The sequence below is a fragment of the Lactuca serriola genome, chromosome 8 (genome assembly GCF_051521515.1).
Source record: "Lactuca serriola cultivar US96UC23 chromosome 8, Lser_US96UC23_V15, whole genome shotgun sequence".
Lineage (NCBI taxonomy): Eukaryota > Viridiplantae > Streptophyta > Magnoliopsida > Asterales > Asteraceae > Lactuca > Lactuca serriola.
Genome location: NC_136415.1, coordinates 188681601 through 188753689, shown reverse-complemented (window position 1 = coordinate 188753689; position 72089 = coordinate 188681601). Strand labels below are relative to the sequence as shown.

The 72089-nt window shown below is 38.6% G+C and overlaps 2 protein-coding genes across 3 annotated transcripts; both read right to left on the bottom strand.

Annotated features, from left to right (window-relative positions):
* Window positions 1-32041: 32041 nt before the first annotated feature.
* On the bottom strand, window positions 32042-40462 carry LOC145065631 (haloacid dehalogenase-like hydrolase family protein). 2 transcript variants are annotated; one of them, XM_079012661.1, is made up of 28 exons: window positions 40033-40462; window positions 39322-39422; window positions 39138-39194; window positions 38956-39050; window positions 38778-38877; window positions 38607-38665; window positions 38364-38488; window positions 37617-37746; window positions 37350-37437; window positions 37101-37179; window positions 36864-36924; window positions 36689-36764; window positions 36207-36317; window positions 35875-35970; window positions 35606-35728; window positions 35301-35498; window positions 35100-35204; window positions 34904-34968; window positions 34606-34699; window positions 34338-34495; window positions 34018-34067; window positions 33703-33824; window positions 33510-33617; window positions 33281-33373; window positions 33167-33203; window positions 32845-33092; window positions 32569-32724; window positions 32042-32436 (listed from the first exon to the last, which is right to left on the bottom strand). In XM_079012661.1, exons 1-28 carry the CDS (start codon window positions 40403-40405, stop codon window positions 32281-32283), a joined length of 3264 nt encoding a protein of 1087 aa, XP_078868787.1. In that variant the 5' UTR covers window positions 40406-40462; the 3' UTR covers window positions 32042-32280. The 2 variants fall into 2 exon arrangements, with proteins under 2 accessions (XP_078868787.1, XP_078868788.1); XM_079012662.1 differs by having other exon boundaries at window positions 32575-32724.
* A 924-nt stretch (window positions 40463-41386) lies between these two features.
* Window positions 41387-43612, bottom strand: LOC145069474 (pentatricopeptide repeat-containing protein At3g62890-like). The gene has a single exon (XM_079016402.1). It carries the CDS (start codon window positions 43490-43492, stop codon window positions 41498-41500), a length of 1995 nt encoding a protein of 664 aa, XP_078872528.1. The 5' UTR covers window positions 43493-43612; the 3' UTR covers window positions 41387-41497.
* Between the last annotated feature and the right edge of the window lie 28477 nt (window positions 43613-72089).

Below are 72089 nucleotides of genomic sequence, written 5' to 3'. Positions count from 1 at the left end.
AAGTTTGCGGAAGAAGACGTGCACTTACAAAACGTCTACTCGTCAGAAGGGAAAAGTGCTCAAAAAGTACTTTTGTAGAAAAACAAACGAGGCCTTAATTCTTTTGAAGATTACATTCATAGATCTAGGTGATATGACATTGTTATGCATGATGCGTTGTATTCTGTTAAGTAACTCCAACACATCCGGTGCGAAGAAACCAAATATAAATGGTATGAATATGTGTTGCTTTTTCATGCACGATTTCTTATGTTCGGTAACTTTGCCTGTAGCGGCTTTTAAAATAGTATGTCCAGCCGTGAAACCCTCAGCCCTCAAGTCCACAAGAGGGGATACCCCTGTAAGGTCCACTGTAATGTCTGTGTTTCTAGGATAGGCATTAATATTGATATGATAGTCTAGGTTAACCTTTATGACTCATTTTGGAGAAATGAAAAGGAATTATGTAAATATTATGTGTTTTATGCTTAATTATTAGGGTTTAATTAATTAAGACTAAAAATGAGCGTCGAAAATAAATATTAGATAAAGCCGATATTTATTACGAAAGTTGTAGTGGTCGTGACAAGGATTACGGATATATAAAGAATGTCGAAATTCGAGTTATAACGAAGAAGTTATGACCTGTCGAAGTTTCGCGACAAACCGGCACGGTGCCGAATGTCGTAAAAAGTGAGTTTTTGATAAACTAATTTTTAGCCTTAGTGATCTAAATGAAAGTCGTAGTATTTGTTAAACCGAGAAGTTCGATAAAAAGAACGCCAAAATCTGACTTCGTATGAGTAAGTTATGATTTTTTCTAAGTTTCAGCTTAGCAATAAACAGCTAAAAACTCGAATTTTAGATCGAGTAATTTTTAGCCGACACAACCTAAACGAGAATCGAATGTCTCGTCATTAGTAGGACAACGGCAAAAAGTCTGACGAAAACGGACGTCGGATGAAGAAGTTATGAATTTTTAATGGATTTCCTGTCCCGGTCTGTTAAAAATAATAATATAAAAATTAAAATCAAAATTAGCCGACGAAGTCTAAACGAAAGTCGTAGATTATGATTTTACCTACGTGTGCATATAAAGAACGTCAAAAATGGAACTCGTATGCGAAAGTTATGATTTTCGCAAGTTTTTGGCACAAAAATCAAGAAAATGTGGAAAACCAGGAAATTTCGCTGAGTCACCTTGGACACGTCATCCCTCGCATGCGAGGCCTCCACGTGGCACCTCCTGATAGGACCGAGCTTTGTGTGTCGTCTTCTGATGGGACCAAGTCCACGGTCCACTCGCATTCGGACAGCCTCGCAGGAGACACCTCGTGGATGCTCCTTGGACACCCCATCGCATACGTATAGCCTCCTGATTGGACCGAGGCTGCTGACCAATCTGAAGCTCGCAGCTGACCAATCCGAGCCTCGCCCTGCTGCCACCTGGTCCGAGCCTCGCAGACGGGTGCCTTTCCCTCCTTGGTTCGGATCCAAGCCTCGCTACTATATATAGTAGTGGCTGCGATGTAACATTCGGATTCCCAGGTATATTAATTTATTCATTTATTTTGGAGTTTGTGGAGGGACTCGGTGTGACATCCCCATTTTCACGGCCAGAAAAGACCGACTTTGTTTATGCTTTATAAAAATCAGAGTACTTCTTTTTTCATAAAAATGTTGCGGAATTTGTTCCCAGAAAAATACGATAAATACGTTATCAAAACATTTTCGAAGAAACGTATTTTATTTATTTTAAAACGTTTGGGATGTCATCGTCAATACAGGAACATAAGCATAAACGGAACTTACATTTATTTACACTAGTGATCTACATCTCTTTAATCTCTCAGTGTAATGTCACTTCGTATCGACACCTGTGATATAAATAAACTGAGTGGGTCAGGTTGGGAAACCAGGTGAGTACATAGGGTTTTCAACCCACAATAATATAATTATTATGTTTAAACAATCAAACAATCAACCCAATTACCCATCCCCATTATCTTCTTTACTCTTAAGGATTTATACTAAGAGTCATCTATCCTGCAATCGTTTATTCCGAAGTCCCTTACTTCTAGGGTTATAGGACTGACACTAAATCCATAGCTACCAATGCTCGTTCGTAAAGCACTAATTCCATAGCTGCTATAGTTTATTCATCGGGTACTAAATCCATAGCTACCAGTGTTTATCTAATAGGTACTAAGTCCATAGCTACCAATTCCTAACAGGTACTAAGTCCATAGTTACCAGCGTTTATCTAATAGGTACTAAGTCCATAGCTACTAATTCATATCAGGTACTAAGTCCATAGCTACCAGTGTTTGTCCAATAGGCACTAAGTCCATAGCTGTCAGTGTTATTTATTAGGCACTAAGTCCATAGTTGCTTATGTTTACTCACATCATCTTTTCTCTCTCATCATTCATCTACCCATGTCATCCCCCAACATATTTGTATATATAAAATACGTATACAGTTTTTAAATCATTTAAAACATGTATAAAAACGTTCATCCAGCATAGACAGCAAGTACTTAGATAATATGCACACATAGCACGTAGTTTATATAAAATACTTCATATCTATGTGTAAGATGAAAGTAACTATGCACTCACCTGAGTAGGTGATGACTTGGTACTCGGACAGCACCTCGTTACTGTTAAAACAATTTCCCTCGGACAAAACCTAGTATCATTACCACTAGAGTTTAGTTTAACGTTAACCGCGACTATTTAATAGTCTAGCTATTATTACTATTATATAAGCATTAAGAAACACTCTTATATAACTTATAATAATAGCCCAAATACTCATTATAAGTTCCAATTAACGTTACTATATTAAAACATAAGCTATACTAAAGATAGGATAGGTATAGCTCACTTACAGCGGGTTTTTCTCAAAACCGGGCTTTGCTGGAGCAGCGTTTCCGAGCCGAAAGGCTTTTTTCTCGGAGCCGTCGGGCGCTCCGGGGCTTCCGCCTCGTGCTAGGGAGTTACCCTAGGCTTTGGGGGTTAGGGAGGCTTAGAGAGAGAGAGTTTAGAGAGAGAAAGAAGAGGGTTGAGGGGTGAGGAAATGAGGGAACCCGACTCCTCTATTTATAGGGTGAAATCCTGACGGACTCGCCGAGTCGGTTTATGGACTCGTCGAGTCGGTGCCACGTGTCATCACCTGATGGCTTTTCTTGGGGAGAAAGTATTGGCCCATATTCAGCCACGTCACCCCTTTTACAGCAGCACCCTTCCGACTTCTAAACCCCGTAACTTTCGCATACAAGCTCCATTTTCGACATTCTTTATATCCACGCGTAGGTAAAAACAAGATCTACAACTTCCATTTAGACTCCGTCGGCTAATTCTCGACCGATATTAAATTTAACAGTACAAGGAGATTAGACTGCTAAATGACCGCGAAGAATTCGTAACTCCTTCATACGGACTCCGTTTTCGTATGTATTTTTACTGTTGAGTTCCTACTAATGAGATCTTCAACTCTCATTTAGGTCGCGTAAGCCAAAAACCGCTCGAACTAAAATTCGAGTTTCGGGTCGTGCACTACTAAGCCGAATCTTAGAAAAATCATAACTTCTTCATACGAAGTCAGATTTGGGCGTTCTTTTTATGGATTTTCTCGGTTTAGCATATTCTACGACTTTCATTTAGATCACTAAGGCTAAAAATCGCTCCATCATAAATTTACTGTTTACGCTTCCCGATGTCGTGCCGGTTTTGGCGTAAAACTTCGACGGGCCATGACTTCTTCGCTATAACTCGGATTTCGGCGTTCTTTATATGTACGGAAACCTTGAGACATATTATACAACTTGGTTAAGACTATTTATTATAGATAATATTTTTCCGAAAAGTCATTTTTGACACTTATTGTCTCTAAATTGACTAGCCCGGATCTACGGACGTTACACTCGGCGAGTTGGTCCTTAGACACGCCGAGTAGGGTCGCGGATTCTTATCCGGGTTCATGAATCGACTCGGCGAGTTCATGAGTGGACTCGACGAGTCCACGCTGTTTAATGAAACCCTAATTTCCCGGGTTTGGGACCTATTTAAAGGCTCTTATGCCCGTCATTTGCGGTTACCAAACCCCGGAGAGAAACCCTAAAAGAGCTAGAACGTTTGTGAGAGGAAAGGAGCCATTTCTTGATCTTTGTGGTTGATTCTTGCAAAAAGGAGGTGATTCAAGCTTAGAGGAGACCAAGGAGGTTGTGCATCTGTGGATTTCGAGCAAAAGACTTCATCTTTGAGGTATTATATCGGCCCTTTATCTGTTTTGTTGAAGGAATCCATAGATGTAGAGTTTTCATGTCCTTTTTGGAAGGAATTGTGAGAATATGGCCCCTATTCATATTGAGACTTCAGATCTGGACCCATAGTGGTCTAAAGAGCTTATTCCAACTTGCTTTATGTTGAAGCTATGGAGGTAATGAGCTTAGGATGTTATTTTTGAGGCTAAATCACCCCGTGAAACCTCCTAGACGTCCCATGAGTGTCAAGATTCGAGCTTGACGTGTTTATCAGGCTTGGGAAGGTCAGATCTATGGATCAAAGGAACAGATCTGACCTCAGGAGGTCAATTGAGTTTGTGCATGGCGTGAACTCGCCGAGTCCAAGGGCAGACTCGGCGAGTAGGGTTAGGGTTTCCCGTAAATCACTTAGTAAGTAACTTGCCGAGTTGGGGGAATGATTCAGTGAGTCAGAGGGGGTTAGAGGACTGGAGTTCAAGGCGGAACTTGTCGAGTTGATCTTGTGACTCGGCGAGTTGAGTCGGGGTGACCCCGCGATTCATGTCAGGTGTAACTTGTCAAGCAAGGGGAGAGACTCGACGTGCCAAGCGAGACTAGAGAGATAGTGGACACGTGTAGACTCGCCGAGTCGCCCAAGTACACTCGAAGAGTCGGGTCAAAGTTTGACCGTTGACTTTTGTTGACTTTTAGGGTTTGGTCAACAATGGGGCCTTTGAGCCAAGAGAGGGGTAAAATGGTCTTTTACCCTTATGAGGGTGCCAAGAGGGGGTTGAGTCTAGTCCCGAGAGTTATATTTATGAGAGTATTTACTTTATGTGATTAGGCGGAGGCTAGATCGTATTTCTACCGAGTCGGAGATTTACCGAGACATCTGAGGTGAGTCTTCTCACTATACTTTACCTAGAGTGGTAACAGAGTTATGTGACAGTGTATTTTAGAGTTATGTGCCAGTGTAATTGCATGTTAGTTATGTGTTGTGATTTATTGTGATATGTGATATGAATGATTTAGAGTTTACAGAGTAGGACCAGTGGGTCCATAGAGTTAGGACCTTCGGGTCCATAGAGTTAGGCCCAGAGGGCCCACAGAGAGTTGGGACTGGAAGGTCCCACTGAGACACATTGACCAGAGGTTCAACAAAGTTATAGCCTCGAGTGGCTAATATGTGTTAGAGTGGTATTTTGGGGAACTCACTAAGCGTTTATGCTTACAGTGTTATGTGTTATGTGTTTCAGGCATCAGTGATGATCGCGGGAAGGCGCCAGCATGATTCGTACACACGCACACACGGAGTTTATATGTTTCGATCTTGGGGTTTTGTATTGAGATAATGTTGATACAATGTTTTGAAAAGTGAATGTGGATGATATTATATGTTTTTTTAAAAAGTGAAAAATTGTTTAAATTTTTGCGGTGTTACAAGTTGGTATCAGAGCCTTGGTTTGAGGGATTCGGATGCATCTTCTGGCGTATCTGAACTCAAACTGAGGATTTCAGGAAATTTTTTGATAATAAAGTAAATTTTTAAAGAGTAAAAAGGAGTTTTGAGACAAACAGAGCAGAGCCGTGTGTACGATCAGCCAACGCCCGAACGGTGATTTCCCAAAATACCCTTACAATAAGTGTTATAAGATATGTTATGCTATGTTATATGATGAGTTATGTTATGCATGCTAGAGTAGACTAGGTATTCTTATTGGGACTAGAGTGGTCTTATACGTGATGCCTTAGTCTAGGAGTTTTGCTGCTAGAAATGCTTGAGAATGTTTAGATAGCAGCGAGGAGCTTATGAGAGATCTGCTAGTGAGTAGCACATGAGTAGAGAGAGTAGAGTACTTGGGATTTGGGACCTGGGAGGAGGACTTGGGATGAATGCTGATGCGGTGTGGACGGTAGTATTGGGCCCGTACTACCGAAGACACCGGATCAGTGCGCAATCCAAGTAAGAATCCTCAAAGTACTAAGGAACAAGTAGGGTGGAGTTTTCGAGTGTGAGTATGCTTGAGCAAGTCCCTAATATTCCTTATGTTTTATTTCAGAGAGAGATCATGGTAAGGACACGCCACACACCAGAGATCAGCGGTACGAGTGATGAGGAGATCTGCAGGATCATCCATGAGGAGGTGGCTGTGGCCATCAGGGCAGAGATACCAGAGATGTTCGGGTCTATCAAGACCACTCTGATAGAGACATTTGACGAGAGATACGCTGCTCTTTCTGAGGCTGCGGTTGTTGCGGCCACTGCAGCTATAGCTGCGACTAGGCCACAGGGTGGTGATGCGTTGCTATTTCGAGAGTTCAGCAACACAAAACCACCGAATTTTGATGGGACCCAGGACCCGATTGCAGCGATGAGGTGGATTTCAGACATTGAGGGGTGTTTCTTTACTTGCTCATATTCAGAGCATTTGAGAGTCCATTTCGCGTTGAACCAGCTTCGCTTGGGAGCGAAGGACTGGTGGAAATTTGTGACGGCGCATTATTCGCCTGCTGAGCTTGCTGCAGTGACCTGGGAGAGGTTCACTGCTATGTTTCGAGATGAGTACGTTCCCCAGGTGGAGAAGGAGTGTTTGGCCCAGGAGTTCCTGACCCTCAAGCAGGGTACTGAGTCTGTTAAAATGATTATGAGGATGTTCCATGAGCGGGCGATGTTCTGCCCAGAGCACGTGTCCTCCGAGCAGGCACGTATGAGCCGATATCTGAGCATTTTGAGGAGGGATATACGAGAATTCATGGCGAACTCGACGTACCGGACATTTGCCAGCTTCAGGCAAATGCCCAGAAGAGGGAGATAGAGCTGGAGACCCAAGCTAGGGAGGAGGCTGAGTCTTAGGGGAGGGATCGGCGGCCAACTCAGTCCCAGCCGGCAACCAAGCGGGCCAAACCCGCTGATTCAAGATCTGGGAACCAGAAGGGCCGCATTGTGGCAAGTGCGGCAAGAGCCACGATGGGGTGTGCAGATCAGGGTCTTGCTACAATGTGGCAAGGAGGGGCATATGGCCAAGGATTGCCCCAAGGGGTTTGCAGTATGTTTTCACTATAACCAGATCGGACACCGGAAGGCAAAGTGTCCACAGTTGCGAGGGACAGCTCAGGGAGCATCTCAGGGATCTGCCCCTGCTGCAGTGAGAGCTACAGACAGTCGGCTCGTAAAGGTCGAGGCACCGAAGGCACGAGGGAGAGCCTTTCAACTGACTGTGGAGGAGGTCCGCGCAGCGCCCGATGTCGTGGCTAGTATGTATTCTTTCATGTATTTTTTTTATGTTGAGATATTGTGCTTATTTTATGATATGCGTAGGTACTTTTTTTGTGAGTTACGTACCTGCCTTAGTGTTATTTGACTCGGGTGCAAGTCGATCTTTTGTATCTTTGGCTTTTAGCCAGCACATCAGTATTAGTCAGGAGGCGTTGAGTTGACCTCTGAGAGTTTCCATAGCTGACGAGAGAGCGGTGTATGCCACAGAGGTGATTCGAGATTGTGTACTCGAGATTTTTGGAGTGGAGTTTCCGATTGACTTAGTCCCTATCGCGATGGGAGATGTCTGTGTCATCGTGGGCATGGACTGGTTGAGCAGATTTGGAGCAGTTATCGACTGCGAGCGTCATCTGGTGACCATACGAGACCCTAGTGGAGGAGTTCTTGCAGTGTACGGCGAGGTTACATGTTCTGGGTCAACATTTTGTTCGGCCGCTAGAGCGAGACAAAGTCTACAACAGGGCTGTAGGGTATTTGTAGCGTATGTGATGGATACGAGGGTTAATTCAGAGAGACCGATGTCAGTTGATGAGGTTTCGATAGTGCGTGAGTTTTCGGATGTATTTCTGGAGGAGTTTTCGGGTGTCCTCCCGAGAGGCAGGTAGAGTTCAGTATCGATTTGGTTCCGGGGACTGTGCCCTATCGCCTTGCGCCTCCAGAGATGCAGGAGTTATCCTCGCAGCTTCAGGAGCTGCTGGGGAAAGGGTTTATTCGGCCGAGTAGTTCTCCATGGGGAGCGCCTATCCTTTTTGTCAAGAAAAAGGATGGTTCACACCGGATGTGCATTGATTACCGGGAGTTGAACAAGCTGACGATCAAGAACTGTTACCCGTTGCCGAGGATCGACGATTTGTTCGATCAGTTACAGGGAGCATCTTGGTTCTCCAAGATCGATTTGAGGTATGGATATCATCAGGTGAGGGTGCGAGATGAGGACATCCAGAAGACAGCATTCAGGACTCGTTATGGGCATTACGAGTTCGTGGTGATGCCTTTCGGGGTCACCAATGTACCGGCGGTGTTCATGGATCTCATGAACAGAGTGTGCAGGCCGATGTTGGATCGCTCGGTGATCGTGTTCATCGACGACATATTGGTGTATTCGAGATCCAGAGAGCAGCATGAGGAGCATTTGAGGGAGATCCTCAGAGTTTTGAGATCGGAGAGGCTTTATGCCAAATTCTCCAAGTGTGATTTCTAGTTGCGAGAGGTCTAGTTCCTAGGGCACCTCGTTAACCAGAAAGGGATATTGGTCGACCCAGCCAATATTGAGGCAGTGATGAGTTGGGAGGTGCCGAGGTCACCTACCGAGATCAGGAGTTTCCTAGGGTTGGCTTGTTATTATCGAAGATTTATCAGTGATTTCTCCAAGATCGTCGTGCCACTCACCAAGTTGACCCGGAAGGGTGTTGCTTTTTCATGGGGCCCAGAGCAGCAGGCCTCCTTCGAGACACTTCGCCAGAGACTATGTGAAGCCCCGGTGTTAGCCCTTCCGAAGGGGATGAAGGACTTCGTAGTGTATTGTGACGCGTCGATATCAAGGTTGGGAGAGGTGATTATGTAGATGGGGCATGTGATAGCATATGTATCGAGGCAGCTGAAACCTCATGAGTCGAGGTATCCCACCCATGATCTGGAGTTGGGGGCAGTGGTGTTCGCCCTCAAGATCTGGCGTCACTATCTATATGGGGTTCGGTGTACCATATACACGGACCACAAAAGCTTTAAGTACCTGATGGATCAGCCCAACCTAAATATGCGTCAGAGGAGATGGTTGGATGTGGTAAAGGATTACGACTGCGAGATCCTGTACCCCCCGGGCAAGGCTAATGTTGTAGCCGATGCACTGAGCCGTAGGGCGGAGGGCACCCCGATGCGAGATGTTTGCATGAGATTGACAGTAATGACTCCGGTGTTGGACACCATTCGTGGGGCCCAGGTTGAGGCCGTGAGACCGGAAAACCGTAAGAGAGAACGGGTTATCGGGCAGGTATCGGAGTTCGTTACCGATAGCCGAGGACTTATGACATTTCAGGGTCGGATTTGGGTACCGTTTGTGGGCGGAACGCGTACCATTTTGATGGAGGAGACACATTGATCGAGGTTCTTGATCCATCCCGGGGCCACTAAGATGTATTTGGACCTGAAGAGAGAGTATTGGTGGCCCTGTATGAATAGGGATGTTGCATGGTTTGTAGAGAGATGCTTGACCTATCGCAGGGTTAAGGCGGAGCACCAGCGTCCACATGGTAAGCTGTAGCCGTTAGAGATTCCCGAGTGGAAATGGGAACAGATTACCATGCAATTTGGGTGATTGTGGACAGGTTGACGAAGAGCGCTCACTTCCTTGCTATTAGTGAGAGCTCTTCCGCGGAGAGGTTGGCAGAGATGTACGTGAGGGAGGTGGTATCGCGGCATGGAGTGCCGATCTCGATTGTCTCAGATCGAGATGTGCGTTTCACTTCCAGATTCTGGAAGAAATTTCATGAGGAATTGGGTACGAGGCTGCATTTTAGTACCGCATACCACCCACAGACTGACGGGCAGAGTGAGCGGACGATTCAGACACTCGAGGACATGCTCCGAGCATGTGTGTTGGATTTCGGCGGGAGTTGGGACACGTATTTTCCCTTGGAAGAGTTTTCCTACAACAACAGCCATCATTCGAGCATTGGTATGCCACCCTTTAAGTGTCGGACCCCCATTTGCTGGGTAGAGGTAGGGCAACGTGTGATGGGTAATACAGAGATCGTGCTTCAGACGAAAAAGCAGATACAGCAGGTCAGACAGAGGTTGTTGACCGCTCAGAGTCTCCAGAAGAGTTATGCGGACAGGCGCTGGTCCGAGCTCGAATTTCAGGTAGGCGACTTCGTGCTCCTGAAGGTCTCTCCTTAGAAAGGAGTGATCCGATTAAGGAAGTGGGGCAAGTTGGGCCCCCGATATATTGGTCCTTTCAGGGTGATCGCGAGAGTAGGCAGGGTAGCCTACTGTTTGGAGCTACCTGCAGAGTTGGTTCAGATTCATGACACCTTTCACGTGTCGTAGCTGAGGAAGCGTATAGCCGACGAGTCGGCAGTGGTACCATTAGAGGATATTCAGGTGGATGTGAACCTGAACTATGTTGAGAGACTGGTGGCGATTAGGGATTGGAAGATCAAGGTTCTGAGGAACAAGGAAGTGCCTCTAGTGCAGGTCCAGTGACAGCATTGGAAAGGTTCAAAGTTGACTTGGGAGCCGGAGCGAGAGATGCGGGAGCAGCATCCAGAGTTGTTTGCAGAGTAAGACTTCGAGGACGAAGTCTGATTCTAGTGAGGGAGAATTGTAACATCCGGATTCCTAGGTATATTAATTTATTCATTTATTTTGGAGTTTGTGGAGGGACTCGGCGAGTTGGTGCTTAGACTCGCCGAGTAGGGTCGCGGATTCTTATCCGGGTTCATGAATGGACTCGGCAAGTTCATGAGTGGACTCGGCGAGTCCACGCTGTTTAATGAAACCCTAATTTCCCGGGTTTGGGACCTATTTAAAGGCCCTTAGGGCCGTCATTTGCGACTACCAAACCCCAAAGAGAAACCCTAAAAGAGCTAGAGCGTTTGTGAGAGGAAAGGAGCCATTTCTTGATCTTTGTGGTTGATTCTTGCAAGAAGGAGGTGATTCCAGCTTAGAGGAGACCAAGGAGGTTGTGCATCTGTGGATTTCGAGCAAAAGACTTCATCTTTGATTTATTATATCGCCCCTTTATCTGTTTTGTTGAAGGAATCCATAGATGTAGAGTTTTTATGTCCTTTTTGCAAGGAATTGTGAGAATATGGCCCCTATTCATATTGAGACTTCAGATCTGGACCCATAGTGGTCTAAAGAGCTTATTCCATCTTGCTTTATGTTGAAGCTATGGAGGTAATGAGCTTAGGATGTTATTTTTGGGGCTAAATCACCAAGTGAAACCTCCTAGACGTCCCATGAATGTCAAGATTCGAGCTTGACGTGTTTATCAGGCTTGGGAAGGTAAGATCTATGGATCAAAGGAACAGATCTGACCTCAGGAGGTCAATTGAGTTTGTGCATGGCATGAACTCGCCGAGTCCAAGGGCAGAATCGACGAGTAGGGTTAGGGTTTCCCGTAAATCACTCAGTGAGTAACTTGCCGAGTTGGGGGAATGACTCGGTGAGTCATAGGGGGTTAGAGGACTGGAGTTCAAGGCGGAACTCGCCGAGTTGATCTTGAGACTCGGCGAGTTGAGTCGGGGTGGCCCCGCGATTCATGCCAGGTGTAACTCGTCAAGCAAGGGGAGAGACTCGACGTGACAAGCGAGACTAGAGAGATAGTGGACACGTGTAGACTCGTCGAGTCGCCCAAGTGCACTCGATGAGTCGGTTCAAAGTTTGACCATTGACTTTTGTTGACTTTTAGGGTTTGGTCAACAATGGGGCCTTTGAGACAAGAGAGGGGTAAAATGGTCTTTTACCCTTATGAGGGTGCCAAGAGGGGGTTGAGTCGAGTCCCAGGAGTTATATTTATGAGAGTATTTACTTTATGTGATTAGGCGGAGGCTAGATCGTATTTCTACCGAGTCGGAGATTTACCGAGACATCTGAGGTGAGTCTTCTCACTATACTTTACCTAGAGTGGTAACAGAGTTATGTGACAGTGTATTTTAGAGTTATGTGCCAGTGTAATTGCATGTTAGTTATGTGTTGTGATTTATTGTGATATGTGATATGAATGATTCAGAGTTTACAGAGTAGGACCAGTGGGTCCATAGAGTTAGGACCTTCGGGTCCATAGAGTTAGGGCCAGAGGGCCCACAGAGAGTTGGGACTGGAAGGTCCCACTGAGACACATTGACCAGAGGGTCAGCAGAGTTATAGCCTCGAGTGGCTAATATGTGTTAGAGTGGTATTTTAGGGAACTCACTAAGCGTTTATGCTTACAATGTTATGTGTTATGTGTTTCAGGCACCAGTGATGATCACGGGAAGGCGCCGACATGATTCGTACACACGCACACGCGGAGTTTATATGTTTCGATCTTGGGGTTTTGTATTGAGATAATGTTGATACAATGTTTTGAAAAGTGAATGTGGATGATATTATATGTTTTTTTTAAAAGTGAAAAAAAAATTTAAATTTTTACGGTGTTACATGCGAGACTTCCCGAGTAGAATCCGAAATTTGCCACTTTTCACCCGTTTTTCATCCTTTTTTATCATTTTGAATTCCCCCGAATCCCTGGTATCATTTCTAAAGCCCAAAATACGTTCCGAAGTTCCCGAAGACCCGGAAAAGTTATCTTTTCGGTTTTGAATCCCGACCTTTTGCAGAGCTCGGTTTCTCAATAAAACTCCCGGTGTTATTAGAAACGAACGTTTTAGGAAACGAATTGATGCCCGATTATCATCAAATCATGTGAGTGTGTAGTCACTTTCATCTTACACATAGATATGAAGTATTTTATATAAAATACGTGTTATGTGTATATATGTTGTTTGTTTATTTGAGATGGATGTTGAATGAATGTTTTATACATGTTTAAAATGATATAAAATGCATATATATTTATCTTCAAATATGTTGGGTAAAACATGGGTAGATAAAGTATGATGGACAGTATAGATGTACGTTGTCACCCTATTGGTGGTCTTATTTGACATAAATTGCTGAGGAAAGCAATGTTGTCACCTTATTGATTGTTTTATGCTAGGTTGTCTTGTTTGAAATAATTTACTGAGGAAAGCAAAGTTATCACCCCGATGGTTGCCTTATTTGACATAAATTAATGAGGAACCCCCAAATCAATGTTGTCACCCCTAATGAAAATCCTTAGGCTAGGTCCCTTGTGATACTTGTTTTAGGGACGTAAGGTGAGGATAACGAGAATGAGTAATTAGGGTTGTTTTTGGTTGATGAAATTAATAAATTATTTGTTAATTGATAAACTTAAAGAGTTTATTATTTATTGTGGGTTGAAAACCCTATATGCTCATCAGGCTTCCAAGTCTGACCCACTCACCTTTTTATATTATAGGTAGTGGACCCCGAGCATAGTCGGATGATGATGATGAGTGATTTTTGGATTATAGGCCAGTAGTTATAAATAACTGTTGTAAGGCTTATAATGTCTTGTTTATGCTTTTGATCTGTATCGGAACATGACATCCCGAGGTTTTGATATAAAAGGAAATTATATATTTCTTAAAGAAAGGTTTTGACAAACTTTTATCATGTTTTGTTTTGGGGACCAATTCCGCAACATCTATTTAAAAAGATTTCTCTGATTTTATTTTAAAGATAGATCTGCGATCTGGATACCATCAACTCAAGGTCCGGGAAGAGGATATACCCAAAACCGCTTTCCGAACTCGTTATGGACATTATGAATTTGTCGTAATGCCCTTCGGTCTAACGAATGCCCCTGCCGCATTCATGGAGCTAATGAATCGAATCTGCCGACCATTCCTCGACAACTTTGTCATTGTTTTCATTGACGACATCCTAGTTTACTCTCGAAGCGAAGAAGAGCATGGCCAACATCTCCGACAAATCCAGGAAACCCTACGAACCGAGAAGCTATACGCAAAACTCTCTAAGTGTGAGTTCTGGCTCCATAGTGTGAACTTTTTGGGTCATGTTGTTAGTCAGGAAGGGATACACGTGGATCCATCTAAGGTCAAAGCCATCGAAGGATGGGCAGTCCCAACAACACCCATAGAAATTCGCCAATTTCTAGGTCTCGCAGGTTATTACAGGAGGTTCATCCAGAACTTCTCTAAGACAGCCAAGCCACATACCTCACTTACACAACAGGGCGTACCCTTCGAATGGATGGACAAGCAAGAAGCTGCATTCCGAGCTCTGAAGCAAGCACTCTGCAGTGTGTCGGTGCTATCACTATCAGAAGGAACAGAAGACTTTATAGTTTACTGTGATGCATCGAATCAGGGTTTAGGCTGCGTACTCATGCAGCGTGGAAAGGTGATAGCTTACGCGTCCCGACAATTAAAGACGAATGAGGTAAATTACACCACTCATGATCTGGAACTGGGAGCAGTGGTCTTCGCCCTGAAGATTTGGAGGCACTACCTTTACGGTACCAAGTGCACCATCTTCACCGACCACAAGAGTCTCCAACACATCTTGAATCAAAAAGAGCTAAACATGAGGCAACGAAGATGGGTTGAGCTGCTAAACGATTATGAGTATGAAATCAAGTACCACCCAGGCAAGGCTAACGTGGTAGCTTATGCCTTGAGTTGAAAAGAATACTCAAATTGTCGTGTGAAAACTCTCTCGATAACCATCCAATCCCACATAACCTCTTAGATCAGGGCAGCCTAGTTCGATGCCATGAAGGCAGAAAACAAAACAAGCAAAGCATTACATGGAATGGAAAAGAATCTCGAAGTGAAAGAGGGTGGAGCATATTATTTCATGAACCGCATTTGGGTCCCTAAAATTGGGGGATTCCGAGATGTAGTCATGAACGAAGCCCACAAGACGCGATACTCCATCCATCCAGGTTCAGACAAAATGTACTTGGATGTTAAGCAACATTATTGGTGGCCTAACATGAAGACAAAGATTGCCACTTACATGAGCAAGTGCCTCACATGTGCTAAGGTAAAAGTGGAATATCAGAAGCCCTCCAGATTACTACAGCAACCAGTAATTCCCGAGTGGAAATGGGAAAGGATTACTATGGACTTTGTGACCAAATTACCCAAGTCAACAGATGTATTGGACACCATATGGGTAATAGTCGACAGATTGATGAAATCCGCTCATTTCCTGCCAATAAAAGAATCTTACAAGATGGAAAAGTTGACTAGGATATACATCAAGGAAATTGTGAGACTCCACTGAGTGCCAGTGTCCATAATCTCAGATAGAGATAGTAGATTCCCTTCGCGTTTTTGGCAATCACTTCAAAAAGCCCTGGGAACGCATCTTGACATGAGCACTGCTTCTCATCCACAAACGGATGGTCAAAGCGAACGAACCATTCAGACACTTGAAGACATGCTTCGCACATGTGTGCTAGACTTTGGGAAGTCGTGGGATACCCACTTACCCTTAGTCGAATTCTCGTACAACAACAGTTACCACACAAGCATCAAAGTTGCTCCTTTTGAGGCGTTGTATGGACGTAAATGTAGATAACCGTTGTGTTGGGCTGAGGTAGGTGACACCCAGCTAGCGAAAGAAATGACATCAAACAAGACGTTAACGGGACCGGAGATCATATGTGAAACAACGAACAAGATAGTTCAAATTAGAGCTCGACTACAAGCATCACACGACCGACAGAAGAGCTATGCTGATAAACGGCGAAAGCCCTTGGAGTTTCAAGTCGGAGATCGGGTGTTGTTAAAAGTCTCTCCCTGGAAAGGGGTTATTCGTTTTGGAAAACGGGGAAAGCTAAATCCACGATACATTGGACCTTTCGAGATTCTTGCCTAAATCGGTCCAGTGGCGTATAGACTGCAGCTACCCGCTGAGCTCAGCAGTGTACACCCTGTTTTCCATGTTTCAAACTTGAAAAAGTGCTTATCCGATGAAACCCTCGTCATTCCCCTTGATGAAATAGAAATCAAAGAGAATCTCCTGTTCGTCGAAGAACCAGTCGAAATCATGGACAGGGAGGTGAAGCGTACTAAGCAAAGTCACATTCCAATTGTGAAAGTACGATGGAACGCGAAGCATGGGCTAGAATTCACATGGGAACGCGAAGACCAAATGAAGCAGAAGTACCCTCACCTATTCTCGCATTCTTGAACCTGCCTTTAGAAAGAATTTCAGGATGAAATTCCCTCTAACGGGGGGATGAAGTCACAACTAGAAATTTGGATGTTTGTAACAACAACAATTATATCAAATGTGAACCAAAAATGTGAAAGCATGTATGATGCTTATTCAATAACAACAAAACTTCCATCAAACACTTTATAAAAGCACATCAAATAGTCAACAAAAGGTTGGAAACCCTAAAAATCCCGGTTTAAGTCCATTTTGGACTAGGATTTCCTTATTGGGCCTAATGGACCAATAAACTTCCAATTTGACTACTTTGGGCTTAGAACTCTTATATGGGCTCTAATTTGGACCCACTTTCATTTATTTTAACATTTTGGGCCATATTGGGCCTAGAATGAAATAAAATACCCTAATGGACCTTATTCGGTCACAACAAATTTATATAGCCCTAATAGGTCATAAAAATCATTCCTTGATTTATTTGGGCAGAAAATTACATAATTAAGTCATAATATGGGCTTAAACACAAGAAGCCCAATATTCTTCCTTTCCTTTCTCCTCTTCTCGGCCTAACAACCCAACATGGAAGAGAGTTGACTTTCATTTGCCACCTCTTTATTACCTCTTGGATCTCCATGCAATAACTCATGTTCCCATGCACACATCACTTCACTCACTTCTCTTCCCCCTCTCTCTTTTTCCTTCGGCCGAGAGTCTGCCAAGCACACACACACACACTATACAACAAAACTCTCTCTAAATCACTCAAGACTCATCCCTTCTTCTTCATCCAAAAATCTCAAAATTTTGCTTGTGTTTCAAGAGGGTTTCACAAGATAATCATCATCCTTTGGTAAGTTTTCACATGTCTAAGTTATAAAACTCCTCTCTCATGTAATATCACTCATTCTAAACAAGTTTTTGGTGATCATACTCCTAGAAAATTCCTTAAGTTCGAGATCTTCCAAGGAGGCTTGCTAGGATCAAGTTTTCTTCATTTCTTCCTTCTAAACCGAAAACAACAAGAAAATTTGAGCTTCATACCCCTCTCTTTTCGGTTTTCATGAGTTTTATAGGGGAGAATACAAGTAAAATGTGTAGATCTATGTGTATGTGTATGATATGTATGATTTTATGCATGTGTGTGTGACTTTATGTGTTTTGTGTTGAATATGTAAACAAAAAGGGAAGAAATCTAGAGATCTATGACATAAGAAGGAAACCAAACATGATCTAAGTTATCTTACACTAAACTAGTCAAGATTAATAACTTATAAGATTGTGATAAACATATTCCACCACAAAACTCATTTTTGGGCTTAAATTGTCAAATATACAAAAGTTGGGCTAAAAGTTGCTAAATCACGTTTTCTTAAAGGTCTAAAAGGTCAAAACAGTTACAATAATTGCTTTTCTGAACATTATGATCTTCAAAGGACTTAAAATGTAAATATTAGCTTAATGGGCTAAATTTTGGGCTTTTCGGCCCAATAAGCCCAAAATTGAGAAAATATGACATTTAAAAGGGCTGAAGTAGTAAACTCTTCAAAACAGAGGATAAAAAGTGTAACAAACCTATTTCAAGGGTTAAATATGGTTTTCATTTCCAAAAAGGATCGAAAATGTAAAGTTTTTGGATTTTGGGCTAAAAGTGTAAAAATAGCAAAAAGTTGGGCTTTAACCAGAAAATACTATTCTGGAAGGGCTGAAACTGTTAACGAAATAAGTTTTGAGTTAAAAATATCATTTCAACAAATCTATGATGCAAAAGTGTCGAGAAAATGTTTTAAGGGCTTAAAATGACTTCTCTCTTATATAAAGGACTAAAATTGTTATTTTTATAAAACAAAAAGGGGCTGAAAAGGTCAAACCACATATTTTAAACCAATTATTTTATTTATAGAATATTGAGTCAAAAATACCAATCTAGGGCTTACAAAAATCGAAAGACAAATACACGTATAACTCCAAAATATCGTTATAAACAAATCAATCGGTCTCGAGTCGATACAAAATAACCATCGTTAAATTGAACTCTCTCTCTAGTAGATATGTGATACCTAAGACGAGTAAACATTCAACACTTGGGCTTGAAAGTTTCAAATCATGCTTGTTGGACCTTGCAAGTCCATTAACATGATCTTTGGGCCCAAGGGATAATGATTATATGTTATTGGGCCTTCTACGACCCAATTCCATGTAAAGGGACCTTAAATGGATTCTTAAGTGCTATTGGGCCCTAGTGATCCATTAGTATTGTCATAAGGTCAAAGTAATCAAATGCGAGATGGGCCAACGTGTCTTTTGCATCCCCGATAGCCTAAAATAACTCACGGAAGTAGCAGGACTTCGTACTCCTCTTCTCCTCGTTTGTTAGGCTTATGAGTAATCAAAGTAAACAAGTTCAGGTTGTTCATCAATGGTAAACAAGGTTGTTTGGATTAAGTGAGCGGTAACGGGCGACGCCTCTAAGGATCGTTCATAAACTGTAGTTATAACTCATCATTACTAATGCATGATTATAACAACTCACAAACCTTAATTAATCCAACACCACCCAAATAATCAAGGAAGAGTAATCAAAAATCATTCATTGCGGCGGTATCACTATTTGGGAAATAACTGTAATTTTATGTTTTCGGAAAACATCGGGTTTTCCGGGGAAGTTCAACATTGTGCACTTGTATGGTTAATACAAAGTTTTTCAAATTATACATGTGTTGAAATCATCATGCATATATTTACGGATCTTCACACTTTTTTTATAAACAATGACCTTTGCAGAAAATATTAGATTTTCTGGGTTTTACAAACTACACAAATCATTTTATCACAACATTGCTTATGAACTCACCAACATTCCATATGTTGACCGTTTTTCAAAATAACTTGTATTCTCAGGTAACAGGTAAGCCGAGGAATAAGTACCAAGTATGTTAGTGCGTTTTGTTATTGAAAACTATTAAACGGTTTATGTATGGGTTTGTAACGTTAAAACAATGTACTTGATGTGAACAATTCCAGTTGTAATATATTGATGCATGGTGATGTTTATGTTATGATTCATGTATATTCATTGTGATGATATTCAATTTAAGTCACGCGAGCCCTCAAACGTTTCCGTCGTCTGGTTCGGGGGTGTGACAGCTAGAGGCCCAATTTTGGGCCAATCACCTTAATGATGTCCAACGCTTTGGCCACCTCTTCCGAATCTCTAATAAGTGTGCCATCATCAAGGTATCATACATGGAGAAAAAGCTGCAATTGTCTCTAATATTATGCAAGAGCAGGTGCAACACAAGGGCAAAGAGAAGTGGCCTCAAGGACAAAGAATTCTACCCACAAGGATATAGAATGGAACCTCCATCTGACCTCATGAAGTAATGTGGATTTGTCGACAAGGTTAAAAGCATTGGAGAAATCCACAGTAATCATGGAAAGTGACCCGTCATCGTGGCGCTCACTCAACACCCTATTGGCACTATGTAATACGGCCTCAACGCCACCCGAAACCCCGACCCTGAAATGAAAATCATTGAGATACTTGACTATTTCTTTACCAACACCTTTCATAGCCAACTTGGAAACCAAACGTCTCCATATAATGCCTACCACAATAAGTCGTCTGCCCTTGTCAGGTTTTAGGAGCGGAGTGAGAGGAGCAGAGGCAACAAATTCTGTCAAACTCGAAAAACATCTTCCCCCTAGCCATAGATTAACCACAGATGTAATAGCACATAAGAGGTCTTTGGCTATAGTTGAACCTTCTCCACAAAGAACATCCAAAATGTGTTGAGCTCTCAACCCATTTCTCTCATACGAGGTACCTTTAGGGAAGGATTTAGTGCCCCCAAAGACATTGTCAACATCCACTTCAAGGGGAGGTTCTACAAATATTTGCTTCCACATAAATTCTTATTAGAGTTTTAATCAAATATTCGATATATAATCCATATAAATTCTTGTTAAAGTTTTAATCTCTCTCTCTCTCTCTCTATATATATATATATATTAATAAATAATTATTTATTAGGGTGTAGTCCAAATATCAACCTTTTGTAACTCTATAAACTCATATATATTTGCGAAAAGTCATTCATGTTTTTATGTTATATTTGATAATAAATGATAAAATTGCTATTTTTACAATCTAATATATTTATTTATACAGTAAGTCATAGTTTAATATAGTTATTCTTTTGTTAATATACAGTTTAATACAACCATTTTTACATTAATTCATATTTTAATATACTAATTCGTTTTTAATATAACTCAACCCGAAACTCTACCTTCATTACTACTAACCACCATCACCATCCTTTCTTCCTCCTACCACCATCAGCTCTACCACCATCGTCGTTACCTACTAATGTCATTAGGGATGCAAACGAGTCAAGTTTAAGCCTGACCAGACTCCTCTTGTTTAAATTTTTTAGGCTCGAGCTCAAGTTTGACTCGTTTCGAGCCTTACGAGACGAAACTCGAGATCAACTCGTTTAGAATTATACATGCCCGGGCTTAGGTCACATATGGTATGCCCTAATTCCCTAAATTATTGTTTATTAGAATAGATTTTGAGTCGAACTTTTAATGAGTCAATCCCGAGTAGTTCATGAATAGTTTGATTCGTTGCATAACTAACCGCCGCCACCCTTCCTTTCTCCTACCACCATCAGATTTGGATTTCTTACACTCTTGCAAGATCCAAAAATCAAATTTTGATATAAAATAAAATTCACAATTTAATATATTAATTTGCTTATAACTCATAGTTTAATACACCAATTTAGTACTCTCACTTACATTTTAACACGATACTTTAGACACCCATTCAAAGTATTTACGGCTTAAAATGTATAGATATTATAGATGCATTTAATACAAACACTTTGTGTATATTTTGTTTTTGTTAGGTTTTATACAAACAATCCTATGTGTGCATGCAACCCTAGTTGGATCTATGTTTTCACTATAAGACATACAACTTTATGAACACAAAATAAAACCCTAGCATGCTTCTATAATTTTCGAAAATTACATAGAAGTGTAGTAAACATACCTTTGTTGTTATATAGCAATAACAACTAGTTTCCTTGATCTCTTGAACTCTCTTGAACTCTTGAAAGCAAGCACCACAATTGTAGTGCCTCTAATGGCTCACAAACACCTTGAAGCAAGAAGGCAACAAAGAGAGAGAAAGGAATGATGCTAATTTCGGCCCTAGGGTTTCCTTGGAATCAAGTGGCCTTAAATTGAAGCATAGGGCATGTATTTATACTATAGGGTGCTAGGGTTTTAGTCAAAACCCTAATGGACAGCTTAGCCACCAAGCAGCCCAAGGAACCTTATGGAATGAGGCCTTTGGACGAAAATATGATGATCCTTCATCATAATTTCGTTCCCCCTTAGTCCATTAGGTTTCCTAGCCCAAAACTCAACTATCACACATTTGACAGTTTATACCCTTTTATTTAATTAATCTCTTTTAGTCACCAAATTAATTCCTAATTAATTTATGACTAATACTAATTAAATAAATATGATTTCTCCTTTAATATATTATTCTTATAATATATTAATAAATCATAATATCTCCTCTCTCATATCAAATTACCTTGTCAAGTTGCTTTGGTGAAGGCAACCCAAAAGGACCATGCACACTCGGGTCAAGTATATACCAAATATGGTTACTGACTTAGACACTAATCCAACAGTCTCCCACTTGGATAAGTCTAGTAACTATATCTCACGTATAACTTCCGTACCCGATAGCAATCGTAGCTTTCAATAGCCGCTGTCAACCCTGACCAATAATCTGTCCTTTAGATAAGGGATCGTATAATCCTCTGTTCTAGATATCATGCTAACAATACTTATTGTCTAGCACTCTATTTCTTGATCTCTGATTTGTTCGACATAGAACTCAGTTGAACACATCAACTTTATCCTGACCGGGCCCGGCACATAAGTCAAACCAAATCATCAAGTGGCCGAGATATCGCTTTTATCCTCATAGAATAAAAGGAACAGAAAACGTTGACTAATATGCCTTTATCATTTACTAGTTAAACCACACACAATAATACGTTTTATAACATCAAGTTACTGATGCGTTTTCGCATTATCAATGTATAATCAACTAGTAAACAATAACCATATCTCTAGGTTTAAAGATTATATGATATTATCATCTTGCGATCACTTGTGATAACATTCATGAAGTAATACCAGCAAGTGTGGGTCTATTTCAATGCTCAATACAAATTTCATAAGCACTCATAAACTTTGCAGCAAACCTTTGCTATGTCTAAAACTTTTCAGACAATCTACAAACAAATTTATGACAATCTTCCTTCATATCTACTTCCAACATATGAGCGATTGTGAACTGTTCGAATAATCTTATTATTCAGGAAGTCAAAACATGCAAAATCGACACAATAGATAAATAATCAACAGAAGATAGAAACTTTCTTATAAATAACACACCTTTATTTAATCATCATTTGTTGAATATGACATTATCTATTACAAGTTTTCTACCTATCTAATCTAAACTAATATCGTCCTTCAGCCCTACGCTCCTAGCGTGCTGCAAATGCTTGACCCTACTCAGTCCCTTTGTAAGGGGATCTGCTGGGTTATCTTCTGACGATACCCTCTTCACAACGAGGAGTCCCTCTTCTACCCGATGTCTAATAAAGTGGTATTTCCTGTCGATATGTCGAGATCTGCCATGATCCCTTGGTTCCTTGGTTAAGGCAACCGCTCCTTCATTATCACAGAAAATTTCCACGGGCTCTTTTATGGATGGCACAACTCCAAGGTCTCCAATGAAGTTCTTCAACCATATAGCCTCCTTTGACGCTTCGCTCGCCGCAATATACTCTGATTCGCACGTTGAATCAGCTACGGTTTCTTGCTTGGAACTTTTCCAAGTCACTGCTCCTCCATTTAGGGTAAAGACCCAGCCTGACTGCGATCGGAAGTTATCCCGATCCGTCTGAAAACTAGCATCACTGTACCCTCGTACCCTTAAGTCATCACTCCCACCGAGGACTAGAAACCATCCCTTGGTCCTCCGAAGGTACTTAAGAATATTCTTAACCGCAATCCAATGTGCCCTACCAGGATTCCCTTGATATCTGCTGACCATGCTTAAAGCGAAGGCCACATCAGGGCGAGTACAAGTCATAGCGTACATGATAGAGCCTACTGCGGAAGCGTAAGGTACTCGGCTCATATCAGCTATCTCTGTCTCTGTACTCGGGCTCTGAGTCTTACTCAGCTTGGTATTGCTTTGGATTGGCAACTCCCCTTTCTTGGAATTTTCCATACTAAAACGCTTTAGTACCTTTTCCAAGTATGTATCCTGACTGAGTCCTATCAGTCTCTTTTCCCTGTTTCTTACTATTCTTATTCCCAGAATATAAGCGGCTTCTCCGAGGTCCTTCATAGCGAAGCATTTCCCAAGCCAGGACTTGACTTCCTGCAAGGTTGGGACATCGTTTCCTATGAGTAGTATGTCGTCGACATACAATACGAGGAAGCTTACTATACTCCCACTGGCTTTGACATACACACAAGATTCATCTTCGCTTCGCAGAAAGCCAAACTCTTTAACCTTCTCGTCAAAACAAAGATTCCATCTGCGAGATGCTTGTTTCAATCCATAAATAGATTTCTCAAGCTTGCATACTCTATTCGGATGCTTCACATCGACAAAACCTTCTGGCTGATTCATATAGACATCCTCAGCCAACTTTCCATTAAGGAAAGCGGTTTTCACGTCCATCTGCCATATTTCATAATCATGAAACGCAGCTATGGCAAGCATCACCCTAATAGACTTTATCTTCGCAACTGGTGAGAAGGTCTCATCATAGTCAACTCCGGGAGTTTGAGTAAAACCCTTCGCAACCAATCGTGCTTTATAAGTATGCACTTTCCCATCCATGTCCGTCTTCTTCTTGAAGATCCACTTGCACCCGACTGTCTTACGACCCGGTACATTATCAACCAAATTCCAAACTTGGTTGTCGTACATGGACTGAATCTCGCTGTCCATAGCCTCTTTCCATTTTGCAGACTCCGGGCCTGCCATGGCTTCCTTATAGCTGCTAGGTTCATCCAAATTTACTAGTGTACTATCACTAATAAATGTATCCCCTTCAGTAGTAATATGAAAACCATAAAACTGGGGTGGAACGCTAGCCCTAGTGGAACGTCGAAGAGGTAGGGACTCGTCAATAGGTTCAACAGAAGTTTCCTCCTCAAGTTGAGTGCCAGTGTCCGAGGTTCCTTCATCGCTTTGATCTTGAATTTCTTCAAGTTCAATTTGCCTCCCACTGTCTTCTTGGCTTATTAATTCCCTTTCTCGGAAAACCCCTCTTCTAGCAACGAAGACAACATTGTCACTCGGTCTATAGAAAAGGTAGCCAAAAGATTTCTGCGGATAGCCGATGAAATAACACTTCTCACTGCGAGGTTCTAGTTTGTCGTGAGTCTCTCGTCTTACGAAAGCCTCACAACCCCAAACCTTGATATGTGCCAACGAGGGAGCCTTCCCTGTCCACATCTCGTGAGGAGTCTTGGAAACCTTCTTAGTGGGAACTAAGTTAAGTATATGGGCGGCAGTCTCTAAGGCATACCCCCAGAAAGCTATTGGTAGCGAAGTCCGACTCATCATAGAACGAACCATGTCCAACAAGGTCCGATTACGTCTCTCAGCCACACCATTCAATTGTGGCGTTCTCGGAGGCGTCAATTGCGAAACGATTCCACATTCTTTTAGATAGTCGTGAAACTCAAGACTTAGGTACTCTCCTCCTCGGTCTGACCGAAGCATCTTGATTTTCCTGCCCAGCTGATTCTCCACTTCATTCTTAAACTCTTTGAACTTTTCAAAGGTTTCCGACTTTTGCTTGATCAAGTAGATATATCCATATCTGCTATAATCATCTGTAAAAGTCACGTAGAAGCGGCAAGCATCCCTTGTGGTGGATCTAAAGGGCCCACACACATCGGTGTGTATGAGATCCAATAAACCCTCACCCCTTTCACAAGTGCCAGTAAAGGGTGACTTGGTCATCTTCCAAGTAAACAAGACTCACACGTGTCATCGTCCCTAAGGTCGAATGACTCCAACACTCCATCCTTTTGGAGTTGGGCTATGCGTTTCTTGTTGACATGGCCAAGACGACAATGCCACAAGCATGCTTTGTCTAGACTAGTAGACGAATCAATATTCAAAACATTATTTCCAAAATCATCAACAATCATCACTGATTCATAAATCCCATTACAAGGTAATGCATTGAAATAAAAGACACCATTCAAATAAACATTAATAGAACCATTACTATTATCAAAAGAATATCTGAAACCTTGTCTAAACAACCCATGAAAAGAAATAATGTTTCTTGCCATATCTGGCGAATAACAGCAATTCTCTAAATCTATTCCTAACCCATTACTTAACACTAAAGAATAAACACCGACTTTGGTCACAGGCGACGATCTTCTGTTTCCCATAATCAGGTTCATCTTCCCATGCTCCATCTCCCTACTTCTTTTTAGGCCCTGCAAATCAGAACAAATGTGGTAACCACATCCTGTATCAAGAACCCATGAAGTAGCAAATGATGAGTTATTAGATTTAATAGAATACATACCTGCAAATGTGGGCTTGATCTTCCCATCTCTTATGTCCTGCAGATATTGTGGGCAGCTTCGCTTCCAGTGGCCCTTTTGGTGGCAATAGAAGCACTCTGCTTCTTTAGGATCGGAAGAGGGTTTAATGGGGCCTGCTTTGGTCCCACTTGATGACGAACCATCACGGGGTTTCCCCTTATGGTGGCTCTTACATGGTGCCTTCCTCTTTTTACCCTTTCCTTGACTTATCGCCATCACGGGAGCGGCCACAGCAGGCGACGGTGCAACGGATTTGTCTTTGAGGTTGCTCTCAGCAGTCCTCAAGAGTCCTTGGAGCTTGCTCAAGGAGACCTCCTCTTTGTTCATATGGTAGGTCATCCTAAACTGATTGTAGCAGGAGGGCAAGGAGTGGAGGATTATGTCAATAGCCAAATCCTCATCAAACTTAACATTAAGTTTGAGAAGACGATCAACATACCTCTGCATTTTCTGCAAATGAGAGGTTAGGGATTCTCCACTCCCCATCTTAGCGGTGATCATGCTAGTAATGATCTCATAGCGCTCTTGCCTCGCGCTCTGGTGATACCTGTCCAGCAAATCCTGATGCATTTCATATGGATACATGTCCTCATAGGACTTTTGGAGTTCGAGGTTCATGGTGGCCAGCATGATGCAGTGAACTTTCGTGGCATCACGCTCGTGGGCCTCAAAGGCGGCCAGTTCCTCAGGAGTAGCAACATCTGGGATGATCTTCTCAAGCTTTTCATCGAGGACATATTCTTTGTCCTCGTAGCGTGTGATCATGCGAATGTATCTCATCCACTCGTTGAAGTTTGAACCATCAAATGTCACTTTCTGACACAAGTTCATCAATGAGAATGACCCAGAAGCGTTGTTGTTGTTGTTGTTAGCAGACATCTGAAAAAGAAAGGGACAAAGCTTGATTAGAAATGAATCCCTAATTAAACACCCAAATGAGAAATTAGGGCTAGGATCCAACAACATTATTTACAACTTAGAAAGGGATGCCGTACTCTAAAAGTAAATAACTTGAAGGTAAGTGAATGACGATTCACTAATTCTCACCATGAAAAACGAAAAAGCAATTTAGGTTTTAAATGTATTGAAAACTCCTAGATCTTTGAGATTCATTGAACTTTTCAATGGCATGTTTAAATCTCGATATGCATTTCACATTTGCGACTGGGATGCCGAGGATCGCAAACAAATTTGTGAATAACCATGCGAATTAACGTGGTGCACTCAACGTCACTATCACCTAATCAATGTGCCGGTAAACCACACACGCTCCATTGATCTATGACAAACATCGAGTCACCCTTCGCTACCTATGTCATCCCCAAATTGATGTGCCGGTTAACCACACGCGCTCCATCAACGTTTGACAAGGGTACGAAGTGTAATTCCATGGATTAGCATCATTTTCACATTTTACCCTAAAGTAACTAAGAGTGGGAATTTGTAAAACAATGTAGTTACTTTAATATTTCCATTATACTTTTAATGAGGAATTAAGTGCCCTATCCTATCCGTTCGGCTAACGACCCTCCACCAGTCAAGCAAGCGGTAGATGTGAGTGTACATCCATTAAGCGCCATTTTATAGGCAGCAACCTTATACCCACCTTATAGACCGGCTTCGTGAATGAGGCCTACTAGCGATAAGACTAGCTTATTCTTATACATATATAATAATTAATCTTATAATATCATAATTGTATAAGGGTGTATTTTAAAGCATTTCAAAATACTAGTATCTTAATGTGTATTTAAAATTTTCGAATATTAAGACTATTTAATTTAAAAAATTTAAACACCAAGAAAACTTTGATTTAATAATTATCAAAATTAAACAATTAATTTGAACTATTAAATCTTTAAGGTTTATCATAAAATTAAATTATTAATTTAATTAATCCTTTTATCCCCTAGATTTTTAAATATATGGAAAGGATAATACAAGATCTTCAATTATCTAGTTTAAACAATTAAATGGATAATCATAAAGATAGCAATATCCAAATCCCTAAAATCTTGGGATCTTATCTAGGGGGCAAGGGATTTTCGAAATCCCTAGGGTTTCTTAACCCTAATTTTCGAAATATGGAGGCTAGGCAAAAGAGTTTTAAGAACCCTATCAAAAATCGCCAACTAGGGTTTTGCAACCCTAATTTGCGAAAATCACCAAGCCTTAGGGTTTACTTGCCATAAACCCTAATTTGTCAAATTCATAATATGCATCAAATCCAATTGAAAACAAAAAAACCAATGGCTCTGATACCACTGTTAGGTTTTATACAAACAATCCTATGTGTGCATGCAACCCTAGTTGGATCTATGTTTTCACTATAAGACATACAACTTTATGAACACAAAATAAAACCCTGGCATGCTTCTATAATTTTCGAAAATTACATAGAAGTGTAGTAAACATACCTTTGTTGTTATATAGCAATAACAACTAGTTTCCTTGATCTCTTGAACTCTCTTGAACTCTTGAAAGCAAGCACCACAATTGTAGTGCCTCTAATGGCTCACAAACACCTTGAAGCAAGAAGGCAACAAAGAGAGAGAAAGGAATGATGCTAATTTCGGCCCTAGGGTTTCCTTGGAATCAAGTGGCCTTAAATTGAAGCATAGGGCATGTATTTATACTATAGGGTGCTAGGGTTTTAGTCAAAACCCTAATGGACAGCTTAGCCACCAAGCAGCCCAAGGAACCTTATGGAATGAGGCCTTTGGACGAAAATATGATGATCCTTCATCATAATTTCGTTCCCCCTTAGTCCATTAGGTTTCCTAGCCCAAAACTCAACTATCACACATTTGACAGTTTATACCCTTTTATTTAATTAATCTCTTTTAGTCACCAAATTAATTCCTAATTAATTTATGACTAATACTAATTAAATAAATATGATTTCTCCTTTAATATATTATTCTTATAATATATTAATAAATCATAATATCTCCTCTCTCATATCAAATTACCTTGTCAAGTTGCTTTGGTGAAGGCAACCCAAAAGGACCATGCACACTCGGGTCAAGTATATACCAAATATGGTTACTGACTTAGACACTAATCCAACAGTTTTTTGAAGTTCAATCTCTAAAATCTACAACTAGAGAATAGACCATAGAGATAAATATCATGACAATATGGGTGGGCGGTGGTTTAAGGCAGTAACAACGACTACGGGTTCAGATCTGAGATATTCTTGCGGTATTGGTCGTTTTTGCCAATTTCCATCGCTGGATAAGTAGGACGTCAGATCGGGTGTGACAAACGACGATAATGGTTTAGCGTTCAGAAGGCGGCAAAGGCGATGATTCCAGATCTAAGACATTTCATATCTGAGTGGATGTATTATGGTTTTAACGACAATGTTTGACTAGAGAAGAATAGACAACAACAGTGGAAGTTGACATGTATGAAAGAGAGCATGACGGCGGTAGCGTCACAATGGTGGTAGTAGTAGGGCTTTGTTGGCGGCAACGACAACGGGTTTCGTCAGAGGAACGAAGAAGCAAATGAAATGCCTAATTTTTTTTATGTTTGGTGAGTGTTGGTGAATCAGTTCTAGACCTGATGTTTATGAGTTGCATCATGTTATAAGAAAATAAAAAGTTGACAAACATACCATTCACATTTAGAAGTTCCTAGAGTTCATAACTTTTAAGAGTTTCTATGTGAACTTTCAAATGATTAATCGTTCTCTTATAATGATTGCTAATAAAAATTTCAAAACTATGTTGTATTTGGAATCATGGGAATGGACAAGTGTCGCATGCGTTGATGATTGAGGATTTCGAGTTTGTGTTTATTAACAGAGTTAGGATAAACCTAGTTATTTGCTATTACTCTTCAGAGATGTCTAGAAACCAAAATTTCATTTTATGGTTGTGTATCTTTCAAGAAAAAAACATGGATATCAATTTCATTTGATAATGGAAAACTAATATTCTATTTTATAGAGATCGTTGTTTTTGCAGTTGACATTCATGAAATTGTAGTTTGTGTTTCTAATAATAGTAAGGTTAACTTAGATATTCATTCATCTAAATAGTTTAGATAAAACATGCTTGTGACATAACCGCCTTGGCCATATAAGTAAGAATCGCATCACCAAGCTCCAATTGGATCAAACTTGGAATCATTCAACTTTTGAGTTTGATGATGCATGTGAGTTTTGTTTATTGACAAAATCACTAAATCACTATCCACATGGACATGTGAATGAGGTGAATAATTATTAGATATTGTACACTTTAATGTGTGTGGACCCTTTAGATTCGCCACAAGGGACGACAAACACTACTACGTCATATTTACTGATAGTTTCAATAGATATGCTTATATTTATATGATTGAGCATAAGTCTGACACTTTGAATAGTTCAAAACTCGGATTTATATTGATACATACATAAAAAAAACAAATAGATTTTTTTTTTTAAATTAACGAACAAAAGTTTTAAATTTACATTGTAACGTTAACTACCTCGAATTTATATCGACACATACATAAAATAAACATGTAAAAGATTACGTTTTTTTAAGTTAACGAATGGAAATTATTAAGAAAAATCAAATTATGTATACCGCAAGAATAAACACAAAAGTTTAGAAAATAGAGAAGGTCAAAATGATGATTTACAAAGTTCAAAGTTGAGGATGTCAAAGTAACATTTGAAAAAACAGAGAGGTTGAAAATGTCGTTTTACAAAGATGAGCGGTGCAAATGTCGATAGTAATAAATATATAAGGGGTCAAAATGACATTTTGAAATGTAGAAAATATTTTGGGGGAGCAAATTGTAAATTCTTTTTATCAAGTTAGGAGATAATTCCTAATAAAAATAAATCTTTACAAAAGCTATTAAAATAGGGAAATGATTCGTACACAACATTTTTTTTCCGTACACAACAATGTGCTTTAAAGTGTTGTATTATACAACTCTATAATCCATAAATTGTTGTATATGACAAAAATTGTTGTGTACAAATCATTTCCCATTAAAATAAGAATACATCTTTTATTAAGTTATATCTGAAATAATCTGCATCGCAGTGTGATGTTCATTTTCCTAAGTTTAGTCTAATTTGGATGAATCCGAAACTAGTTAGTTATGTAGATTGTAAATTTCGCATTTTTTCACTAGTGCAAATTACACCGAAGTTACTATTTTATAGGTTTTTCGATTTTGCTTAAAAAAATAGCACATTACACCATGTCACATACAAAGCAACTGAAAAAAAAGGTGTCAAAATTGGACCCAAAAAATCAATAAAATGATGTGTTATTTGGGAAAAAGAATACGATATGAAAATAGAAAAAGTGATAAAATAGTGATTTCAATGTAATGCACTGATACACTAGGATACATCCATTTTTATATAATATATGGAAGTTTTTATTTAAAGCATCATGCAACGCACAAACACATGATCGAGTAATAATAATAATATATATGTATTAAAAAATTATAAGAGACTTCTAAACAAATCTGAGATGGATTTTTCCCCCATATAATGGTGTTGCCATATGAGTTGTAGGCTGGTTATGGAATGTCATAAAATAAATAATACCAAAAACATTTTTATACAATTTAAAGCTTATGACGTAAATAAGCAACAATTTTATTATTATTTTCATGCCAACAATGAAATGAAACTGTAAATATCAATAAAGGACAACAAACTTTTATAATTTTTGAAAATTATATACAGTTTAAATGAAATTTAAATTGCAAACGTTTACTTCGACAAGAAGACACCAATTTGAGAGTTTATTATCAAGAAACACATCATGTTATCAAGTACTTGAACAGTTTTAAAACATTTAAAAATATATATAATGCGATAAAAAAAAATATTATATCGTTCATTATATGATTACAGAATAATTAATTAATGATCTATACAATGTTAATCTTTTAAAATTATAAGTTACTGTATAATTTGCATTTTTTTTCCTAACTTCTAATTTGTCTGTTTGTCGTTTACATAACACGAATTACAACTGTGTATATTTTGTAATTACTTTGTTTTTACTGTTAAAAACTAACTGTTTAACTAATCTAAACGTAAATTGATTTGTTAGCCCAAAAGAAAATATTAACTCCCGATGTTAAATTGATCGGAACACCCGGTCGAAATGTAAATCATAAGAACTTATGGTTTCTCACATCCTTATTACTTTTTTATACAAAAATATTTTTTGCTGTGATTCTATACAGTGATATCCTATCAAGTAAATCTTCTTCACATAATTTATATGGATGTCGAGAGAAACTTATATCAATTTCCCATGTTTCTGGTAAAGAGTTATTTTTCCAGCAACCCCTCACACTAGGGCAACTGTAAGTTGCCTTGTGATGATTTTGGCTTCACAAGGAACGGAAGTTTTATTTCTTGTGGAGTATTTTCCGGGGTTACCTCTTTGAAAGGTACTTCAAAAACAAGAGATTGATATAAACAAACCTCGTCTTCTTTGCAATAGTATACCTGGAGAACATGTAAATTCATTAATGCATTGTAGTTCGAAAATTCTACCCAACTACTATATTGAAAATTGGTTTGTAGGTTATTCAAAATACAAAGCTAAAATAGGATGATATGAAAGTAGGAATTGCATACCAATACCTTACAATTAACCCTACCCATGGTGGGTGAAGGAGAGGATCTTTTAAAATGTAAAATGGCAGTTCCATCTGCACTTAGATTCCCATCCAAAGGATCAAAAACCGCTGCATTTTCAGGTTCAATTTCAACACTAAACTTGGAACGTGCTTCCTGCGTATTATTTATATTAAAACTAAAATCACTTCATAAAAGTAAAGTCATGACTTTGTCTATTAAGTTATTAAGTCAGAAAGAAACAACACCTATCAGAGAGAGAGAGAGAGAGAGAACCTTTGAGAAATGATAACCTTCAGGCACAGATATTTGAAGGCTTAAGTCACCCTCATTGGAAGATCCACCATCAATTATGATTGTTTGTGTGTCAGCTGAATTTCGTTTTCTAAGGCGAATTGGAGATCTTGATTTTGGTGCAGGAGGCCGAACTCCTTTTAGCTCAAGTGTAACAACTTCTGCATCTTCTTTGTTCAGATCTAAATATCTAATCAGACTGTTGTTTGTATCAGCTATGAATAGTCTCCCTGAGAAATAGCAATAAAAAGTTTACTGCTGTGTACTACGATACTGTGTACTGTGTACTGTGTACTGTAATCACCTGTATCAGCTTCAACAATTCCTGCGGGTTCTGACAGCTGGAAAATTCAACAAAATGAATAACTCGTGTGGTTTTAATTTTAAAATATATACAAATAAAATTTAAATTACTAACCTGAGCTGATAAAGCTGATCCATCTTTAAAGCCAGCTTTCCCAGTGCCAGCTATTGTACTTACTTTTTTAGTAGCTGGATCTACCTTTTTAATCTGTAATACATGTAAATATAATAATCACTCTAAACAAAATAACATATGAAAAATAATCTCCCTCAATGAAAGTATGTTGCTGTTTCTTGCATTGAACAGTTTTTAACAAGTTGTATAAGCTGAAAAATGAAAGTACCTTGTGGTTATAAGAATCTGCCACATAAATTTGACCATCTTTTCCACATAAGACACCCAACGGGTGTTGAAGGAGTACTTCAGAACCAATTCCATCACGATCTCCAAACTAAAAATTAGCAAGAAAGTTGAGCAAAACCTAATTTTATAATATCAGGGAAAGCTTTTCTAGAATTTATGGAAGACATACATACCTTGAACAAATTGTCTGAGAACACTGGATCACCACCAACTACTAGTCTTGATCCTCCTGTTGTAAGATTGAGTGCTCTAATTGAGCTACTTTCACTATCAGCAATATATGCCTCTTTCACATCTGCAACACAACCAATTCACCCATAATTTACACATAGATAAAATCTTGTTTAAAGTGTATATAGGAAAATGATAAACTGTTGTTGATAAAATGTGCACTACTTTGAAAAAAGAGTCTGGTTATTCATAGAGCTTATAAAATCTGAATTATTGAAATCTGGAATGCGACTTTAACTGTATATGTATATAATTACCTGGTGATAAAGAAAGCCCTGATGGTTGTGCAAACGATGTTGTTGAAGAGCTGTATCAATTTAAAGAGAAAAAAAGATAACTCAAATTAATGATATAACTAAGATAGGGTTACGTTTATCTATTTGTTTTTACAGAAGTCTACTTTCATTTCTTTGTATTACAACATTGTACTTTGAAAAATCAACCCAATTATAGCAGTCTACTTTCAGATAAATAAAAGTATGTTGCTATTTCTTGCATTTAAATTTTAGGCCTAGAAGATATGTTTAAATGTAAAAAAGACACACACACACATACACATTGGTAATGTGCATATTACCTTGAACCATTTAAGTTTCTTTCATAACCATCACCACTGAAAGCCCTTGTAACTCCATCTAGAGTATTATGCTCCCAAATTTGATGTTGACCAGCCATTGCAATGTACACACTCTGATTTGCAGGCTCAAAGCACACATCCCAAGGAGAGTTTAAAAGCTGAAAATTAATAATTATAATAAATTTTCAGTTTTTTTGGTGGCATAAAGTAATAAAAATGCATTTCTTGGAAATCTATAGGAAATTTGATATCTAAGTGAGAGAAATACCTGAGTGGTTCCTTTTCCTCCTCCTTTATAGTCTGAACCTTTGGTGCCATTTCCAGCTAAAGTCTGCACATCCTCATTTACAAAATCAATCACCCTACAAAACCATAAATATGTGGCATTAAAGAACAATAAAGAATTTGTATTTAAATTAGCACACAACATATTAAGTAACATTTAACAGCATTATGTTGTACATTCACTCCATTTCTAATTTGATCACTCATTACCAAAACCAGTTTTAACAACATTATGCCACGTCATCATTTTTAAAAGTTTCTCAATCAAATTTCGACACTACCTCAAAGCATGGTTCTCAGTATCTGCAACATATAGTAGATTTTTCGTGGCATTGTACGCCAGACCCTACAAAAACATACATCCAATCACTCTTTGCTATTTTTTTTTCCTTTTTGGAATACATTACATATGTAAATATAAATAGTAACTTAAATATATAATTTGTAAGAAAATGACATGTGATGTGAGAGATTGACCTGTGGGCGATTGAACATTGCATTGTCAAAGTTGCCATCACGTAGACCTTCTTCTCCACTACTCCCAACTTGAACTATAAAATTCCCATCTAAATCAGTGACCACCTGAAAAAACAAACACTGATTTGTTACACAAAAGGGTATTAATGTCAAAAATTTAACACTGTTTTTTTTATTGTAATTAAGAAGAGAAAAACATACTATTCGGTTATGGTTACTGTCTGAAATGAAGAGTCGTTTGTTGAAGATATCAACTGCAAGTTTACCAGGAAACTTGAGTGGTGATTTTAACAACCTAGGATCATTGTCCTTCTCCAAAGTCAAAGGAATTGGTGTGTTGACCAACAAATTTCTTCTACCATAATATAACAGAGCGGCCTCCACCAAATCATCAAGATCCTTTTACAAATCATGCAAACATAGTGGAAAAAAAAAGCATATCTTATTTTCCAATAATTATCATAAAGAAATTGTAACTTTAGAGTTTTTAAAGTGTAAATGCATACCTTTCGTCGGCCTTCACCTGCCAGCTGTGCAAGGAGCTTACCAGTGGGCCCAATAATAGCAAATGTGGGCCATGAACTTATACCTAACTCTCGCCACATATACATATCTCCATCATTAACTACCTGATATAGAGGAAAAGATTACAATTTTTTTTTGTTCCAACCAAAAAGACGTGAATGCCCTCCTCATTCTCATTGATGAAAATAGCACAATCCAGTCAAAATGTAACCTTAATGACAAATAGACAAATTAAATTTTAAAAGCTTACTGGATGAGTTATTCCATAGCGCAATACAGCATTCCTAATTGCTTCCAAGTCTTTCTCATTATCAAACTTTGCAGAGTGCACTCCAATGACAGTGAACTATAAAAGTATGAGAAATAGCAACCAACTTAAATTCAAATAAAATACTTGTTGACATGTGCCTCTAACCAAAGAATGATGTTCATACTTCATAAAAATGTTCTTGTTATATAAGACGTTTATTCCAATGACCATTATTTTAGTTAAATATTTTGAAAACATCAGTAATATATCATCACAAACTTCTTTTTTAATGTCATTTTGATTGGATAGAAAATGAATCTGCAGAAACTTACTGGCATGTCTTTGTACTTTTTCTCCAAGAACTCCAAATCAGGGAGCACATGCATACAATTGATACAACAATAAGTCCAAAAATCCAGCAGAACCACCTTTCCTTTCAAATCCTATAAAAAAGTAAGCTACTTCAACGCTTTTGCTTCAAATACTGTGATTACATAAAGCCTCCATCATTATATATACTGTATCTAATCTAACCCAAAGTAGATATCACTTTTTTACTTTTAATGTAAATCTTGAAGTTCCCAAATTAAAATCAATATTGAAAGTATTTCTATGAAATCTTGAAACAAACATTATCTTTTGAATGTCAGGAATAGAGTTTATGAGATCTTGAAACAAACATTATCATGCTGCATATGGTGGAATTGCAAATATTATCACAGAGAGCAACTCTCAAAATGACAAAAGAAAACATAAACACCTGGAGTCCATTTTAAATATCATCAATAAAAAGCATGAACCACGTATACTTTACCCTACGTAGCTGAAGAGGAGCTGTGTTTAGCCAATCAAGTTTAGATGGAAACTCTGGAACCTGTGTCGCATTTTCCCTTAAGAAAAAAAATCAGCATTTGGACTATTTAAGATAAAGGAAATTCTAACAAATCGGCGAAAGATATTGTAATTAGCAAAAGGGACTCCTCATTTACCTGCTTTCTACATCTGATATATAATTAACAAATTGTTGGATTCTTGAAGAACGGGTTCCATCTGTATAACAAACAACAGATACTAACTCAGAATTAGAGAAAAACACAACTGCATTTCTATAGGGAAGTTAAAGAAACTCTGCTTAAAAACACCCTGGCTCTGAAAAATATGCCTATCTTTGCTTTTGTTCCGAAAATGCCCCTCACTGAGCTTTATTTTTCACTATGGGTTCATACCTTCTTTCTGCCCAAAGGGTGGACTCTTGGTCCCAAATAACAAATTCCATATAGCCTTTGGAGATGCGTATTGCATAGCCTGCAATAACCACACAAATTTTCTAGTTCTATTTTCAAAGATGAGGATAAGAAGGGCATTCACGTCTTTTTCACAGACAAGAGATCGAGAGCAAGCCCCTGTCCCACCTTTTTGGGTGGGACAAGATAGGATGAGGAGGGCATTCACGTCTTTTATTGCATATCTCATACCTTCATGTTTGAAACTGTGAAATAAAGACAAGATAGTGCAATTCCCAAGCTTCCATATTTCAAAATGTTCCTCCTGGAACCCTGCAACCTGTTTATGGATTATTTTCTGCAACCTCATTAGTAAGACAAATCTGGACACAATCAACAAAAGCCTCATTTCATTTCACATATATAGTTTACCAGATTAAGTCATTTCCCCATTAAGTCAAAAAGAAACTTATGGTTGTAAAAGAGAAATTAATAAAACTGCATATGGAACTCTCTTACCCTCCAACAGAGAAAACCATATCATTAGTAGAATATGCATCTTGGAAAGATCCACCCTCTGTATTTTTCTTGAGTCCAGATGAGGTTTCTGAAGGATTGTTTGAATATTGAGAACCCTGCATCTTTGTATCTGCAATATTCAGTAATCATGGACCACATAAGGTCAAATAGTTTAGGGATAAATACAAGAATTAGCAATGTACTTGCACTTATTTGTGTATTATAGCATCATACTTTCATTTCTTTCAGTTATAAAAATGTACCTTAACTTTTTTCTCTTATTAAGGCATTGGACTTCAAAGATCTACCCAGTTATAGCAATTTAATTCTAGTTTCCTTCTTATTATAACATTGTACTTTGAAAAATCAACCTGATCATTGCTATATTTGGCAGATTTTTTCAAAGTATAATGCTATAATAGTTTGAAAAGGTGCTATAATAGAAAGAAACGAGAGTAGGATACTATTATAAGCAAATCAATGAAAATATGTTACTAATGTTTGCTTATAACTCAAGAATTTATCGTATCATTCACTGTCTCCTAATTAAAAACAGCTACAAAAATTATCATATTATGAGACAATCTAACAATGAAAAATCATGTAATCCTCAAGAAAACATCAATATCAAAGAACATCCATTACAAAAGCATAAACAAGTTGTGTTTGTTCGATTAGCACTGTTTCAAAGTGTTAATGATTTGAATTAAAAAAGAAGTTACAATATCAATTTATAGTACTACATACTACTGTAACTAGAGCCACCACCAAGAATCTCTTGAAGTGAAATATTTCCAATATTCTTTCTGATTAGTGATGGTTTGGCTTCCTTTAAGGTATCTTCAGACAACGTTGTTGTCACAGCTATACATCTGCAATCAAAACAACCACTCAATCTTATACAATAGATAAAAGAAAAAACTTATATTAAACTAATTTTGCACTACTCTAAGTCTGCTTATTGTGTGAAAACAGTGCTACAACACTTGCCTCATTTGTGCAGCTTTTGCAGCTTGCACACCAGCTAATGCATCTTCAATTACAATACACTGGAAAAATAAGTGAATGTATGTTAAATTAATTAATTTATGAGGTTGTAAAATGTAAACACTTGAATATACTTTTTAGTTTCTTTTAAAATTGCATAGCATAAGTGCATACCTCACTTGGGGGGACATTCAAAGTTTTTGAGGCAGATAAGAAAATGTCAGGAGCAGGTTTCAGGTTTTCAAAAGCATCAGCAGAGACAATAGCATCAAACCTGATAGTGAGATTAAGATTAATACTTATGTGAAAATGACAATTCTACTGAAAACTGAAAAGACTTATTTGTTATTACATTGACAATGGTAAACCAGCAGCAGCTAAGTTTGCATCAACTTTAATTCTGTCAGCACTAGATGCAACTGCTACTTTGAGACCACTGTTTTTACACTATTAAAAGATCATATTAGAAGATAATAGTTGAGGAGATAAGTAAATATATTAAACTTGTATTTGTTATTCAAGATTCAAGAATACCTCAGTGATAAGTTCAAGCGCACCAGGAAAACCTATTCCAGAATTTGGTTTTGCATACTACAAAAAGTATCAACAATTTTGGAATCAACTAAAAAGTTATCCACTTTTGAACTTTAAAGAAGAAAATGATAATTTTATTATTTTAAGCCTGTTTGAAGAGAGAAAGTGATGTAGTTAAATCAACCTTATCTAGATAGATCTCAAAAAAACGCTTCTTAGCTGTCTCAGTGTTGAAATCCGCAACACCCTTTACAGAAGCAACACCACCAAGAAAGTTTGCTTCACCTGGTTCGAAAATTTTAAATAAATAAATATAATAAAAATTCAGGGATCAAAAAGTTTAGGAAATGTAAAAGACAAGTTTAAAATCAATATCTTGGTTCATATTCTAAGTTGTAGACCCCCCTAAATATGCACTTTTACTTGATTTCTAGTTTGGTCGTTCACTTAGAAAATTTTAGTGAAACTATTGTACTTTTCAGAATGATTATTTTGACCAAAATTACTAAAACCAATATACTTTTCATATTTGATTATTTAGGGCGATTCGATGATGAGTGGGGTGGAATGGGTTTTTATAGTAATTGATGAAAACTATATGGTTTTTGCAACAATCTTTTAAGTACATTGACGAATTTATAGCACTAGTGGTTTGCTAGTGATTGGAATTTTCCCTTTAATAACATATGATCATTTAAACCTATAAAACCATACAGCAAAACAAATGAATCAATATCTTGGTTCATATTCTAAGTTGTAGACCCCCCTAAATATGCACTTCGAGACCAATTAATGTAGCTACTAAAATACAGCAGATGCATAGATGGAAAAAGGAAATGACCATCCATAACCTCCTAATTAATTTGAATACAATGATGAAAAGCAGAACCCTTACCGGTACCCATGAATGGCACAAAATCTTCGACAGTAACCTGAACCCCCATTTCAGCAAACACATCAACGGCAGCCAACCTTGACGCCTCTTCACTGTTGCACAATACTCCATCCATGTCAAACAGAACCGCAGACACTTTTCCCCAATCACTTCCGACATTCTCCGCCACGTTCACATCTTCCTTTACAGACGCCCTCACCATCAATCCTGAACTTCTGGTTCCACTGCGCGAGAGTACAATCACTTTCGACCGCCATTGGAGAAGAAAACTAGGCTGACAGAAGGATCTTGAGCTCGCTAACAAGCTTCTGAACTGTGATTGAGATTGAGAAGAAGATGAATGAAGTGGATTCGCTAACAATTTCAAGGCCATTGTTTGTGTTGGTGGTGAGTGGCGGGGAGGGAGGTGTGAGTTTGGATCAAGTGTTCGTGAAGTTATGGTTTAAAACATTTTTGTGAAATTTCAAAATGGTCACCCACCTATCAGTAATCTTTCAAAACTAATCCTCCAATAGCAAATCATGACAGATTCCTCACCATTTTAATTTTTTGGAACAGAAATTGTCAAAGATTCTAAAATTATCTACAAAATATAAGAAAATCAATTGAATAGTGATAGATAAAATATAAAAATAAGAGGCGACGATTTGTTTATAAGTGATAGTTGTTGTAGATGTAAATTTATTAGTTATTTTGTGATATTCCTATCATAAACCAAAACAAATGAAAAAAAATATGTTGTTATTCCGTGATCTTAGCAAATAAATGAATGCCTTGAATAGAATATTTGTTCTAATATTGTTATCTGTAACAAAATTTGGTAACACATATGAGATAAATAAAAGAAATATGTTGTTATTTAAGAACTTTAACTCATTTCTTAGTTTATGTTGACTAGCATTTTGAAACATGTTGAAGCCAGCATTTGTTGAAATAGATTCGATTTGATAGACATTTTTCATCAACATATTTGTACCCATTATAGGCTTGTCCATGGTTTTTTCTTTACTTTTACTTAGTCCAAATAGTTTATGTGAGTTTAAACATGATTATAAGCAATTCTTGTAATATGAATTGTTTCTTAGTTGCCTCGTTAATAAACTATTTCAAAACACAACCAACCCGAGTCATATTTGCATTCATGAACCATCTCTTCTTTTCCATATGATCTTAGGGAAGTACCGCACAATGTTTGTACATAACTTTTTGTTGAAGAAACAACTATATTAACATGATTTGCTTCTATGTGGTATTTCCACTTGACGTTACAACAACAACAAAAATACTCGATTTCAATATGTCATGGGGTAGCGATAAATTCTTTATATCCACCTAAGGACTCTTCCACACAATGTTTGTGCATAATTTTTCATTATCATTTATAAAATTTAACAAAGTTACTGTACTCTTTAAAAAAAAAGACCACAAAACCCTAATAAGTCTCAGATACACCGCCATCAACTCATCACCAAAAATCCTTGCAAGAACACTTCCCATTTCTAAAATGATGAAACCGTAAACGATCCCTAACAACTACATCTCTCTCATATACCCTCGAAACAATCTTAATAGCCGAATGACAATCCTCGCACATCCTTAAATTTTTCGTTACCCTAATCGGTGATCCTGGCTTTGTGCTAATCAAACCAAACGCTATAGCAAGCTTTTCACTATGCCGCCATAGCGTAGTTTCCTTTTCATCCTCATCAATATCAAACAACACCTCACTCGTTTTAGGGACATAACCTTCTACCCCTAATTTCACAATCATCTCATCCACCATCGCATAAATCTCTCGTGTTTTCGGGTGATCCGATTCCCCAATTTTAAACTCATGAACAACACCGTCCAAATCAATTGTACTTTTCCCGGTAGTTGTTTTCACACCATTTTCTTTCATCAACACCCGCAGTCTCTCAACATCCTCCCATCTCCCAGCTTTCGCGTATATGTTCGATAACAATGCGTACCGACCACCATTTCGCGGGTCCATTTCGATCAAAATTTTCCCGATTCGTTCGCCGACGTCAACGTCTCCGTAAACCCTACAAGCGCCCAAAAGCGCACCGAAAACTGCAGGGCTCGGTGTTATCGACATGTTATGTATTACCTCCTCAGCTTCGGTTAACCGTCCGGCTCGACCTAACATGTCAACCACGCACCCGTAGTGCTCAACCGTCGGCTCAATCCCAAATACTTCTTCCATTTGGTTGAAATATTGCAAGCCCACATCGTCTAACCCTCCATGAGCACACGCGTTTAGTAATCCGACAAATGTGATTTTATCGGGCTTTAACCGTTCTTTCTTCATTCGTGAGAAAATATCGATAGCATCGTTTGCCCTACCATGCATCGCGAGTCCTCCGATCATGGCGTTCCATGAAGATATTTCTTTAGTTTTCATTGTCTCGAAAACATCCCATGATAAATCAAGGCGTCCTAATTTCGCATACATATCGATGAACGCAGTCCCTAAAACCGCATCTAATTCGATATAATTTCGCCTAGCGTAGCCATGGATCCATTTCCCTTGATCAAGTGAACCTACATTTGCACAAGCTAAAGCCAAACTCGAAAGAACAAACTTTTTCGGCTTAATTTTCGCCTTTTGCATCATTCGGAAAACCTCCAATGATTCCTTGAAACACCCGTTTTTGTTATACCCATCAATCATAGCACTCCATGAAATCTCATCTCTCTCAGGCATCTCATCGAACATCTTTCGAGCAGCTTCTACCATACCACATTTTGCTAAACCAGAAACCATTGCGTTCCAAGAACCAACGTTCTTTTTCACAGTGGAATTAAACAAAACAATGGCGGATTCAATCTCTCCACATTTCAAGTACCCGTCAATCATAGCGTTAAAACAGATAACATCTGATTCGCTGTAATCAAGTATCATCCGAGCTTCAGTTAAACGTTCAAACGACGAATACATCTGAATTCCAGCGCTTTTCACATACCCATCTTCCATAAACCCATTTTTCACCACATGACAATGAATCTGACCACCTTCTTCAACAGATTTCACAGCCATACAAGCTTTAAACAGTATCGGATACGTGAATTTGTTCGGCTTTGAATCCGAAACCACCATTTTCAAATAAAACAACAGAGCCAAACAGGGGTTGTTGTTGTCGAAGCACGCTTTGATGACCGAGTTCCACACGAAAACATTGGGGTTGGGAACTTGATGAAACACTTGAAGAGAGGAATCAAAAGTGTTGAAGTATGGATATGAGTAGCATTTGATTAGAGCACCAGAAACGTAATGATCTTGAAAGTGATTGGTTTTGAGGATTAGAGCATGGGTTTGTTTGAGATGTTGGAGAGATGTGGTGCATTTGGTGGTTAGGAGATTTAGTAATGATTTTTGGGTGATTGCTTCGTTGAGATTGTTGGATGGGAGGTCATACGGCAGCACGGTGGCGGTGGCGGAGGTGGTGGCGGTGGTCATGCTTTACCGACGAGGTAGTTGGTTATGGCTTTTTGTTTCGTCTACATGTAAGTGGATAAGACGTTGGGTTACGGACATCTGCATCTTGAAGAACAAGTCGATTGTATTGTAGGGCTGTGATTGAACAATTCTCATATAAGAAAATGTAAATGCAAAGATAAAGTATTTAAATGAGTAAATTACACGAATGGTCCCTATGGTTTAGGGTAATTTGCGTGTTTGGTCCCTAACTTATTTTTTTAACTCGGAAGGTCCCTACTGTTTGTTTTTGTTACGCATTTGGTCCCTATCTTAGCAAAAAAGACTATTTTGCCCTTGATTTTCTAATTTATTTAGATAAACACACTCCCAACCCCACCCCCTTCACCTTACCTTACCTACCCCACCATTTTTTCCTATTTAAATAATAGTATTTTTAGGTAAGATAGGGACCAAGCGCGTAACAAAAACAAACAGCAGGGACCAAACACATAATAAAGCAAACAATAGGGACCTTCCGAGTTAAAAAAATAAGTTAGGGACCAAACGTGCAAATTACCCCAAACCATAGGGACCATTCGTGTAATTTACTCTATTTAAATATAGAGTGAGTTACATATGGTCCATGTATTTTGCTTAATATGTATATTTGGTCCCCTAGCTCTTCTTTAACATGATTATATTAATTTTTACTATAAAGTAAATGCAAAGATAAAGTATTTAATTGTTAATTCATTTCATTACTTGTTTCTTTTATTGGACCCAAATATCTTACTATAAATTCACAACTGAATTTTTTACAAAACAAAATAAAAAAATACGGTAGACGAAAATAATAAAAAAAATATAATAAAATGATCGTAAAAAAATAAAAGTAAAAGTTTAGTGGCAAAAATATAAAAAAGTAAAAATAAAGTGACAAAATTATAAAAAATTAAAATAAAGTGGTAAAATTATAAAGAGGACACGTCCTTATATATATATATATATATATATATATATATATATATATATATATATATATATATATATATATTCAGGTTCATTTGAGACCATGCTAATTTTATAAGACCGTAAGACAAAATCTAAAAATAATTTTAAAATGCAAAATAAAAGGAAAAATCAAAAAAAAATTTAATTATTATTTTCGGAACTTTAATTACCTAAAAAAAATAAAAATAAAAATAAAAATTACCGTTTTTTTAAATACGTGAAATATTCTAATAGAATATTACACTGTAAATATTCTAATGTGATTTTTAGAATATTAGAATATTATACTAGATTTCTCAAAATGTTAGAATATTATATTTTTTTGGTATTTTTTTATTTTTTTATTTTTTTATTTTTGGAAAATATAAATTCTGAAAATAATATTTGAAAAAAAAATTTAATTTTCAATTATTTTTCATTTTAAAAATGTTTTTTGTTTTATCTATCAAATGAATGGCTAGGACTGCGTCTCACGGTCTCACAAAATTAGGCCGTATATATATATATATATATATATATATATATATATATATATATATATATATATATATATATATATATATATATATATATATATATATATAAACTTTTTCTTTTATTAATGTATATATTACAATCTTTTATTATTGATAATATTAAGAAATGGAATGTATCTTTGTATATATACAAATTCAAAAGACTTGCAAGCATCATATTATTTTACTTTTAAATAAACAAGTAGGTTTAATGACAGAGTACCCATATTAACACCTAATATCTTTCGTAGGATTACTGGATAATTAAATCTGGATTTTTAGTGCCAATCATCGAAACAATTTATTGTGTGAATTTTCTATAAAATGTGGTATTGGGTTTTTTATTCTTTCAACCACAAACATTTGGTAAAGTAGTCCAATATAAAGTTTTTTGTGCCGGCACACTTTCACCACAAGTAACATTTGAGTTCCTTAGAAGAAAAATCTTAACATTGTGATTTTCTTAATTTTCTATTATTAAAAAAATGCAACAAAATACCGCATTTAAAAAAATTCACTAAAAACGTCTTTAATAAAAAATGAAGGAAAAAAAGTTGTGACTGAGGTCAAACTAGCCAAATGTTTTCGAGTTTGGTGCTTTTAATGAAAAGAAAATGTTAACATTTTGAAAATAACATGTTGAACAAACAATAGGAGATTTTGGTATCCATAATGTTTTTATTTTTCAAATTGTGACGAATTTAATGAAAATAAATAGATAAAATTAAGTGGTTAAAGCGCATAAATGACAAACTATTATGCTAGTGGCTCGGGATGGGGTCGGATCTGGATCCTTCTAGGATTTTTTCAATTCGTTTAGCTATATTTCATACTCGTCTTCCGGTGGGTAGGGGTGTCACTCAATGGAATAGGTTGCTTCCTATAAAGATTAATGTCTTTATTTGGAGGGTTATGTTTGATTGTATTCTCACTCGTTGTAGTTTAGACATGAGAGATTTGTTTTGATTCTACTATGTATTCAGTTTGCAAAGACGAGGTGGAGGATGTTGGTCATTTCAATTGCTCTTTGGCTCAAGATGTTTGGATTCGGGTTGTTGCTTGGGTGTACATCGATGTTAGTGTTTGATAGCGCAACATATATATAGCTTAGTGGTTAGATGCTTAGGTGCTCGGTTGAGCCATGTGATCTCAGATTTGGTTTTCAAGTGCATTTGGGTTTCTTTATAACATTGTGGATTATTCTTTTAATTGTTTCTGTTTTAGAAACACTAAGACCATAAAAATTGGATTGCTTGAAAGCATAATACAGTTTTGGCTTAATTTGTATTGTTTTCTTTTTTGTTAGCGCCTAACTAAACTTATGGTTTTAAATATAATTGTTGTAAGAAAATGAAAATATATAAAATATATTATTGTAGCAAAAAAAAATTCCAAAAGACTTAAAGCGAAAACGTTCAGAAATTTTGAGATACATAATATAATTACACTACATATACAAATACTTATGGTTCGCTGATATATAAACAACAGTATAAATATGAAAAAAAAAATAACAAAAAAATACATATGTTTTGAAATGATTAAAATCACTTAATTATATGATTTAATGGTTACCTTTAAAAAAATAACAAAATAGATTGTTATGTCAAAAAAATAACATTTTTCAACATAAAATCACAAAATAACTAATTTGTTTTTCAAATTAATTTTGAGGTGCTATTTTTTTTTATTCTAATACTCATTTCTTGGAAAATAATAGGGCAATTTTCATAAAAGTAACTAAGTTTTTAAGAAATTTGATTTTGGCACTGTGTTATATTTTGTATCAAATTGGACAATTCATTTTTCAATTTGTTACAATTATGACAATAGATAACTAGGTTGTCTGCTAATGTGCATGCTAACATTGTGAAAAGAGAGCAATATTTCTAATGGTTTGTATGTTCATCTTCTTGGCAAGAGGCCTAATTTATACACAAGGGTACAGGGGGGAAAAGAAAACAATCATATAACAGGAAGAAAATAACTACAAGGAATCATATAACAAGAAGAAAATAACTACAAGGAAATACAAGATACAGGAGAATCAATGTGAATCAAACCCATATTTATCTTTATAGGAAGCTCTCGACAACACGTCCCCTAAAGCTAGAGAATGGATGTTTATCATTCTCAGCTTGCTAAGAGAGCTTTGAAAAACTCATGGCCGGCTAAGAGGGTGTGCAATATGGGCATGTGCACAGGGCCCACTTTTTCAAGGGGCCCATTTTTTTAGTATATTCAGTATTAGCCCAAAATTGTTGTATTCCAGTCGTGAGAACGAGAACAGAAGCAACAGAAGCAAATCGTGAAATTGTAGCAGAACATCGTACAGCGCGAGGGAAGGTGAAGGGTTTAGGGTCTCATTCGGTCTTTTGAATCACAAAATCATTCAATATCAGGTAATTGATTATCATCATTCATCAATTCATCACCAGCCATGCTTTCTTGATAGGGAGATGTCCAAATATGTGTTGTAGCGTAGGTGGATACACAACCCCAAAGGGTTCCAATGTGTTTTTCAATGTATGGGCAATACATAGGGAACCAAAAATATTGGGAAAACCTTACGAAATTTGATCCTAATAGATTTCTAAACCCTGATGGAACAATCAAATACGATTACAGATTTGCAATGGAAACAATAGTATCTATTTGATTCTAAACTAATCATTTGAACATAAGATCACTGAAGCAAAATCAAAATTCACACACAAATTGAATTAACCTGTGGGCAAAGTCACGACCAGAAACAAGAAAAAAAAGTAATAAAATGTCTTGGGCAAGACTAAATCTTGGAGAAGACGCATTAACAGTGAAACAAAGAATATACGTATCATATTTATAAAAGGCTGAGGGTAATTTGGGATTTTTTTTTACAATAGAAACGTTTGTGGGTCATTGAAAACCCTCGTTCCTGTTGAAATTTGAAAAAGACTTATTAAAATAAGTATTTATTAGATAAATTTAATCCATTCATATCAAATAATAAATTGTATAATTTTTTCTTTGGATCTAGAGTCTAGACGTGGGTCCTTTTAAGGAAGGTTTGATTTATAATTATATATGATATCATTGTTGTTTTAAGTGCTTGTCATTTGTCATTTGTGTAAGCATTAAACAAAAAATAGATTATCACATGCCATTATGAGATTATGTGATGTAATTTAATTTGTTACATGTTAAGGCTTAAGGGCCTTTTTTTCTTGGTTCGTCCTGGGTATTTAAATCCTTAGGACCAGCTCTGGAAAAACTCTCCCACATACAGATTTATTCAGCATGTCGGCAAGTTGGTTTTTTGAGGCAACAAGTGGGAGGCCAATTGTTTTCTTTTCTAGGTGATCTTTGATGAAGTGGCGATCAAGTTTAGCATGCTTCGTTCTGTTATGTTGAACCGAGTTATTTGCTACTTTTACTGCAACTTTCTTGTCACAATATAGAACCATTGGGTCGCCTTGAACAATTCCAATTTCTCTAAAAATTTGTTTAATCCACAATAGTTCACACGCTCTGTGAACCATCCCTATGTATTCAGTTTCAGCACTAGATCAAGCAACCACTTTTTGTTTCTTACTTCTCCAGGTAACCAAATTTCACTCTACGAATGAGAAGTAACCTGATGTAGACTTCCCATATGTTCTATCTCCGGACCGATCTGCATCAGTATAACCACTTATTCATTGACAATGATTTTTCTTGAACCATGGACCTTTTTCCTTGGGAGCCTTTTAGATATCGTAATATTCTAAGAGCTGAATTCAAGTGATCTTCGCTTGGAGAATGCATGAACTGACTCACAACACTAACAACATAAGCAATTTCAGGTTGAGTATGAGAGAGATATATCAGTTTTCCCACTAATATCATTCCTTGTTTGTTGGTGTTTGGTATAGATACATATTTAATTTGTGGTTCATTTCGATAGGGTATCCAACGAGTGACAATCCAATATCCCACTCTATGTTATTAGTTCTAGAACATATTTCCTTTGACACATAGAAATCCACTGTTTTGATCGAGCTACCTCAATACCTAAAAAATATTTTAGGTGTTCAATATCTTTCAATTCAAATTTTGCTTCAAGAATCTTTTGGAGGTTTGTTATTTCGTCTGAGTTGTTTCCTGTGACTACCATATCATCAACTTACACAATAAGGGCGGTCACATTGTTACCTTTGTGTTTAACAAACAAAGTGTGATCAACATCACTTTGTTTATAGCCATTCTTTTTATAAAACTTAAGAATCTTCCGAACCACGCCCGAGGAGATTGTTTTAGGTTGTACAATGCCTTATTTAATCAAATTGTTTAAAGGCTAATCTTGATTCACATTGTAGATACGAGAATACGAATGGTGTTTATTTTTGCTATGGGGGAAAAAGGTGTCCCCATATTTATGAGTGTATCCTTTCGCCACGAGTCTATCTTTGTACATGTTTATCTTTCCTTGTGTGTCAAGTTTGATGGAGTATATCCACCGACATCCTACAATTTCTTTCCTTGGGGAAGAGTCACAAGATCCCAGGTTTGATTCTTTTGCAAGACCTTCATTTCTTCATTCATAGCACTCTTCTACTTTTTTTTCTTTTAATGCTTCTTAGACATTAGTTGGTATGGGAAAGGAAGCAAGTTGTCCTATTGCGAGAGCATGAGATTTGGACAACCGATGCGCATAGTTGTTGATAGGATATTCAGATTTCATGTTGAGTTCATCTTGGTACTGTTTTCTCAGAATTCCCATGTTACGTTTCTTTGAGTATCTAGGTTCATTTTCTTGTAACATAGAGGGGTTGTCGTCAGGTAAGGTGGAGTTTAGTGAGCCCATATCTTCGTGAGGTTCTTCGATATGAATGTCTTTGACAATCAAAGTGGATTCGTGAACATCGAATGAAGACGTGGGGCCTGTTTCCTCAATCGGTTCAGTAAATGGTTCGTCTTCACATGATTTATTTGCTTGCTCGAAGTGGTCATGAGTGTTTTCTTCATAATCATAAGTGTTTATTGTTTTCTCCCCATGAAGGGAGCACTCATGACCAACGAAAGGAATGTTTTCACGGAACACGACATCTCTGGTAATTTACGTTTTTTGTTTTTCAGGGTCATAACATCTATACCATTTTTGAAGGTATGCATAACCGAGGAACACGCATTTGACAACCCTAGGTTCTAATTTCCCTATATATTGGTGTACATATGTTGTGCAGCCAAATACCCTTGGTTCAAGATTCGGACAAGTAGGAGTGGATACGAGTTCATGGAGCTTTTGAAGTGGGGTTTGGAAGTCAATAACCCGAGATAGGGTTTTATTCATGAGGTGAGTTGTAGATTGAACTGCTTCACCTTAATATTCTCGTGGAACGTTCATGTCAAATAAGGAAGCATAGACAACTTCAAGTATATGTCTATTCCTGCATTCTGCAAGACCATTCTGTTGGGGTGTGTTAACATATGAATTTTGATGTCGAATGGAGTTCATCTTGCAGAATTGTTGCATCTCATGATTAATATATTCACCCTCATTGTTAGTTTGAAGAACTTGAATATTGAATTTATATTGTGATTTCACCCTCAATAAATGTTACAAAGTAACGAGCACTATTTAATGGTGCAATTTTGGCTGGACCCCATACATCTGAATGAATAGTCAAAAAAGGAACAAAGGTTTTATTGTCACTAGGAGCATAATATTTTTGATGGTTTTTCACCAACTGACATATACCACACTTAAAATTAGAATCCTTTTCATATAAAAATAAATTTGGTTTTAATTTCCTAAGATAACTGAAAGACAAGTATCCTAGTCGTCTATGTCATAACCAAGACAACTTGTTATTTCCTTCCTTCACTTCAGCATTGAGAGCCACACCTCGTCGCCCTCCTCAAGATAGTATATCTTTCCTCTTCTAATACCAAAGCCAAGAATATGATGGGTCGTGATATCCTAGAACACACATTCATCAGGCCAAAAAGTTACAAAGCAGATCAACGTCCTTTTAATCTAACTAACAGATAATAGACTTGAATAGAGAGATGGGACAACAAGGATAGTATTAAGATTCATAAACTGAGATACTTTTGTTGTTCTTTCACATGTTACACACGTTACTCCCCCATTAGCAGTAAGAATGCTAGATTGGGTTTGGGAATTAATTGAAATAAGTTGAGATGGATCGTTTGTTGTTGCACCTGTATCAATAATCCAAAACCTTTTTGTAGTGTGACCATGAATTGACATACTAGAGGTGTTTTCTTTTCACATGAGTTGCGATGGGAGTATAGTTTTATTTTGTTTTTTCGGTAACAGCCAAACTAGCCTGTCTAATCTTCTTCTGTGGTTTTTTTGAGAAATCTCACCAATCATGATATCCAATAATCTCATAAGGTCGTTGTTTTGAGTGTCCTTCTTCACCACAATGAGTACATGTAAGGGCATTTCCCTTATTATTAGAGGTTTTTCCTTTTGTGGGACGACTTCGAGTGGTCAAATGAACCATGCCATCAGATTCAATGTTCGGTTCTTCCATGGTGTGTCTTTGATATTGGTTATTTTCGGACATACGCGTAGCATGAATCAAGGTCAAGGGGTGGATCTTGTTGGATTAGTGTCTAATCCTGTAACTATATTTGGTGATTACTTGACCCGGTTGTGCATGGTCCTTTTGGGTTGTCTTCACCAAAGCAACATGATAGGATGACTTATGAATAAATAGGTTATTATGATTTATTAATATGTTATATGAATAATATATTAAAGGAGAAATTATATAGTTTAATTAATATTAGACAAGAATTAATTAATAATTAATTTTGTGGCTAAAAGATATTAATCAAACAAAAGGGACTGGAACTATCAATTGTGTGATAGTTGGTTTGGGCTGAGAATCCTTATGATTAAGGGGTGGACGAAATTGTGGGTAGGAACCCATCTAAATTTCGTCCAAGGCCTTATTCTGGAAGATTCTTTGGACTGCTTATGGCCTAAGCTATCTAATTAGGCTTTTAACTGAAACCCTAGCAGCACAAGTATAAATAGACCCCTTATGGTCATAAAAATGTGCTACCCCTTCTTCTAAGAGTGCAAGAGCCGATTTTCATAGCCTCCCAACCTCTCTCTAAAATCATCCTCTTGCTTGTGGTGTTTGTAAGCCATTAGAGGAGTGACATTTGTGACTCTAAGCTCCAAGATCAAGAAGATTCAAGTTTTCAACAAGAGGTAATCATCTAGATCTAATTTGTAATGTTATTTCTTGATTATATACACTAGATCTAGGGTTTGCAAGTCTTGGATAAATAGCATGTATAATAGAGAAGCCTAGATCCAAGCATTAGGGTTTGCATGAGCACATAGGATGTTATTTTGTGTAAAACCCATCAGATCTTTCCTTAGGATTTCACTTCGATCTTGGTTGAACTTCGAATCAAGACTGTCCAAAAGTTAAAATGTTTCCTTGGATTGGAGAAGTTAATCTCCAAATGAACTGCTCGATCTTCTTCTCTTCTGATGTGATCATACCCGGGCACAGAAGGGCTAGTTCACTGAACCTTGAGATGTAAGCCTCGATATCTGAGTTTTGTACTGTGAGGTTCCATAACTCATGCTCTAATTTTTGTATCTCCCCACGGGGACAGTATTCCGCCACCAACATTTCATTAAGCTCCTCCCAGGGCATGGCATTTGCCATGGGGAGTGTCTTAGCCTGTACATGACCATTCCACCATGAGAGCACTTGGTCGATAAACGTGCAAGCTGCGAATTTCACCTTGCATTTTTTAGGGCATCTGCAGATCTCAAAAACTAACTCTATCTTTTCCATCTATCGGTTTAAAGTTATTACAACTCCCGTTCCATTAAATGTTCGGGGTTTGGCATTTGAAAAGTCTTTGTAGGTGCAGACTTTCATAGGACCTTGGTTTGTTCCTTGGTTCGAGCTTCCAGTCCCTTGACTATTACCGTCACTGTTGTTTCCGTTATGTATATGTGTCAATGTTGTAGTGACCACAGCCGACACTACTTTTTGGAATGCAGCTGAGTCTACCTCCGGTGGAGACGGTGGTGGTGGTGCCATGTTGTTTCCGCGATTCGGTATTTGAGGCATCTTCTGTCATATAACAGAAAGATGGTGAGTACATAGTAGTTATTGGTTTCGAATTCCTTTGGCATGTATCGGTTTTGGTGGTTCAGTTGTGCATATAAATGAATTCATACAATGCCATTGAATAAGGAAAATAGAACACTTAGAAGATAACAACATCACAAATAAAACATAGAGCCATTTCAATAATGATAGATTTGTAGTACAATGCTTTGAAAATTTTCCTTGAAAGGCGTACAATACGTAGAGACATATATGATATGACAACATAACGGATTTATGAGTAGTGTAGTCACTTAAACATAAAGTCGGTCACACATACTATAATACATAAAAGAGAACCATAATAATAATGGTGATGGCCGATGGGTGGAGTGGATCCTAGTCGCGACGGGAGGTGTCTGGTGGTGTTGCTTAGATGCCAAAATAACACACCAAATGGCAATTCACTCATCTCCCGATTGATTTCGTCTCTCTCCTGCTCCACTTGAACTGCTCTCACTTCTGCTGCAAAAAGTTGTTGCCTGAGAATGGCAACTTCCTCCTCCAAGGAGCGCGCCCGGTCTGTGGGGTCCTCTCATGTTGTGTGCAGATCTGGTATCATCTCTAAAGGATGGGTTTCACTAGGGACTTCCCCAATCTCCCCTTCTTCTCTAGTATCCTCATTGGATCCCTCGTCCTCGTAGTATGTCTTTAGATACTCCTCAGGTCCTATTCCTGGATCTGCCTCTTGAACCATTTAAGGTTCCTCTTCCATCACCCATGGGCCACCAAGGCCTGATAGTAAAGATCACCTTGCTGGAATTCGGCCATGAGGTCTGTGTGAGGTGTGAGAAGTGTGTAAGGGAAGTGTATGTAGATAGCATTTCCAAAATACTTGTAACATCCCAAAATTTGAGGCCAAAAAATCCATTTTTTAGTAAGTTATAATAAAACCAACGGTATAAGAAAACATCCATAATATCATGTCATGTCAAAACCAAAGTAGAAATAATCAAAACATGTTATCATAGACAATATCAGAGTGTAATCCAAAAGATATCATGTGCGGAAAAACCATAGTGTGATGCGTTACGATCGAGCCGACTCCTTTCCTTTGAAAATGAAGTTCCTGAAACCAAAACTGAAAACTGTAAGCACAAAGCTTAGCGAGTTCCCCCATCATACCACATACCATACAATCACATAGCATACATATTGTCGGGAAATTTTGGGGTGCCCGACCTACCCATGTCAATCCATTATGGGGTGCTGACTACCCGTGTCAAGTCATTATGGGGTGCTGACAACCCGTGTTAGGCCATTCTGGGGTGTCTGCCTACCCTCTGGTCTATCTCACCCGATCATGAGGACTATTTCACCCCTACTACTATCACATAATAACATATCATAAACATGCTGTCAGACATATCTAGGGTGTCCGACCTACCCTTCGGTCCTAACAACCGATCGGGGGACTACTCCCATCCTACTACCACTATCACGTAGAACATAATATACTGGCACATAGAACACATCAAGTAATAGCAAACCAAACAATTATCACAAAGACAATCATCTCAACTGTAATCACCTACTAGTGGGTCGGCCTTGGTGCCTTAGACCCACTTCTACCGGAATGTAACTCACCTCACACTGCTGAAGTTCCGTAGACACAATCCCAACTGTCGGATGACAGCTTCCCGAACTATCAATATCAAAACATCACCTAATTAATAATTGGGGTTCCACTACATAACCATAAGTACATACTTGGGGTCAATACTACATTACCCCATGCTTGGCTTTATTTAAGCCCAAGGCCCAATCCATAGGCCCAAAAGCCAGTCTAGGAATCAAAGCCCAACATATGGCCCAATTTTCCAAATTGGGCCTAAACCTTTACATGGTCTTATTCAAAGGCCCAACCATTTAGTCCAGTCCATACACTTGGCATTTCAATGGCCCAATGTCTCATAATCATCTAGGCCCAAACTATGGCCCAAATTTCTAAATTGGGCCCAACCCCTCATATGGGCCTTACCCTAAAGCCCATCTAATTAACCTAGTCCATTGATTGTCCTTGGATGGCCCATTATTGGCCCAAACACCAAAACCTAATAGAAAGGCCCAACACAAAGCCCAAGTGAAACTAGGGTTTCACATAAAATGACAACTAGGGTTAGGTGTTTCTCACTTAACCCATTAAGGACTTAATCCATTAGGTCCATTACTCTACTAGGTATATGATATGGTGAAGTTGGGCTTATTACAAAATTCCATTCAAATAGCCCAAATGTAGGTCCCAATAGGTCCAAGCCTATAAATCCAATATTAGGGTTTTCTAAACCCTAATTAGGGTTTCCAACCCCATCTTAGCCCAATAGGCCCAATAGCTAGGTCTTTTGATCAATTAAGGTTCATTAGGCCCATTAGGGTTTCACTACACTCATTAGTCACATGTTTGGGCTTTTAGGTCAATTAGAGCTTTATTGGGCCCATTAGGGTTTTAATCCCTAGCTTTGTCCAAACATCCAAACGAATCACAATCCAAACAAGGAACACCGCCACCTGACACGGCGGTCGGTGGCGGCAGCCACCACCCAACGGTGGTGGTTAGGGTTTCTTTCTCATTATTCCATTTTTTTTACAATGCATATTTCCAAAATAAACACACACTAAAAAAATAAACACACACACAACCGCCTAGTGGTGGCCGGTGGTGGCAGAAGGTGGCGGCGGATTTTCCGAGAACTCCGGCTAAACAAAACACCCAAACACTGATACTAATGGTGGAGATACAACTGCACACACCTAAACACGAAGTGAAACACGCACACAACCACCTTCCACGGTGGCTGGTGGCGCCGAAAAGAGGTAGAAGACGGTGGCCAAAGACCATGTCTGGCAGTAACAGCAGCAACAGAAGTCTAGAGTCCGGCGGCACCCTTGTCTTCGTTGGAGACGGCAACGGCGACGCCAACATGGAAGAATAGGTGAAGAGGGTGGGCAACGGCACTAATAGGCGGCCATAGCACCCTAACAGTCGGCAACTTCGTCTTCATCAGGCATGGCACAGCGGCAGAAGGAACATCGAGATCAGATGGTTGAAGGCGCCCATTGACGACGGTGCCATAGGCCGGAATTAGTTGTCGTTTGGCAGCCACATTTACGCCTACAGCCGCCGACAACAACACAAACAGCGGCTACCGGCAGCAAAGCGAAAGTGGGGCGGTGGTCTTTGCCGGTAATGGGAACAACTACGAGATGAATGGCTGTCATTGGCGGTTATGCAGGGATGACGGCCGGAGGGACAAGGTGGAGTGGTTGCGCCGGTGAAGGAGGCATAAGAATGCATGGATAGCGGCTGCAACTTCCTTTTAGGATTAGGGTTCCTTAAGTCTTTATACCGGATGCCCTACTAAAGTCATTTCCATAATGGCAGAAATGGTCCCTCACTATACAATTCTTTTCAACTATGATCCAAAATTTACCATTTGAACCCTGCCTCCTGAATCCTTTTCAATTGAAGTCCGAATTTTACCTTTTTATCCCCATCCAACCAAAAACCCTTCAACTTAAGTCCTCATAGTTACCATGCAACCCCTCCTCTACAATTATTTTCAAATGAGGTCCATAATTAATTCTTTAGCCCCTGTTTTTCATAAATCCTTCCATATTAGGTCTAATACTTACCAAACATCCCCCTGTCTTCTAAAATCTTTACAAAATAAATCTCGAATTTATACTTTGACCCCCGATTAATCAATCTTATGGCATTTGGCTTCCCAAAACCAACACCTTGCTGTATAATTATAAATTTTAGGGCTACTATTCATTCATTAATTCGTTTATTTATTTATTAAATAAACGGGGTGTTACAATACTCCTATAGTATTTTAATCGTTTATGTTTGAGTTCCTTAAAAAAATTTGGATACAAGAATGGTAAGTTTCTAGATTCATTGTCCACCATGATCACTCTCAAACACATGTTGGTCGTATTTTAAATAAATATAGTTGATCTGGTTATATTTATCCCCGATACGACTACATAACTGTCCGAGTTTGACCACGATGTTCAATTCCTCTAAAAACTCTTATTGCTATTGTAATGGTGCACACATAGGTATGTAATTTGATTTTTATTTCAGAATAGTTTAGTCCCAATGTATTTATAGTTGCATATCTTGTATGATTAGATATGTCAGTTCACTATAAACAATACTATGATACCAATCTGTCACACCCCCGAACCAGACGGCGAAAACGTCAAGGGGTTGGGTGTCTTCATCTGGTAATATCATCATAGTGAATATAATAGAAACAAGGCTAGCATCATCATCACACGTACAATAATACAACAATATTTAGTTTACATCATTGTAATTGTTTACAAGAGTTACATCTCAAAATATAAATGTTTATAATAGCAACAAAATAAAACAAATTTCCACACATTCTTGATTCCCATCTGCTTAACGATTTTCTGAGAATACAAGTTATTTGAAAACGTCAACATATATAATGTTGGTGAGTTCATAAGCATGTTTGAATGAAAAGTTTTGTATCATATAGTAAACACCAGAAAATCCGATATTTTCTGTAAAAATGGTTTGAAAGTTTTGTGTCTAATCTCGTGTTAAGGCATGTTTGTTTTTGTTTGAAAATGTATAAGAGTATTTCAGGAAATCCTATACTTCCTGTTGTAAGTAGAAGGTATTGTAAAATTTTATGTGTTCCCAGAAAATCTGATATTTTCTATTTCTAAAAGTGTGGTGGCCTTAAAACCCTAAGACCGAGTATCGGTGTATGTATGTTTTTGTATCATCAAAATGGTATATGAATTCTGTAAATTTTTAATGGAGTTATTCTCTATGTGAATCATTATAACCATACTTGATAATCAATGTTTTGCTCATCTTGATGTTTTTCAGGCGCCGGCTTGTTTAAGGTAAGGTTTGTCACCCTAGATTGGCCTAGTCTAACTGTATCGAATAGCTTAGGTGTGGGGGAGTCAACCCCATATAGATCTATACACAAACTCTCGCTCTCCCACTATGGGACTTTGGTTATAACTACATGCTACGGTTGTACACTAGATAGGTGTCAAACGAAATGTCTCACAAGGGCCTTAACTGAAGTTACGCAAATATTGAATTGCTCAGTATATATTGTGTAACATCCGGATTTTTAGGAACATTATTGTGTATTTTAATCTTGAGATTGAAGGAGGAACTCGACGAGTTGAGGGACCAACTCGCCGAGTCGAGTCGAGTTGATCACGTGGATTTAATGACCGGACTCAACGAGTCAGATGAGGGACTCGCCGAGTAGGTACCGGGCAGAGAAACCCTAATTGTCCGGGTTTGTGACCTATTTAAGGGTCCTTATGGCCCTCATTTGCGCCTACCCTTCCAGAGAAAAGAACCCTAGCATATTTGAGTGTGTGAAGTGTGTGTGAGAGAGAGAGAGAGAGCCATCTTGAGCCATTTGTTGTGATTTTGCTAAGGAGGAGAAGTGATCCAGCAAGAAGGACCAAAGGAGGTTGTTGTTCTGAGATTTTCAAGCAAGGAGGCTTCACTTTGAGGTAGCAATTCGACCCTTTTCTTCTTTATTGAGTAGGCTTATTGAATCAAGGGTTTCTTTACCCTTTCTTGAGTTGGAATAAGAAGCATGAGAAGTCCCAATGTGAAATATACCTTAGATATGGACCTTGAGAAGTCCAGAGAGTCCCAATCATCCAGCTTTATGCAGTTCCTTTAGGGGTTTTGGATCTTGGTTGTCATATTAAGAGCTAATTCATCAAATAGAGCCATATGAGTGTTGCATGAGCATAAAGATTGGACATTTACGTGGCTTTTGAGTGATTAAAGATCAGATCTATAAGTTAGAGAAACAGATCTGGCCTTAGAAGGTCATTTCAGAGTTGCCATGGAGGAAACACGCCGAGTCCATGAGAGGACTCGACGAGTCGAGTCAGGTTACCCCACGATTCGTGATCAGTGGTAACCCGTCAAGTGAAAGGTTAACTCGACGAGTCGAGTGAGGCCTTAGAAGGATTCAGAAGATGCGCATGAACTCGCCGAGTCCCACGAGTGTACTCGGCGAGTCTGGTCAAAATTGGACCGTTGATTGAGTTGACTTTCGTTGACTTTTAGGGTTTGGTCAACAATTGGGCTTTTGGGTCTTGGAGGGGTAAAATGGTCTTTTACCCTTCTGAGGAATTATAAGGGGGATTAATCTAGCCTTTGAGAGCCTTTGTTAATTAGATGAAATTTTTTTATGTTATTAGGCGGAGTCTAGATTAGTATTCGAGATTTGAGATTATCCGAGTTACCCGAGGTGAGTCTTCTCACTATACATTACCTAGAGTGGTATCTATGTGCATACCGGAGGGTCTTATGTGTATGTGTATGTTTGAGATTTATGTGCATTGTGTTATATGTATGTTATGGGTTATATAGACCGGACCAGAGGGTCCAACGACTCATGAGGCCAGAGGGTCCTCGATCAGACCGGACCGGAGGGTCTAACGATTCAGACCGGGCTGGAGGGCCCAACGATTCAGACCGGGCCGGAGGGCCCAACGATTTAGACCGGACTATAGGGTCCAACGAGCTACGGGATTGGAGGGTCCCACTGAGACACATTGACCGGAGGGTCATACTGAGTTATAGCCTCGAGTGGCTTATGTGTTGTATGTGGTATTTTGATGAACTCATTAAGCTTTGTGCTTACCGTGTATGTGTTATGTGTTTCAAGTTTCTCAGGATCGCGGGACGGCACCGGCTTAATATTACACACCAGAGAAAGAGTTATGAGGATCCTGGATTATTAATGAAGTTGTGTTTTGTAAATAGAATAAACGAGATTTTTATACAATATGTTATGAAAAGTATACGATTTTTTAAATGAAAATATTTTTTGAAAATTTACGGTGTTACATATTGTTTCCGTGTAGGTTTTTAGTTTATTAGGCCCAAGAAGCATGTAAATGGGTCACAAAGGCCCAAACAACATGTAATGTATATTCTAGGCCTAATAAGCATGTAATTGGACTACAAAGGCCCAATAGACATGCAGCGTGTATTTCAGGCCCACTTAAACATGCAAATGGGCCACTAAGGCCCAATAAGCGTGTAAGGTATGTTCCGGTCCAAATAAAAAAAATGTAAGTGAAATATTTTTCCGTTTGTTATTACGTTGATCATTTAAGCTCAATTGTTTACCAAAATGACATAAATGCCTACCTTTTGTAAAAACACATTTTGATAACATTGGCGTTGTTAGCATTCAGGTGAGCTATGACAGCTGCTACAACTGCCGAGACTGCAGCTTGGAACGTAGCTTCATCAAATAAGAGAGGAGGTTTCTTGCTTGTGGACTGGTTACGCTTCTTCGGACGCATGGTTTTTCCTACACGAAAAGGAGTACATGATAATGAGAGACGATGGCTAACCCTAGACATATCTGTCCTGACTGCATTAGGCATAAATTTTTCCCATGCCTCGGGTACCGGTTGTCTGAGTGTCGACCTACATCCCTATGATGTAGTCCTGGTAATCAAGGTAAGAGTGTGAGTATCGGAAAAAGGCCATAAGATGGGTGTCGTTCCTACTAAGTTACCTTAATACTGGGAAAGGTTTCACTCTCCGGCCTGGAGAGATTTGCGAACGGTTCGGAACGAAAATCGCGGAAAGAGAGGCATCATGAAAGCTCATGGCTAAACACTCTCATTAGAGGTGCGGGGATCCGCTCTAATCGTGTTACTGGCAACGGGAAACGACGATTTACCTAACACATAGCGTGAGTAGTGTAACCACTAACTCACTAAATTGTATTATTTTATGGGTGTATTAGCGTGACGAACACGAGGAAAAGACACTTCTCGGGTTCCATGTACTGGCTCCCTCTGTCTACCTCGTAGCTTTGACTGGGACCGGCATTGGTTTCCTTCGGTTAGTTACCTAGGGTTCTTTTCTCATGAAGCCACATTGAATTTCTACTCCAGCTTACCTCCGAATCCAACTCCGGGTGTCATCACTTCATGATGGATGACTGGAATTTCGGAAGTTTAGGCGAATTTCTCACCGATGTCCCTAAAAAGATATAGGCACTTGGTGAATTCAATAGTCTCGACCCAGTTCATTTATTTCCGAATAGGAAATCTTCTCAATGAACCTCCTCTGGGTCTGAATCAACTCTTCTGTCGAGTACTGAAGTGGATAGGGTTGTCTACAGGGTTCGTGCGAGAATGGAAATGTCTAAAGAGTCCTAAGAGGTTATAAACATTTCACTGGATGATCCATATCGAGTCCTGCTACGATTACACAGGGTATATGAATCATACATAGCTTAGATCCGATAGGCCTTCGAATATGTGATACTACTCTATATCCACATCCCAACGAGGAAAAGGAAGTAGAGCGAAACCACACATTCTTAGCCTATGGGATCCTTATTATATATAACCTTGGGAGTACACTCTCTGTAATTGTAGGTATATCAATAAGGATCTTTTTAGTTCTTCACACAAGGTTAGTTATGGATCCTAAAATACCCCTATGGTATTTTAATTTCTTGTTTGGTTCTTATCTTTTGAATATGGTTCTCGGATTAGTGTGAATCTTTTACTGTTCCAAAATACTCCAATAGTATTTTGACTTTATGTTTGGCTCTAACATTCCTAGTTGGTAAGTTTCAGACCTGTTGCACACCACTATCACTCCCAAGCACATGTTCATCGCATCTCGAATAAATGTAGTTGATCAGGTTACATTTATTCCAGCTTACGATTACATAACTGCCCAGGTTTGACGGTAATGCTCAACATCCGAAGACTTTTATTATTGTTCTTCTTGTGATACTTGTGTTTGAGTGTTTAGATTCTGGATGTTATTATACTTTGGTAAAATATGGTTATATTTTAAAGTATAATTCTTGGTCAGAGTGTTTTACCCCTTTGTATTTATAGGCTGTATATCTTTTATGATTTGATATACTTAGCTCACTATAAACAATGCTCTGATACCAATCTGTCACACCCCAAAACCGGAACGGCGAAAACGTTCTGGGGTGGATGACGTCATGTCAAGTATCACAACACATGCATTATAGTAATCAAAGTACAACAACAATTGCATTAATAGTAATAGTTCTTACATGGTTTACATTACAATACATCAAAGTAATACAAGTAATAGTATAAGTGCAGCTTGGTACAAAGCTACCTTCATCAAAAGCTCCGGGAATGTACCTGTCTAATGTTGACTTGAGAATACAAGTTATTTGAAAAGCGAGTATTAGCATTTTTACAAATGCTGGTGAGTTCATAAGTTTTTAGTGCCATTTTATTTCAATAACTTTAATAAAAGTGGTGGTTTTAGAGTATCCATTAAATTAGTGTCCTTTCCAGAAAATCCTATATTTTCTTTAATAAAAGCAGTCTTCTACCAAGACTGGACGAAGTTATGTGGTAAAAAGTAGTTTTCCCTTAATCGCTATCATTATCAAAATACAGAATTTGATTATTAAGGAAAGCAAGAGAAATCAGGGAAAATAACATATGCCCCAGCAGTGAAGACTGCTGACTAAGGCAAAAGGAACCATAGACTCCAGGGGAGTATCGAACGAACGACACACCTGGCTCAGTCCAACAAAGGGAGACACAGACACCAGACGGTACCAAATGAAAGGTACAGCTGGCAAGGTCTAAACAGAGAATGCAGACCCCAGACAGTATCAAATGAAAGATACAACTAGTAAGGTCTAAAACAAAGAATACAGACCCCAGACAGTATCCAATGAAAGATACAGCTAGTAAGGTCTAAAAACAGTGTGACTCTGAGAGTGGGTTTCCAGCATACAGTGTAAAATACAGTGTAAAATATCGTTACCTTAAGGCCATGAATTATAAGGTAACATGGGATACTCGTAACCATACTAACCGACACTAGAGTACCTGACGCCCTACAAGCGTCTATAAAATGTGACATTTGTCACCCCTTGGCTTGGTAGGCCGTGGACTGTAGCTAGCAGTCAGGGTGCGGGGGTGTCAATCACGTATAGATCTATACACACAATGTCCGCTCTCCCTACAAGAGACTCTGGTTACCAACTAGACAACGGAGAAGGCCGTGTCCCGAAGATGCATCCCAAATAGTGGGTAGTGGGTTTCCAATATAAGTGTTGAACTAGAGGTAGAGACTCATAACTGAACTGAATAGAGTGAACCTATATGTCTATGCTCGTATACATAATATATAACTAATGAATCAAACGACCTTCGGACGGACATCCGATCCCACCAGACCACATCTCAACGAAGAAAAGGAAATAGGGCGGACAAGCCTTCCTAAGTCCTTCAATCATTATTTATATGCATCTATACAAGCACAGACATACATCTAACTACGTTTGAGTGTGTAACAAGTGGAATCATATCGTGAAGTATAACCAAATTGTGATGTATAACCGAATCGTGAAGTATAAACATACAGTGTGGAATAACCGAATCGTGAAGTATAAGTGTATAGTGTGGAATAACCGAATTGTGAAGTATAAACGTACAGTGTGGAATAACCGAATCGTGAAGTATAAACTTACAGTGTGGAATAACCGAATTGTGAAGTATAAGTGTCACCAAATATAAGTGTATCACGAAGTAGAAGCGACAACAAGTGAAGTAGGAGCATATCGAGTATAAGTGAAGTAGAAGCGATATCAAGTATAAGTGAAGTAGAAGCGTATCACTAAGTAAGAGTGTAAACAAGTATAATCATTTAACTAAGTAGAAGTATCAACTACGTAAAAGTATAACAAGGCAGTGGTATATAACGAGTGGGGTATCAAAACATGGAAGAAAACTTTATACTTAAGAAAATCACGACTGGGTATTCCTTTGTAAAATAAGTTTGAAAAACCTTTAGAATTTCTTTGGAAACCTTTCATAAATCAGTTTTAAATGAAACTTTGATAAAACAATATAAGTAAGAGATTTGAACAAGTGGAAACATTTTAGGAAACCATTTACAGTATCAAACTCGGTAAAACAGTTAATAGTGTGGTAAATCCTTGTGCATGCGGGTTATCAATCACATGTGATTGATATGATAACTGGCATGTTTAACTTGCATTCCCCCTATAAAACATGTAAAAACATTTAAAAGGTTCATTCAGGGGTATGAACTCACCTGTAGTGAGTGGTTCTGATGACAATGTTGGATCTATTGCTAAGTATCAAGTGGTGACTTGAGTACACACGCGAATCCTATTTAGCACATATTGATACATATATGAATATAATTAGTGTTATGAACAACTAACTATTGAATTGGGACCACTTTAGGGACTAGTAAACACTTATATTGAAGTGTTACAACCATAAATGATTGTACAAAGGGTTAAAAGGCTATACAAGAGAGTGTATGGCCTGAATACACACTATGTGTGTGTGTGCGGCCATGTGTGCGGCCAGGTGTGCTGCCAGATGCGTGTGCTGCCAGAAAACATGGTGTTCTTGGTGTTCTTGGTGAAAGATGTTACCTTTCCGGATGATACTTGAGAGGATTTTCGAGTCCTAGCTTTGTAAGAGTGTAAGAAATGATCAAAATGACCAAGGATAGTATATATATAGGAGGGTGTGTGCGGTTGGCCTGTGTGCGGCCACACACACCTGGTTTGGTGTGTTTGGCCCGTTTTTCCAATGCTACACCCAAACTAACCTATCCTCCGACGCGTATTTCAATTATACTAAACCTTAAGCACTCTTTTAGACTCGAGACTTTATTATAAAATAGCAAAACGAAGCTAACTTTGATAAAAATGAAGAATGTAAACTAGAAATTTCGGGTTGTCACAATATGACGATATTCAGGAGGTAGATTACTGGCGTCATCAGGAGTTCTTCAGTAGTTGAGGGTAGAGAAGTGTGAGCACCAAGGAAGAGCCTAGGGGTGACCATGGTCAGATGATTGTGCTGACAGGGTAGAGTATTTCGTTGGGGAGCGAACACAAGTAACGGGATGGATGAGTGAGAAGGTTGAGCAGCTACTTAGGAAATTTGGGATGGTCCGTGTGGAAGGTATGGGTAGATGTGGCAGGTAGTATGGGCTCGTACTACTGAAAGCATAGGACCCATACTTGATGCAGGGAATATTATGGAGATTCTAGGTAGCAGACCGAGAGGTGGTGTCATGGTTCGAGTACCGTGATAAGTAGCATATCAAGGGGTGGTGTCATGGTTCGAGCATCATGATAGGTAGCAGATCGAGGGGTAGTGTCATGGTTCGAGTATCATGATTTGTAACAGATCGAGAAGTGATGTCATGGTTTGAGTACCATGATTTGAGGCAGATTAAGAAGAGAGAACATGGTTCAAGTACCATGAGATTAAGAGGAGATAACATGGTACAAGTACCGTGATTTGTAGCAAATCGAGAGGTGGCAACATGGTTTGAGTACTGTGGCATATGGCAGTTAGTGCTTTTGTTTCACCAGTTATTCCGTGGTGATTGTCTGGACTGAGAACAGATGTGAAAGAGTATTGGGCCTGAGGGCCATGATGGACGAGTTTTAGTGGAGTATCCCTTGAGAGGGAAATCGAGTTAGCTCCGAGGGATTGTTGGTGAGATGCCAGTTGGAGTCGCAAGACTCAGGGATGAGTAGGGATGGTGCGTTATGGAGGAATACGGTCTGGGCTGGGCGACCGAACGATAGTGGAGATGCCACTTTCTGTGACCTGAGAGGTGTAAATTCTGTTTCCTGTGGGAGACGTAAGAGGTGTTGAGATTTTGGTTTATGAGTTTGGGGGTGAGCCGTGTGGGATTACACTAATAGTGATCTTCAATCAGATTATATGGCAGTAGGTCTGTCGCAAGGTAAAAATATAGCTTGAACAGGTCGTCAGTGGGGACTGAGATGGTCAAGAACCAAGATACACCCAACTTGAGTATAGTAGGGCATGTGTTAGCTGCAGCGACGGTCGATCAAGAGGAGAATATCAGGGCGGTGGCTCTTATTATCTTTGATGAGTATCGAGAGTGGTAATGTGGGTTCTGCTCTTATCATAAGTATCGTGATGGAGCATTGGTTGAGGAGTCGAGGATGAGGAGAATGATAGTTCATTATTTCCAGACTAAGAGTCAGGTTTGACACTGGACAGTTGGGAGGTCCTGTGATGGAATGGTGTGAGATTCTGAATGACTAGAGACAGTCATGATAGGAAGTTCTGGGTATTAGGAATTGCTTGATCTCTTTCGAAGAGGTCATCGAGCGTTGCATAGCACCTTCCAAGAGTAGGTGCGATGTTACTAGTGGAAACAGTATGTGGGATAGACTGTTGGTGCGCCAATTGGTGATGGTTCGAACCCGAAGTGGGGGAGAACCGGGTATTTTATGGAGGAGATCAGAGATTTGTTCGAGAACGGTTAAAGATCTGTACATAAAGACCTACGATGCGGATTCATGAGTCCAGGGTTATTGGTGATCGAGGCAAGGTGCAGAGCGAGATAACACATGTGGTATGTGTTTGAGAAAGGATGAGTGAATTGGAAGATTACTTGTGGCCTGTGCTTTTCGGGGTTAAAATATGTCGAGTTCAAGTGCGATCGGGTCGCTGGATTGCGGATGCAATAGCTAAGATTTGCAAGTGAAGGTATAGATTGTAATCTATGCCCCTGGGAGGGCAGCAGTTGATTCGTCAACTGTCATACCCCAAAACCTGAACGGCGGAAACGTTCCAGGGCGGAAGACGTCATGTATAGTATCGCAACAAAGCATAAGAGTAAACAAGCAACAACATCATCCATTACATCAATAATATAATTTTAATACAAATGTGTTATGTATAGTTATAAGAAACTAAAAATATGAATCAAAATAAGAGATGAGTCTTGAACGTGCTCCATCTTCTCAAAACCTGGCATCGGTACCTGTCTACTAATGACCTGAGAATACAAGTTATTTTGAAAGAGTTTATCAGCTTTAAAGCTGGTGAGTTCATAAGTATTTTAGTGTCATTGTTTGTATGAAAATGTTTGTAAGTGTTTGAAGTATAAGTTTGTAAAAGTTTGTAGTAAATGTATGTATCTCCTAAAAAATCCTATATTTTCTACTAAAAGTAGCCTTCTACCAAGGTATCAAATGTTCTGCATGTTTGTTTCTTGTAAAAGTGTGTATTTTTCCCAAGTGTGACTATCATTAACAAAATATAGTTTTTACATTATCGTTCATGTGAGAAGATCAAAATGTGAATGCAATGAGAAAATAATAAAGTACTTTAGTGTTGTATTATGGTAACTACTGTTGTACTAACTACCTTAAAACGATTGTTAATTAAGGTATAATGTGATATAATTGTAACCATACTTGATTGACTTAGTAAGAGACAACGCTCGAAGACGTCAAAATGGTACGACATTCGTCACCCGTAGACCTGCAGGTCCCCTTGTAGCTAGTAGCAAGGTGTAGGAGGGTCAGTCCCGTATAGATCTATACACAAATTCACGCTCTCCCTCCAGGAGACTATGGTTACAAAACGAGCCATAGCAGTGATGTCATGCCCCGAAGTAGTGACTCACATTTATATTATAGTATTCTTGTATATGTATTGTATGTATTAGTGTAATGTATGTTCTCTCTGTCTAGTATGTAGTGTGTTCTCTTTGTTTCTCATCATAGTATGTTCTCTTGTATAGTGTAGTGTATGTATTGTTTCTCATTATAGTATTCTCTATTTGTTTCTCTTTATAGTAAGTATTGTTTCTCGTTATAGTATTCTCTATATGTTTCTCTTTATAGTAAGTATTGACTCATGGATGAACTGACTCTTTGTATGTTTCATTGTACTAGAAATAGTGAGTAGTGACTTGCTAAACTATACCTATTATAGTTTACTAGTAGAGTTGTTTGTATAAATGAACATGTTTGTACACCTTTGCTACCCAAAGGGATTGAACTGAGATAAAAGCTTTTATTTCTATACATAAATACATAATATATAACTAAGGATGAAACGACACTCGGACAAACAACATGGTACTCTAAGTCCACAACCAAACAAGGAACAAGAAATAAAGTGAGTTATTAGTCCTAAGTCCTTCCAACCTTACTTATATAACTATATGTGCATTAGACATGGTTTTGACAATATATAAGTTTGAAACAGTTAAAAGAAAAGGTTTGGAATATAAGGACAAGTTTGATAAAGAGTTTAGTAGGTAAAAGAGTTTGATAAACATTTTGAAGTAGTTTGCTGGATAAAACAGTTAAAAGTATAGTAAATCCATTTGTTTGATAGTTATTAATCACATGTGATTGATATAATAACTATAATGTTTCAACGTGTATCCCCCCCAAGCATTTAAAATCATTTAAAAGGTAGATTAAGGGGTATGAACTCACCTGTAGTGAGTGGTTTGGATGAACGAGTGATATAGGATGCTAAGTGCCAAGTGAAGACTTGAGCACACACACGGATCCTATTTATCATATAATGATACATATGTGTGTACAATTAGTGTTTAAAAAGCTAATTATGCAAGGAAAGACACCCTAAGTCATAGAAAACACGTAGATTCAAGTGCTAGAAGTACTAAGGGTTGCATATAATGGGTGTATGGCCACACATTAGTGTTTACGGCCAAGAGGTTGTGTTTCATGTGTGTGTACGGCCCAAGTGAGTGTACGGCCATACACTCATGGTGAAACATGCCATTGAGTGTTTTAAAGTCCTCTTAAGCATCTAGGTAGTGTGTCTTGACCAATAATTAACCTTATTGAAAGTTAAATGCCATTTTTTACTCTAAAAAGGGTGTGTACGGCCATACAAGGAGTGTACGGCCGTACACCCTTAATAACCATGTAAAAATGGTCAAAAGTTTATTCCAAGGTTCAATCTTTCATTCCCTAAGTGTTCTTGATCAAGTGTTGGCTTAGAACATGAGTTTTGAGGCCATTTAGCACCAAGTGAAGGGGTGTACGGCCACATGGGGTGTGTACGGACGTACACCCCTTATTGATCATGTTCTGGATGTTTTCTAAGGAGTAAAGTTAGTAAGAAACAAGCACAAGGAGTGGTACTTACAATAGGGAAGCCTTTAGGGGTGTTTAAGGTCCAAAAACTAGAAGATATGTTTGGTGTTCTTGGTGTTCTTGAAGAACACTTGAAGATCTAAACAAAATGACTAATTTCATGGATGAAATGGTACATCCCAACTAGATAGTGTAATGAATCATCAAATGGAAGGAAGAAACACTTACAACTTGAAGATCTAGAAGCAAAAACGGATGATACTTGAGAGAGAAGTTGATTTTCGGCCTTAAGAGTGTGAAAAGAGGTGAAAGGAGGCTAACACTCTCATTTATACATGAGAGTGTACGGCCAGAAGGGGGTGTACGGCCATACACTCCTTTAGTTGGAGTGTTTGGCCAATTTTTGAAGTGTTGAACTTGTGGGACTCCTTTCTAAACCCTAACTTTGAGGATACAAGGCTTAGAACACTCTAATTGACTCTAAACAATGCTAGAAGATAGCAAAACGAGTCTGAACTTGATTGATTTGAATGGTTTGTACAAGAAAGAAATTTCGGGTTGTCACATCAACCAATCTCAGGGTCAATATGAGTAGTTCTGTATGAGTAGTGACCAGTAGAGGGGGAGTTTCGGGTTGTTGACAACATGTTATGAGCCATTAAAGATGCCTCGATGTTTCAAAATTGGGAGATGGAATACTCAGAGGTTTCAAGTGGTGCGAGAGAAGGATTGGTCGAGAGATTCCGAAAGACCAATGCAGTATCCAAGCATGGGTTCTTGAGTATGAGATCAGTGGATTGGGCAAAACATCGGGAAATTTTGTGTTGGTGTACCAAGGTATCCGGGTATGATGTCCTTGTTTCTAGATTATTCTGAGTTATGAGTTGAGAGTTGGCAAGTGGTGTAGCAAGTATCTATGGTTCCGGTGGGAGCACTTCGGATAATTGGTGACTAAACGAGATTATATAAGAAAGAGGATTGCAATGAGGAAAGGAGTTTGTCATGTCAGTTGCCGTCAAGAGTAGTGACACTTACTTTGGATTGGGTATTTGAGCACCTAGCTATGTTGGGCCATGGAGCGTAGGTTAACAGATGTAGTGTGTGGCGTCAACTTGAGATTGAGACTATGGGTGGTAAGAGAAAGTGTTGCAAGGCTGCAGGGAGCTGCAACATCCATGAGATAGCAAAGGGGTGTGGTGATACTACAGGGAGCCTTAGTATTCACCAGCTAGTCCGTGAGAGGTTGTTGTGATGCTGCGGGGAGACGTAGTACTCACTAGTCAGTGAGAGGTTGTTGTGATGTTGTGGGGAACCGTAGTACTCACTAGTCGGTGAGAGGTTCTTGTGATGCTGCGGGGAGCCGTAGTACTCAATAGTCAGCGATAGGGTGTTGCAATGAGTACTCTCTGGTCAGAGTAAGACGCAGATGAGTTTTAGGCTTAAGTAGCACTAATAATTGAGTTTTTGGGGACCTGGTGGTCGAACCAGGTGCAAGACTGGGGTCTCCATGTTTGTTGGGAATTGCTATACTTTGATTAGAGTTGTGGTTGTAGCAACCCAAGAAAATTGGAGAAGTGGTATATCCGCGGTTCGCGAATCATGGGTCGCGAGTTGAGTGTTTTGTTGGGACGAGTGGTTCCAATTATGTGCCGGACCAGAATCTCGAGTTGAGTTTGCTTCCAATGGTGTTTTAAGCAGGTAGAATGAGATTCCGGATTCAGAGATGAATTTCATTCTGAAGGGGGTATTGTTTCCATCTGGTGTCTTAGACTTGAGTGGGTCAACTTGTTGGTATGAGAAAAACTGCAAAATGCATGGAACTAATGAGTAGTAGATGATAGAGATCGAGGGTGAGATGAATTCCGTATTCTCTTGAAGTAAAGCGAACTTCGTGACTTGTGTGTCACACTGGACCGAGATAGTTGTATTGATAAGGAAGTCAGTGAGACGTTTTGGTACATGCAATCAGCTGTTGGGTCGGGAGATGACCTGGTGCTCAGTCTTGAAAGGGATATTGAGAAAGGAGCTGAGGTTTATGTTTGTTAGATGTCGGGGGACACTTCTGAACAAGCATGATCATTTTTCGTGCCTGAGGTCAGGGTGTTGAGGGTTCGCTGTTTAGAAGGGTTGTGATTATAGTACAGTGGATGGGTCCCTGGTGTGATGTGATCCTTTTCATTCCTTGGTATATAATATGGACTTGTTTTATCGGTCCCCACTAGAGAATCAGAGGAGCAGTGAGTTATCGGGGTTTGTTATTTGAGGAGCGAATAACATGGTGATATCATGAGAGGGCGGTCTGGCTGTGTGTCAGGCTACTAGAGTTTCCAGATTCTTGAGAGTCAGAAGGGGTGGCGTAATGGAAAATGGGTTTGTCCTTTTCCAGGGAGGAGTCCTTGGTTGAATTCAGGTGTCCAAAGAGAAAGATAGTTGTGTGATATGAGATCATTTCGATGGTACTGTTCGGTTAGTGGATTAGATCTATTTGTTGTTGAGGAGCGATTTCGATGGCGAAATCTAATTCAAGTGGGGGAGAATTGTAACATCCGGATTTTCAAGAACATTATTGTGTATTTTAATCTTGAGATTGAAGGAGGGACTCGATGAGTTGAGGGACCAACTCGCTGAGTCGAGTCAAGTTGATCGCGTGGATTTAATGAGCGGACTCGATGAGTCAGATGAGGGACTCGCCGAGTAGGTACCGGGCAGAGAAACCTTAATTGTCCGGGTTTGTGACCTATTTAAGGGTCCTTATGGCCCTCATTTGCGGCTACCCTTCCAGAGAAAAGAACCCTAGCATATTTGAGCCTGTGAAGTGTGTGTGTGTGTGTGTTTGAGAGAGAGAGAGAGCCATCTTGAGCCATTTGTTGTGATTTTGCTAAGGAGGAGAAGTGATCCAGCAAGAAGGACCAAAGGAGGTTGTTGTTCTAAGATTTTCAAGCAAGGAGGCTTCACTTTGAGGTAGCAATTCGGCTCTTTTCTTCTTTATTGTGTAGGTGATGTG

Excerpts from the sequence above, each read along its gene's own strand:
- LOC145065631 (XM_079012661.1), bottom strand. The coding sequence starts at position 40,405 with ATGGCCTTGAAATTGTTAGCGAATCCACTTCATTCATCTTCTTCTCAA. Across the intron at positions 39,423-40,032 it reads TGTGCCATTCATGGGTACCG|GTGAAGCAAACTTTCTTGGT; the intron begins GTAAGGGTTCTG and ends TTTTCGAACCAG. Across the intron at positions 36,318-36,688 it reads CTCCTCTTCAGCTACGTAGG|GATTTGAAAGGAAAGGTGGT; the intron begins GTAAAGTATACG and ends ACTTTTTTATAG.
- LOC145069474 (XM_079016402.1), bottom strand. The coding sequence starts at position 43,492 with ATGACCACCGCCACCACCTCCGCCACCGCCACCGTGCTGCCGTATGAC.